Source organism: Catharus ustulatus, chromosome Z (genome assembly GCF_009819885.2).
Source record: "Catharus ustulatus isolate bCatUst1 chromosome Z, bCatUst1.pri.v2, whole genome shotgun sequence".
Lineage (NCBI taxonomy): Eukaryota > Metazoa > Chordata > Aves > Passeriformes > Turdidae > Catharus > Catharus ustulatus.
In genome coordinates this window covers 722,151-792,164 of record NC_046262.2, presented here as the reverse complement: position 1 = coordinate 792,164, position 70,014 = coordinate 722,151, and the positions used below count along the sequence as shown (strand labels likewise).

The window sequence follows — 70,014 nt, the reverse complement described above, 5'->3', positions numbered from 1 at the left end:
ACAGCGAAGGTACCGTGGTGGCCGCTGGCTTGTGGGGGCTTCTCTGGGCTGCTGTGTCCTCAGAGCAGTTTCCTTGGAGTGTCACAGTGCCCTGCAGGGCCAGGGGGCGAGGAGGGGGTGCAGATCCCTGGGCGTGCTCCCAGCTGGCTCTTCAGTGCCTGGTGTTGGCACCACGACATCCGTGGGGTAGCCAGGGGCCATGTCAGCCTCCAGCAAGCGGGAGCAGATTTATTCCCTGCCGTGGCTGCGGGGAGAAAGGTCACTGACATAATTCACTGTCGTTTCCCTGCCGCTCTGACCCGTGGTACATCACGATATTTAGCTGTAATGCGCTGTTCCACCACGCTCCCTGCCCGCAGCCAGTGACCTTATGGAGCTATTGATTCCATTAATTAGTCCGAGTGATGAGATAATCTCGTGGGAGACAGTGGGTTCATCTTTAAGCACTGGGGCAGCACATGTGGCTGTCCTTCCTGCTGCCCCTACAGAAAATGGCCTGGTTGCACAATTACACTTTTAATGTGTTTCTGAAGGTTTCAATATGAATTCACATCTGAAGAAAGGCATTATTCCTATTTTTATTGCCGGAACTCAAAGGGACTTTTCCATGATCAGCTGGATAAGCAACAGCTTCAGAGACAGGATTTTACCTTTTCACATAACCTCAGTTAAAGGAATCATCAAAGTAATCACAGCAAGCCTTCTGTTTAGGTTTAATTGCACTTAAATTTCCTGTCATCACAGGAAGAGTTCACGCACTACAGTCTTTCTAAAAGGATTTTAACCACTCAGAATTCTTCAAATGTTAATGGGTAAAATACTTTCATAGCCCTGGCTGTGACACAGGTGTACTGTGCTGGGGACCACAGCCCTGAGTGTGACACAGGTGTGCTGTTCTCCTCGAGTGCTGTGTCCAGTTCTGGTCCCCTCAGTTCAGGGAGGACATTGAGATGCTTGAGGGCATCCAGAGGATGCAACGAGGCTGGTGAGGGGCTTGGAACACAAACCCTGTGAGGAATGTAAGGCTGAGGCACCTGGGGTTGTTCAGCCTGGAGCAAAGGAGATTTGGGGTGACCTTATCACTCTCCTCAACCTCCTGAAAGGTGGCTTTGATCAGGTGGGGGTTGGTCTCTTTCTCCAGGCAGCACTGATAGAAAGAAAGGACACAGTCTTAGTCTGCACCAAGGGAAATATAAGCTGCATATTAGGAAAAGGTTTTTTACAGAAAGGGTGATAAAGCGCTAGATTGGTCTGCTCGGGGAGGTGGTGGAATCACATCACATCCCTGGATGTTTTTAAAAAAAGATTGGATGTGGGACTCAGTGCCATGGTTTTGTTGGGGTGTTAGAGCTGGGGTGGACTCTATGATCCTGGAGGTCTCTTCCAACCTGATTCTATGAATTCTGAGATTCTGTGATGCTGTGATTCCATGATGCTGTGATCCTGAGATCCTGTGACTCTGATCCTGTGGATCCATGACACTGTGATCGTGAGATCCTGTGATCCTGAGATCCTGTCTTGCTGTCATCCTGTGATTCTGTGATTCTGTGATTCCATGACCCTGTGACCCTGTGACCCTGTGACCCTGTGATTCCATGATCCTGTGATCCTGAGATTCTATGATCCTGTGATTCTGTGATCCTGTGGATCTGTGACCCTGTGGATCTGTGACCCTGTGATCCTGAGATCTTGTGATTCTGTGATCGTGAGATCCTGTCATGCTGTCATCCTGTGATTCTCTGGTTCTGTGATTCCATGATCCTGAGATCCTGAGATTCTGTGATCCTATGACTCTGTGTTCCTGTGGATCTGTGACCCTGGGATCCTGAGATTCTGTGATCCTGTGATTCCATGATCCTGAGGTCCTGTGATCCTGAGATCCTGAGATACTGAGATCTTGTTGATCCTGTGATCCTGTGATCCTGAGATCCTGAGATCCTGAGATCCTGTTGATCTGTGACCCTGTGATCCTGAGATCCTGAGATACTGAGATACTGAGATCTTGTTGATCCTGTGATCCTGTGATCCTGAGATCCTGAGATCCTGAGATCCTGTTGATCTGTGACCCTGTGGTCCTGAGATCCTGTGATCCTGTGGCTCTATGACCCTGTGATTCTGTGATTCCATGATCCTGTGATCCTGTGATTCCATGATACTGAGATCCTGAGATGATGTTATCCTGTGATCTTGAGATTCTGTCATGCTGTCATCCTGTGATTCCATGATCTTGTGATCCTGAGATCCTGTGACCCTGAGATCTTGTGATCTTGTGGATCTGTGACCCTGTGACCCTGTGATCCTGTGGATCTGTGACCTTGTGATCCTGTGATTCCATGATCCTGTGATCCTGTGGATCTGTGATCGTGTGATTGTGTGATTCTGTGATTCCATGATCCTGTGATCCTGTGGATCTGTGATCCTGTGATCCTCTGATCCTGTGGTCCTGTGGATCTGTGACCTTGTGACCCTGTGATCCTGTGACCCTGTGATCCTGAGATCCTGTGATCCTGTGGATCTGTGATCCTGTGACCCTATGACCCTGTGGTCCTGTGGATCTGTGACCTTGTGACCCTGTGATCCTGTGACCCTGTGATCCTGAGATCCTGTGATCCTGTGATCCTGAGATCCTGTGATCCTGTGACCTTGTGATCCTGTGACCTTGTGATTCTGTGATTCCATTATCCTGTGATCCTGTGATCCTGTGACCCTGTGATTCCACGATCCTGAATTCCTGTGGTTCTGTGGTTCAGGGGGATTTGTTGCGGGCGCTCCGCGGGCGAGGAAGCTGTCACTGCTCCTGAGGAATTAGCGTTGTTGTTTGTCTCTGCCTGGCAGCTATTGATTTTCTGGAGAAGATCCTGACGTTTAACCCCATGGATCGGCTGACGGCCGAGATGGGCCTGCAGCACCCCTACATGAGCCCCTACTCGTGCCCCGAGGACGAGCCCGTGTCCCAGCACCCGTTCCGCATCGAGGACGAGATCGACGACATCCTGCTGATGGAGGCCAACCAGAGCCAGATGTCCAACTGGGACAGGTACGGAGCCAGGGCTGGGCCGGGCTTTAGGCACGATTTAGGCAAGCTTTAGGTGAGTCTCCTGCCTGGATTCCAGCCCACGTGTTCCAGATCCCTGAAAGATGCCTGCTTTTTCTTCTTTATGCCGTGCTGTAATTCCAGCCCAAGCCTCCCAGCGGCTCCCCATGGATTCCAGAGGGAATCCTGGATCCCAGAAGCTGAGCCTGCACATCCTGGTAGCCAAGTTTGTTTCTGCTCCTCGTTTTATTCATGGCCAAGGTTGTCTTCATTTGGGTTTAAGTGGCTCTGCCCTCTGTCCCTATAGAACAGGTGGGACACCTGAAGAGCAGTTTATTGCCTGGGTGTAAAGGGGCTGTCTGCACCACTTAATTAGTGGCTTGTCTTCATTTTCTTCTGTCTTCACCCAGAGTGAGGATTAAAAACACGAAGGAGATGAATTTTCTCGTGTTGGGGTTTGGTTGTTTATTAAATCTTACATAAAGTACAGAGAGCTCTGCAGCCCTTCCAGCTCCCAGCTAAAAGTGAGCAAAGTGGAGACAGATCCAGCTAGTTCCAAGGTCTTTGAAAGCCAAACAATCCAATAAAGAGCTAACACCTGTATTATTTATACTTTTGACCCAACAACCCAACTCCTGTGACCTGCAGTGCAGCACTGACTGTCCAACCAAAAACTGCTGCCTGAAATCATGAAGGAGGAAGAAGACAGAAAGAGACAGCACCCAAAAACCTCCATCTTGTCCCATACCCATTATTATATTCTAAAAACTTGAAGTTCCAAACCCTTCACCATGTGAAATCACACACTTTTATTCCAACCACACCCATGATTTTAGTTTCATTACTCGAATTTGGAGCCTTCTCCAAGGTCTCAACTCGAGTTCTGCTGGGAGTCACTGCCAGACAGCACAGAAAGCTCAAAAATCCCACGTTTCTGGGATTCAACACCTGGGATAAAGCCTTTTAAAGGAGCTCAGCAGGAACCAGTAAACCAGGTGTCACTGGGAGAGCCGTGTGTTGTCACAGGGGAATTGTCAGGTGGTTGCAAGTAAAGAACTAGCTGGCTTGAGAAGCTGTCCCTTGGCAAGGTGACCCCTCAGGAACGCTCCTGGTCCTTGACATCAGAATAAACTGGTGATGCCCCTTCTCAGTGGGGCTTTAAGTTCATGTCTTTTACTGCTCAGACAGGAGGATAGCTGTCTGTGGGCTGATGGGTTATTGATGTTTTTAATCACGTTTTAGTCCCAAGTGGAGGGGAAGTGGTGGACATCTAAAGGAAGGGGCCACTTGGTGGTTGTTGGGATTTTATTCCTGCGTGTCAGGCTCTCAATGAATTACTCCCCCCTGACATTTTAACGCACAGGGAGGTTGTCTCTGCTGCCAGCAAGATGCCGAACCAGCAGCAGCGGTCTAACAGCCCCGTGTCTTTGGCAGGTACCACATCAGCCTCTCCTCCGACCTGGACTGGAGGCACGACAAGCACCACGACATGGACGAGGTGCAGCGCGACCCGCGGGCGGGCTCCGAGGGCGCGGCCGAGGAGGCGCAGGTGGACCCGCGGAAATACTCGCAGAGCAGCTCGGAGCGGTTCCTGGAGCTCTCCCACTCCTCCATGGACCGCGTCTTCGACGCCGACTGCGGGAAGTCGTGCGACTACAAAGTGGGGTCCCCCTCCTACCTGGACAAGCTACTGTGGAGGGACAGTAAGCCCCACCACTACTCGGAGCCCAAGCTGATCTTGGATTTATCCCACTGGAAAAGGGCGACCATAGCGCCCGCCGCCGAGCTGTCGCTGGAAGAGGAGCCGTCCAACCTCTTCCTGGAGATCGCCCAGTGGGTGAAGAGCACGCAGGTGGGGCTGGAGTGCCCCAGCTCCCTGCCCAAGGTGCAGGAGAGGAGCCTGCCCTCCTCTCCCCACCGCCTGCACAAGGAGCCCGCCCAGGTGAGCGGCGACACCGACCCCGACTTCGACCTGGACGTCTTCATCTCCAGGGCGCTGAAGCTTTGCACAAAACCCGAGGATCTTCCGGACAACAAGCTCAACGAGATCAACGGGGCCTGCATCTCGGAGCACCCCGGGGACATGGTGCAGGCGGAGGTGTTCCAGAAGGAGCGGTGGTGAGAGCTCAGCGCCGCCAAGCCCCGCTGCTCCTCCTCATCCTCCTCTCCCTGCCGGGGCTCCCGCTGTCGCTGAGCATCCCTTTCTCGCACTGTACAAACGCCTTTTTGGGGAAAGGCAAGCACAAACCACACGCCCCTGGTGATGCCTTAGAGGTCTAAGGGGGTCGGGAGGTGCGAGTGAAATTCTGAGTTTCTTACACTGCCTTAACAATCTTGCCTTGAGATCTCTGGGACCTGTTTGAAACTTCAGTGTACGAGGGGAAAAATGACCGTACATGGTAGGTTTGCAAACAGTAGTCAGATCAGCTTCTTTTCCTTCCTTTTTCTACAGCAACTTGAAATTACAAGGACAGAATTAACAATTTCAGTATGGTCAGATACCCTCCTGGCTGGACAGGTTCCCAAAACTTTGAGCCCTTCTGAGGCACCTGTGTGAGTGCAGGTATGGAATAAAGTGATGCCAGCCGTCAGCCAGCAGAGAATGGAACTAGAATTTGGCCATCAGACAAAACAATAACTCTCTGAGGATATTAATGGGGAAGAAATTCGACCTACAAAGTATGCGCCATTGGGGATTCGTTTGTTTTGTTGTTTTGTTGGTTTTTTTTTTTTTCCGAGGAGAAGGCAAAATTTTTGCTAAGTGCATTTTGCTGGTTTGTGGCTTCTCACACCAAAACCTTCCCTTGGGTTGCACGGGGTGCAGCAGGGGATGCACGGGGATCTGAGCTCTCCCAGCGCTGAGGAGGGCCCATGTGGTGCATTTCAGTGTGACACCCTGGTGCTGGCAGCCTCGGACAGCTGCCCATCAGACCAGCAAATCCAGCTCTGGGTGAGGAGCTGAGTGGGGACCGGCCATCCCATGGCATGATGCTCCAGCCACACAGAGCCAGCAGCAGCCCTGGAAAAGGAAACAAAGCACTGCTGGTTTTCCTTCTGACAGAGATCTGGTGAAGGAAACACAGTTCCTGTGGCTTGGACTCTGAACTGGCCACTTTGCTCCCGACTGTGTGTAAATAGGTGAAGGCACAGCTGATCTACTGTAGCTTCTGTTCTCATCCACACTTCTGAGCACCTTAATAATTAATCAGCTAACAAGAGTGAGTTTGTACATGGAAGAAATGTTCTATACTTGTATTTAATCCAACTGGGCAGCTTTTCAGAGGGGAGGTGTGTAAATAGTGCCATACAGGACGGTCTCTGCTCTCTGCTGCTGTGCTGCCCGGCACAGTGGCACCACTGACCTTTCTAAGAGAGAAACTGCTGCGTTCAGTACTGCAAGGCCCGTATTTAACTACTGCTGTATTAATTATTTCTACCCTTTTAATCTGCTCAGTGCTCTGAGATGTGAAGAAAACTCACGTGAGGCTCACACAACTAACAGCAGCGTTAGCCCTGGTCTCTGTTCTTGCTGGGACCAGGCGCAGGTTTAGCTGTAGTGGGCCCTGACAGCCCAAAAAATGGTTTTTTTACTGTGAAGATCTCTCACCAGGGTGGTGGAAATGCTGCTGCTCTGGGCGATCCGCAGCGTGGGTGGGATGGGGTGCGAGTCCAGGTACAGGAGGGCTCAGAAAAGCAAAGCCATGTGTCTCCAGTCTTTGCTTTGAGCATTTGGACATCCCCCAGAGTGGTTTGGAGAGGGGAAATGGGGCAGAAACAGAGGTTTGGGGTCTGGTGTGTTGCAGGTGATTGATATACCTCAGCTAAAGCTCAGCACTTTCACTGGTGGGGCCGGGTCCGAGCAGCCCTGGCAGCCCATGGCCCTCGCTGGGCAGCAGCAGAGGCTGGGTTTGGGATTGCCAGGCTCGAGGGAGGGCAAGCCAAGGGAGGATAAGGTGGTGGGATCCTCAGCTGTGCCCCACGGGCTCCCAACAGCAGCGCCCGCGGCGGCAGAGGCAGCGGCGCTGGGGCCAGCTCCGCTCGGAGCTCAGAGCCGCGGGGTGGGAGCAGCTCTGGTCAGAGCTCAGAGCCAGGGGATGGGAGCAGCAGGCAGAGAACCAGCTGGAAACTCTCCTGGCAGAGGGAACAGCCTTGTGCTGCTGTGGGCTGCACGCCAGAACTCACCTGGCCACGCCACGCCAGCGCTCGCTGTCGGTGGCCACATCCCTGAAACCAGAAGCCATTTCCCACGGGCTGGTTCTTCTTCTCCAGAGGCCTGCAGGACTGTTAGATATGGCCATGGGAACAAAAACAGTAGTGCTTTTGAGTGTTGTCTTGCAGGCCCACCACTGAAGTGTAAAACTGACTCTGCTGCCGGATTTTCCATCTCGCTTCGTGAGCTCTTATTTAATGTCGTTCTAAAACCTCAGCGTCACACGCTGGGAAAAGGGGATAAGAGGGATGGCTTTAATTTGTTACCTGAGTGTGCTTAGCTGATCACAAGCCAGATCTGTCTCTCATTTGCAGAAATAAAACATAAGGCCTGAGCCTTCCTTGCGTGGCAGTGTGTAGTTATTTTATAAATTATTATTGTTTTAATGTGGGGGGTTTGCTCCGGTGCTGGCGTCTAGGTTTCTTCTGCAAGTTTGGAAAGGACCTTGAAGAGTGAACATGAAGCTCTGCACCACATCAATGTTTGGATTTTGGGGCTCCCTGGTGTTGGGCAGCTTTTCACCCAGCTCTGTTTTTAGGATAAGTAAGTCAGTAAGTTTTAGTGTGAGCTGCAGTGCTTTTAGTGAGTAAAAGGTTTAGGTGCCAAAGCAGGAGAACAAGTTCTAGTGAAAGCTAAAAATCATGCTGATGTTTTCAGTAAAAGCTCCAGAAGCTCATTGAAAAACCATGCTTAAACAAAAGAAAACTCCAGTACTTACATTTTTCAGATAGAACGAGATAGATCATATGCGTAGTTCATATGTATCCTAGCATGTTAAAAAATTAAAATTTTAATAAGCTAAAAAGTAGTGGTCTGAGTTTACGTGTTAGCTTGTTAGAAAAATCCCATATAAGAGTATGTATTAGGAAAAGCTAGTGCTTTGTGTCATTGCTTTATGCCTTCTGCTTTTTGCCATCGCTTTTGCCACTGCTTTCCATTTTGCTTCACTATTGCTTTGCTTGCCAGCACCTTCAACAGCCAAGAAAAAATAGCAGCAGCACCAGCCCTCACCAGGACCTCCAAAAGCAGCTCCTACTTCTATTTAAAACTTTATACTAAAACTTAACATGAACTTTAATATCTACAACTGTGCCTTTTAAAACTAATGTGTTTTTACAATAAATAACCTTTTAACAACTGTTAACTACTTTAATCATTTAAAAATAACCCAACACAAAATAGCACACCAAAAGTTCTAACCCTTCAGGAGGGAATTTGGGCTTTGACATTCCATGCAGCCTGAAGTTGGATTTATCAGCCCATTGCATATTCATAGGCCCATCATACATTTTCAAACTCTTCTGTAAACTATTTTCCATATTCCAAGAACTGTTTCACGTGGCCACTCCTTGACTCTACCATTTTAGAGAATGTGTGTTTTTTGGCTGTGGTTTTAATTTATTTCTCTTATCAGTCTTAATTTGGGCTGTGGTCTAATTTTTACAAACGGTCGGGGCTGGTAGCTGGTGTATCAGTATCTGGTATCTTCACTGGGCGTTATCCAACCAAGCAGGTAGTTCACTCACTTCAAATACACTTTATCAGCTTGTTAAAAAACCCCTATATTTTAAAACTATATTTTAAAACCCATTTCAACACCACACGTATTGTATCCACCCTAATATTTGTGAAAAACCGGTACCATAATATGCATTTATGACACCCTGGATTCAGAGATGTGGGCCCCAGCTGTTCTGGGTTTTACTGAGAGAAAAACAGAGGGAGCAGAAAAATCCCTCCCTGATCTCTGGGAGCAAAACCACAACACAGCGTCAGTGAATTGTACAAGCGGATTTTTTGGGCTGAAAACGACCAATTCTGTCCCTTTGAGCAATTTCACGCCACCATCTACAGTTTTTGAGAGCCTGCAGCGAGAGCACTGTACAGTGTGGCACGCAGACATTTCAGCTCTGAAATGTTCTTTCTTTCTCAGCTGGTTCTGGGAGGAGCTGAAGAGAACAAACACACCATATGGCGTTTGCTGGTGGATTGTTGCCTTTGACATTTTGGAAGGCAGAGTTTGGTTTTGAAGCGGTGCAATGTTCGGGTGTCCTCTCAAAGAGCATCTTCCTTTTCTGAAGCTGTGCTCACCCCGGTGTTTTAAACTGCCATCTGGGTGCCAGGGAAGCTGGTTTATAACCATCTTATTGCTAAATTCAGAGTGGGGTTTTATTTATTGCAATAAAAATATTCTGTCTTTAAAAATGCAACTTTTCCACGGAGGGTCTGACTCCGCCTGGTCTTGGAATAAAGCGTAACGAAAGGATCTCGGAATGGTGGCTTTCATTAATGTTGCAGAAAATTAGAGTGTTTTAGGAAGTTCATTTTTATGAAGCTTTGCAGAGGATGTCATCTTTGTCAGCACATCACACAGGGTCAGTGCTGCAGCTCCCAGCTCCTCCCTGCACCAGCAGTGACATGAAGTAAGGGAAGAAAACCCTTCCAGCCCAAAGCATCCTGCTCCTCAAGCCACCAGACACCCAGGTGAGTGATTCCCGGAGGCACCGCACAGTTTGGGAGGGGAAGGGTGGAGGGAGACTCGGTGAGCCTGACCTGGACCCAGCCGGGCGCAGCAGGACTGATCCCTGTCTCACCTGTTGGTGCTGGACACCTGGAGAGCCCCTGGAGCAGACTCCAGGCTGGGAAGGTTGGTTTCCAACCTCACAGAGCTCAGCCACAGCTTCTCACCCTGCTTCACCCGAGGAGAGGAGAATTCCCGCATCAGGAGAGCTCCTCCGAGCTGCTGTGGGGGGAAAACCCGGCAGGTTGTTAAAAGAGGTCAGCAGAACTTGAGGGGAATGCTCGGAGGATCCAGGCTGTCCTCACACAATCCGGGTTTTCCTTGGGCAATCCCGTGGAAGGATTCTAGGAAGGAAGGATTCCAGGAAGGAAGGAAGGAAGGAAGGAAGGATTTCAGGAAGGATTCCAGGAAGGATTCCAGGAAGGAAGGAAGGATTCCAGGAAGGATTCCAGGAAGGAAGGAAGGAAGGAAGGATTCCAGGAAGGATTCCAGGAAGGATTCCAGGAAGGATTCCAGGAAGGATTCCAGGAAGGAAGGATTCCAGGAGGGAAGGATTCCAGGAGGGAAGGAAGGATTCCAGGAAGGAAGGAAGGATTCCAGGAAGGAAGGAAGGATTCCAGGAAGGATTCCAGGAAGGATTCCAGGAAGGATTCCAGGAAGGAAGGATTCCAGGAAGGATTCCAGGAAGGAAGGAAGGATTCCAGGAAGGAAGGATTCCAGGAAGGATTCCAGGAAGGATTCCTGGATGGAAGGATTCCAGGAAGGAAGGAAGGATTCCAGGAAGGATTCCAGGAAGGGTTCCAGGAAGGAAGGATTCCAGGAAGGATTCCAGGAAGGGTTCCAGGAAGGGTTCCAGGAAGGAAGGAAGGATTCCAGGAAGGATTCCAGGAAGGAAGGATTCCAGGAAGGATTCCAGGAAGGAAGGAAGGATTCCAGGAAGGAAGGATTCCAGGAAGGATTCCAGGAAGGATTCCTGGATGGAAGGATTCCAGGAAGGATTCCTCTCTCCAGAGAAGATGGCATGGGATGTTTGTTCGTTACAGGCTCAGAAATGTGTCGCTGCAGCAAAACAAGGCTGCACATTGTGTGCTCCTGCTGACACCTGGAACCGAGACTGGACTGAGCAAAAGGGATAAAATAGGTGTTCATTGACAGGAATAAAATAGATATTATTTAACAGGAATAAAATAGGTATTTATTGACAGGAATAAAATAGGTATTTATTGAAAGCAATAAAATAGGTATTTACTGAAAGCATACACCTTGGGCAGTGCAAGAGCCCGGCCAGGGCTACATCCAAACCAAATCCAAGCTAAATCCCGGTCACAAGTCTTTACACTTTTATAAGTTTTGTCTCACTTACATATTGGGGTTAATTGTCCAACCACAGTCCCAGGCCATCAAGTCTCACCCCTGGCTTGCCCCTTCCCTCGATGTTTGTGCTTTTTGGGTAAGGGCTGTCCTTGATTCTCCAGCTGGGAAGGGATGGGTTTGTCCAATACCCTGTGAAGAGAACCCATAACACCTAGCATGGAGAGTCAGAGCTGCACAGCAAGCAGCAGAGAATCTGAAAAATAGAAAAGCTAAAGCCCAAGGCATCGCTGCCACCAGCTCAGCCTGCTGAGTGGCTCTGTGCCCACAGCCCACATAGCTCACTATCCCCTTCCTACAGAAGGATGCAGAGAAATCAGCTTTTCTGCCCCAAAATTCGCAGCAAATCGGGATCTCATGTTGCCTATGCTGTTTCTGAGCCATGTGCCCCTCATCCTGCTGTCTGCTGGATAAATAAAGGCGATGCTGGATAAATAAAGCAGAGCTGTTCCCCAGCACACCCTGAGTGCCAGCAGAGCTGGGGCAGCTCCCCCATCCCCCGGCCCGCGTGGGGACAGAGATGTGGCATCTGCAGAGGGCTGGATGGCAGCCTGGGAGTCCTCCCTGAATCCTGAGACAGGCTGTGCCTCTGATGGATAAACAGACAAACAAACAACGAGCAGGGAAGCAGAAATGCCAGCTGCTGAGAGCACAGTGAGATGTCTGAAGGGAGGCACTGGCAGAGCAGCAGGAGCACCGGTGTGTTCTTTTGGCTGTGGCTGCTGTGTCCCCAGAGCCGCCGGCTGACATTTCACATCTCGCACATCTCGCACATCTCGCACATCTCGCACATTTCGCACATTTCACACATTTCACACATTTCACACCGGCTGAACCTGGCTGGTGGAGAGCCAGAGCTGTTTGTCACTCCCGCACAGGGCAAGGGGTCTGCTCCCTCGGCAGGTTCTCTGTGGCTCCAGATTCCGTCCCTGGAGCGCAGGAGCTGTCAGGAAACGCCGAGCTGTTCGGAGCGATGCTGCGCTGCTGATCTCCCCGTGAGCATCGCTGTGAGCATCACTCCCAGCTCCTGTCCCACCCACCCGTGTTTGGAGCCTGGCAGAGCAGCGCTGTGTGCCTGTCCTCCATCCCAGCTGTAAAAATGCTTTCATGGAATGCTGATGGAAAGAGCGAGCTGCGTTCTGGTTTGGTTTCCCAGCTGTGCAGCCCTTACAGGATCGCGGAATGGTTTGGGAGGTGCCTTTGGAGGTTTTCCCGGAGTTAAACCGAGTGGGTCCTGCCCCGGCCGGCCAGGGCAGGGGGACACCGAGCCCACCCATCCCGGCTGAGCACCCCTACAGCTGGTGGAGGACACAATCCCCCCAAACTCTCAGCGCCTGGAATGTGCTGGGGAAGATAAGGTGTCCCAGGTACCCAAAATGACTTGTGCTGAAGGAATTCAGACCCTATCTTATCACTTTGGGAGATAATTGGTTAGAAACCAGCTTTTGTAATTGGTTGGTTTTCTCACAGAACTTTGGCTTAGATTGGGTGCTGTTTTTCTATATAACTTGCTATTGGTTATAATTTGGGTGCCACCCAAATCTATAAATATGACTGTCCCGCTTTGTCTGACAGGATCTTGGCTGGAATTCCTTCGGGAAATAAATAAAAATCTTCTCGTGGGAGCGTCCTGCAGGCCCTGGTCTCTCTCCGTGGGCTGTGTGGGCTGCGGAGAGATGCTCACTGATGGATCAATCAGCTCTCTCAGGTCCTGGTGGCAATAACGACCAGAGAGAAGCAATTAACACCCAGCTACCACCGAGGAGCCCGGCTCTGCTCTCTGGGGTACGGAGAGGGGTGTGAGGAGGAAATCCTGAGAGGAGAAGCCTGGAAGGGCAGGGCGGTGGCTCAGGGAGGGCTCGGGAGCCGTTTCCAGCTGCGCTCTCCGGGATGCAGAGCTGCAGCTCCGAGGATGCCCTCAAGCAGCTCTGTGGTGGGAAGAGCAGTGTTTCCTGCCCAAAACTGATTTTTGGAGCTCATGGGAGCTGTCTTGGGCAAGGACCGGCCGCCCTCTGCAGGGAAATCCACCAAATCTCTGCTCCCGCTTTCCCCATCCACTGCCCGGATTGACCACCGCACACCAACCCCAAACTGATGCCACCCCGCGCTCCCACCCGGCACCCTCCAGCAGAATTCCTTTCCCTGCGAGGCACAGATTTGCAGGGGTGACTCGACACCAAGCTTTTCCCCCGCTGGTAAAAACGATGGGCTCACACTGCGGGGTGTGTGTGAGCTGCGAGGAGCTGGCTCCGCGGGGTGGTGAGCGCTCCCTGCTCCTGTGAGGAAATCCAGCAGGAGTTTTGTCCTACTGAATCGCGTCTGGCAGGTAAATCCAGCAGTTTTGTCCTGCTGAATCGCGTCTGGCAGGTTTCCTCCAGCCAGGCTGTTTCAGCACGCCGTCACCAGGAAGGTCGGCAAAGCCATTTGAGTCAGCCTAAATTAAAGTCGGTGTTAACTTAATCTAAGTCAGCGTTGCCTGCACTGCGCACTTGGCTTGCTCGGGTTGGTGTTTTGGCCGCAGATGTTGGAGCAGGAAAGGAAATTTTGCTGTCTGCCTGCACTGATCTCCTGAAAAATGTTAAATTTCCCACCCTCAGCTTTGAGAGCCGTTCCCTGTCCCCTCCGGATGCACCACGCTCCTCTCCCAGCTGAGCCGAGCTGTGCCTGCTGAAACAGGTGGTTCTAAACCCCAAGAGCCTCACCATTTATAACAGCACCCAAAAATGTGTGCTGCGAGCTGCTTTCAATCTCAGAGAGCAGCAAATGATCTCTTGAAGGAGCGCAAGGTGAGAATTGAAATATTCCTGGTGCTGAAGCTTTTGGAGCTCTGCGTCTCCCCGGGAATTTGGGACAGAGGTGACGGACAGGTGTCATCCACACGAGTTTGTCAGGAGCTGGAGAGGTGCGATGCTTGCTGAGGTCTTTGTAAGCACCTGTGTGAAGTGAATATCCCAAAAAAGTGAATATCCCAAAAGAGTGAATATCCCAAAAGAGTGAATATCCCAAAAAAGTGAATATCCAAAAAAAGTGAATATCCAAAAAAAGTGAATATCTCCAAAGAGTGAATATCCCAAAGAGTGAATATCCCAAAAGAGTGAATATCCCAAAGAGTGAATATCCCAAAGGAGTGAATATCCCAAAGAGTGAATATCCCAAAAAAGTGAATATCCCAAAAGAGTGAATATCACAAAGAGTGAATATCCCAAAAGAGTGAATATCCCAAAAAAGTGAATATCCCAAAAGAGTGAATATCCCAAAAAAGTGAATATCCCAAAAAAGTGAATATCCAAAAAAAGTGAATATCCCCAAAGAGTGAATATCCCAAAAGAGTGAATATCCCAAAAAAGCGAATATCCCAAAAGAGTGAATATCCCAAAAGAGTGAATATCCAAAAAAAGTGAATATCCCCAAAGAGTGAATATCCCAAAGAGTGAATATCCCAAAAGAGTGAATATCCGAAAGAACTGAATATCCCAAAAAAGCTAATATCCCAAAAAGTGAATATCCCAAAAATGTGAATATCCCAAAAAAGCTAATATCCCAAAAAGTGAATATCCCAAAAATGTGAATATCCCAAAAGAGTGAATATCCCAAAAAGTGAATATCCCAAAAGAGTGAATATCCCAAAAGCAGCAGGTGCAGCTGCTGCTCCTGTGAGCGTTCTCTGGAGCTCTGGGGAGGCTGAGGGTTGGATCCCAGACACCTGAAAGTTTTCAGCTTTCTGTGCAGTCTGGCACTGACCCCCTGCAGAACTCTGCCTTTGACTTGGAGAAAACTCCAAATTTAAATGATGGAGTTAAAATCACTGGGGTGTAGTTGGAATAAAAGTGTTTGATTTCACATGATGAACGGTTTGGAATTTCAAGTTTTTAGAATATAATAATGGGTATGGGACAAGATGGAGGTTTTTGGGTGCTGTCTCTTTCTGTCTTCTTTCTCCTTCATGATTTCAGGCAGCAGTTTTTGGCTGGACAGTCAGTGCTGCACTGCAGGTCACAGGAGTTGGGTTGTTGGGTCAAAAGTGTAAATAATACAGGTGTTAGCTCTTTATTGGATTGTTTGGCTTTCAAAGACCTTGGAACTAGCTGGATTTGTCTCCACTTTGCTCACTTTTAGCTGGGAGCTGCAAGTGCTGCAGAGCTCTCTGTACTTTATGCAAGATTTAATAAACAACCAAACCCCAACACGAGAAAATTAATCTCCTTCGTGTTTTTAATCCTGACTCTGAGTGAAGACAGAAGAAAAAAGCAAACCACTGTCAGCTGAGGAGCAGCAATGAGCTGGCTCTCCCAGTTCAGTCACAGAAAACGCATCCTGCTCGGGGCTAGTGTGAAAAATGCACCTCACTCTTTAAAATTTTTAAATGTTGAGCAAGGGATAAAAGGACAATCACAGCACGGGGTGTGCAGCCATCACCACAGGCACGATGTCAACCATAACAGCTGTTCTTACAAACTTTCCCACTGTGCTGGCTAAATACATATTCATAAACCTTATACATATTCAAGCACTTATTTGAATTTGTTTTCATGTTCCGGGAATTCTTCAGCTTGGTTCAACCCCTGACCCATTTTTTTTTTTTTTTGAGTACGTGCAGAAATTGTGAATGTCACTTCCTCCCAACAGGGCCCTGCTCTGTGGTTTCAGCAGGGACAGTTATTGATATTTGAAGGGTTAAAGGCCCTCTTCACATCCATTCCTTAAATGTTTTCTGACCACACAGATGGTTTTAACTATTTCCACAAGTGCTTTAAACCACCATGAGTTATTTCAAAAACCTGAGTTACTCTCATTATTATCAGTTAGATACTTCTGCAAAAGTTTATACTATAAACAAATGGGTTTTTTTAAAATAAAAACCATTATAATGCACAAGGTACAGCATCTACTTTAATATTTTTGAAAACCAAAACTGTAATATACATTTATCACACTGTCCAAGAACTAAAATGTCACCCATAATTTATATTCTGGGGCCAGGTTGGCCACAAAAAGCTGGCTAATTATACTACATCAAAAGCAGTTAAAAGTGATTACAAACTGTACTGTATCAAAATCATTGTGATTAATAATAATTTGCAAGAGCCAATAGATAATAGGCAGCAACTGCATAGTTATTTATAATTCTGGCTTCAGCCAGGAGGGAAAAAGAAACAAGCTGGGTAGGTCTGGGTTTTTAAGACACTCAGAAAAGAGAAAAATCCTGTTTGTGAGGAATTGGAGGCTTCCTCTCACAGCATTGTTGATGAGATCTTGATTGAATTAGGTTCTCTGTAATTTAAACTACAGAAGAGCTTCGGGAAAAGTGCCAAAGCTCTCCTCACAACAGAGGGAATGGAATGGAATGGAATGGAATGGAATGGAATAGAATGGAATAGAATAGAATAGAATAGAATAGAATAGAATAGAATAGAATAGAATAGAATAGAATAGAATAGAATAGAATAGAATAGAATAGAATAGAATAGAATAGGTATGAAACAAGATGGATGTTCTTGGGCATTGTATCTTTATTCCTTCCTGTTCCTTCTCCTTCCTGATTTCAGGCAGTTTTGTATTCTGGGTCACAGGTGTTTGGTCGTTGGGTCAAAAGTGTAAATAATACAGATGTTAGTTTTTAATTGGACTGTTTAACTTTTAAAAGACCTTGTAACCAGCTAGATTCATCCCCATTTTTGTCCCCATTTAGCTGTGGAGCTCTCTTAGATAAGATTTAGTAAACAACCAAGCCCAAGCAGAAAATCCACCTCTCGAGCATTCCCGATTTCTGCCGGTTTTATCTACCCAGACCTGATGGTATCTGTGGGGCTGACTCCCAGAGACTTTATACAGGTGCTTATTTCGGCCGCCACTGCTTGGCTGGCAAAATTATGGCAGCGGTTTCGGGGCTTTTTAATCTCCCGAGCCATCAGAAGAGGGCAGTCCTGCCCTTCTGCTGAGCCCGGCTTAGCGCTGAGCCGAGCTGTGGGGTGATTTCTGAAACCACGGTGTGGGAAAATCCCCCCGTGTGTGAGCAACAGAGCAGGGACTGGCGGTAAAACAGTAATTATTTGAATAAATAGGTATAAGTACAAGTATAAGTACAAGTATAAGTATAAGAAAAAGTATAAGTAGAGGTATAAGTGTAAATACACAAATAGAAAACTAGAAATAGAAATAGAAATAGAAATAGAAATAGAAATAGAAATAGAAATACAAATACAAATACAAATACAAATACAAATACAAATACAAATACAAATATTTATTTTGAATCATTTATTTTATATATTCATAATTTCTATACTTACGTATCTATATATATAGATCTATAACTGTACCTATATCTATCTATACCTATATCTATATATCTATATCTATATCTATATCTATATCTATATCTATATCTATATCTGTATCTATATCGATATCTATATCTATATATACCAATATACATCAATATTTTATAGACATATAAATGATAAATATAGCAATGAGGAGGAGGAGGCTTCATGTAATTCCCAGAAGACAATAAGGGTTTATCAGAGATGGAAGCAGGTTTATCAGAGATGGAAGCAGGTTTATCAGGATAGGGAAGCAGGTTTATCAGGGATGGAAGCAGGTTTATCAGAGATGGAAGCAGGTTTATCAGGGATGGAAGCAGGTTTATCAGGGATGGAAGCAGGTTTATCAGAGATGGAAGCAGGTTTATCAGAGATGGAAGCAGGTTTATCAGAGATGGAAGCAGGTTTATCAGAGATGGAAGCAGGTTTATCAGAGATGGAAGCAGGTTTATCAGAGATGGAAGCAGGTTTATCAGAGATGGAAGCAGGTTTATCAGAGATGGAAGCAGGTTTATCAGAGATGGAAGCAGGTTTATCAGAGATGGAAGCAGGTTTATCAGGGATGGAAGCAGGTTTATCAGAGATGGAAGCAGGTTTATCAGAGATGGAAGCAGGTTTATCAGAGATGGAAGCAGGTTTATCAGAGATGGAAGCAGGTTTATCAGAGATGGAAGCAGGTTTATCAGAGATGGAAGCAGGTTTATCAGAGATGGAAGCAGGTTTATCAGAGATGGAAGCAGGTTTATCAGGGATGGAAGCAGGTTTATCAGGGATGGAAGCAGGTTTATCAGGGATGGAAGCAGGTTTATCAGAGATGGAAGCAGGTTTATCAGAGATGGAAGCAGGTTTATCAGAGATGGAAGCAGGTTTATCAGGGATGGAAGCAGGTTTATCAGAGATGGAAGCAGGTTTATCAGAGATGGAAGCAGGTTTATCAGAGATGGAAGCAGGTTTATCAGGATAGGGAAGCAGGTTTATCAGGGATGGAAGCAGGTTTATCAGGGATGGAAGCAGGTTTATCAGGGATGGAAGCAGGTTTATCAGAGATGGAAGCAGGTTTATCAGAGATGGAAGCAGGTTTATCAGAGATGGAAGCAGGTTTATCAGGATAGGGAAGCAGGTTTATCAGGGATGGAAGCAGGTTTATCAGGGATGGAAGCAGGTTTATCAGGGATGGAAGCAGGTTTATCAGGGATGGAAGCAGGTTTATCAGAGATGGAAGCAGGTTTATCAGAGATGGAAGCAGGTTTATCAGGGATGGAAGCAGGTTTACCAGGATAGGGAAGCAGGTTTATCAGGATAGGGAAGCAGGTTTATCAGGATAGGGAAGCAGGTTTATCAGGGATGGAAGCAGGTTTATCAGAGATGGAAGCAGGTTTATCAGAGATGGAAGCAGGTTTATCAGAGATGGAAGCAGGTTTATCAGAGATGGAAGCAGGTTTATCAGGATAGGGAAGCAGGTTTATCAGAGATGGAAGCAGGTTTATCAGGGATGGAAGCAGGTTTATCAGAGATGGAAGCAGGTTTATCAGAGATGGAAGCAGGTTTATCAGAGATGGAAGCAGGTTTATCAGGATAGGGAAGCAGGTTTATCAGAGATGGAAGCAGGTTTATCAGAGATGGAAGCAGGTTTATCAGGGATGGAAGCAGGTTTATCAGAGATGGAAGCAGGTTTATCAGAGATGAAGCAGGTTTATCAGAGATGGAAGCAGGTTTATCAGGGATGGAAGCAGGTTTATCAGAGATGGAAGCAGGTTTATCAGAGATGGAAGCAGGTTATCAGGGATGGAAGCAGGTTTATCAGAGATGGAAGCAGGTTTATCAGGGATGGAAGCAGGTTTATCAGAGATGGAAGCAGGTTTATCAGGATAGGGAAGCAGGTTTATCAGGGATGGAAGCAGGTTTATCAGGGATGGAAGCAGGTTTATCAGAGATGGAAGCAGGTTTATCAGAGATGGAAGCAGGTTTATCAGAGATGGAAGCAGGTTTATCAGGGATGGAAGCAGGTTTATCAGAGATGGAAGCAGGTTTATCAGAGATGGAAGCAGGTTTATCAGGATAGGGAAGCAGGTTTATCAGAGATGGAAGCAGGTTTATCAGAGATGGAAGCAGGTTTATCAGGGATGGAAGCAGGTTTATCAGGATAGGGAAGCAGGTTTATCAGAGATGGAAGCAGGTTTATCAGGGATGGAAGCAGGTTTATCAGAGATGGGAGCAGGTTTATCAGAGATAGAAGCAGGTTTATCAGGGATGGAAGCAGGTTTATCAGAGATGGAAGCAGGTTTATCAGAGATGGAAGCAGGTTTATCAGGGATGGAAGCAGGTTTATCAGAGATGGAAGCAGGTTTATCAGAGATGGAAGCAGGTTTATCAGAGATGGAAGCAGGTTTATCAGAGATGGAAGCAGGTTTATCAGGATAGGGAAGCAGGTTTATCAGGGATGGAAGCAGGTTTATCAGAGATGGAAGCAGGTTTATCAGGGATGGAAGCAGGTTTATCAGAGATGGAAGCAGGTTTATCAGGATAGGGAAGCAGGTTTATCAGGGATGGAAGCAGGTTTATCAGGGATGGAAGCAGGTTTATCAGGATAGGGAAGCAGGTTTATCAGGATAGGGAAGCAGGTTTATCAGGGATGGAAGCAGGTTTATCAGGATAGGGAAGCAGGTTTATCAGAGATGGAAGCAGGTTTATCAGGGATGGAAGCAGGTTTATCAGAGATGGAAGCAGGTTTATCAGGGATGGAAGCAGGTTTATCAGAGATGGAAGCAGGTTTATCAGAGATGGAAGCAGGTTTATCAGGGATGGAAGCAGGTTTATCAGGGATGGAAGCAGGTTTATCAGGATAGGGAAGCAGGTTTATCAGAGATGGAAGCAGGTTTATCAGAGTTGGAAGCAGGTTTATCAGGATAGGGAAGCAGGTTTATCAGGGATGGAAGCAGGTTTATCAGAGATGGAAGCAGGTTTATCAGGATAGAGAAGCAGGTTTATCAGGATAAGAAAGCAGGTTTATCAGAGATGGAAGCAGGTTTATCAGGATAGGGAAGCAGGTTTATCAGAGATGGAAGCAGGTTTATCAGGGATGGAAGCAGGTTTATCAGGGATGGAAGCAGGTTTATCAGAGATGGAAGCAGGTTTATCAGGATAGGGAAGCAGGTTTATCAGGGATGGAAGCAGGTTTATCAGGGATGGAAGCAGGTTTATCAGGGATGGAAGCAGGTTTATCAGGGATGGAAGCAGGTTTATCAGGATAGGGAAGCAGGTTTATCAGAGATGGAAGCAGGTTTATCAGAGATGGAAGCAGGTTTATCAGGGATGGAAGCAGGTTTATCAGAGATGGAAGCAGGTTTATCAGGGATGGAAGCAGGTTTATCAGGGATGGAAGCAGGTTTATCAGGATAGGGAAGCAGGTTTATCAGAGATGGAAGCAGGTTTATCAGGGATGGAAGCAGGTTTATCAGGGATGGAAGCAGGTTTATCAGAGATGGAAGCAGGTTTATCAGAGATGGAAGCAGGTTTATCAGAGATGGAAGCAGGTTTATCAGAGATGGAAGCAGGTTTATCAGGGATGGAAGCAGGTTTATCAGGGATGGAAGCAGGTTTATCAGGATAGGGAAGCAGGTTTATCAGGATAGGGAAGCAGGTTTATCAGAGATGGAAGCAGGTTTATCAGGATGGAAGCAGGTTTATCAGGGATGGAAGCAGGTTTATCAGAGATGGAAGCAGGTTTATCAGGGATGGAAGCAGGTTTATCAGGATAGGGAAGCAGGTTTATCAGAGATGGAAGCAGGTTTATCAGAGATGGAAGCAGGTTTATCAGGGATGGAAGCAGGTTTATCAGAGATGGAAGCAGGTTTATCAGAGATGGAAGCAGGTTTATCAGAGATGGAAGCAGGTTTATCAGAGATGGAAGCAGGTTTATCAGGATGGAAAGCAGGTTTATCAGGGATGGAAGCAGGTTTATCAGGATAGGGAAGCAGGTTTATCAGGAGATGGAAGCAGGTTATCAGGGATGGAAGCAGGTTTTATCAGGATAGGGAAGCAGGTTTATCAGAGATGGAAGCAGGTTTATCAGAGATGGAAGCAGGTTTATCAGGGATGGAAGCAGGTTATCAGGATATGGAAGCAGGTTTATCAGAGATGGAAGCAGGTTTATCAGAGATGGAAGCAGGTTTATCAGGGATGGAAGCAGGTTTATCAGGGATGGAAGCAGGTTTATCAGAGATGGAAGCAGGTTTATCAGGGATGGAAGTCAGGTTAGTGGAAGCAGGTTCAGGATAGGGAGGCAGGTTTATCAGAGATGGAAGCAGGTTTATCAGATGAGGGAAGCAGGTTATAACAGGGATGGAAGCAGGTTTTATCAGGATGATGGGCAAGCAGGTTTATCAGGGATGGAAGCAGGTTTTATCAGGGATGGAAGCAGGTTTATCAGGGATGGAAGCAGGTTATCAGGGATGGAAGCAGGTTTATCAGAGATGGAAGCAGGTTTATCAGGATAGGGAAGCAGGTTTATCAGGGATGGAAGCAGGTTTATCAGGGATGGAAGCAGGTTTATCAGAGATGGAAGCAGGTTTATCAGGGATGGAAGCAGGTTTATCAGGGATGGAAGCAGGTTTATCAGGGATGGAAGCAGGTTTATCAGAGATGGAAGCAGGTTTATCAGGGATGGAAGCAGGTTTATCAGAGATGGAAGCAGGTTTATCAGGATAGGGAAGCAGGTTTATCAGAGATGGAAGCAGGTTTATCAGGGATGGAAGCAGGTTTATCAGAGATGCAAGCAGGTTTATCTGGGATGGAAGCAGGTTTATCAGAGATGGAAGCAGGTTTATCAGAGATGGAAGCAGGTTTATCAGGGATGGGAGCAGGTTTATCAGAGATGGAAGCAGGTTTATCAGAGATGGAAGCAGGTTTATCAGAGATGGAAGCAGGTTTATCAGGATAGGGAAGCAGGTTTATCAGGATAGGGAAGCAGGTTTATCAGAGATGGAAGCAGGTTTATCAGGGATGGAAGCAGGTTTATCAGGGATGGAAGCAGGTTTATCAGGGATGGAAGCAGGTTTATCAGAGATGGAAGCAGGTTTATCAGAGATGGAAGCAGGTTTATCAGGGATGGAAGCAGGTTTATCAGGGATGGAAGCAGGTTTATCAGGATGGAAGCAGGTTTATCAGGAGATGGAAGCAGGTTTATCAGGGATGGAAGCAGGTTTATCAGGGATGGAAGCAGGTTTATCAGGGATGGAAGCAGGTTTATCAGGGATGGAAGCAGGTTTATCAGGGATAGGGAAGCAGGTTTATCAGGATAGGGAAGCAGGTTTATCAGGATAGGGAAGCAGGTTTATCAGAGATGGAAGCAGGTTTATCAGGGATGGAAGCAGGTTTATCAGGATAGGGAAGCAGGTTTATCAGAGATGGAAGCAGGTTTATCAGAGATGGAAGCAGGTTTATCAGGGATGGAAGCAGGTTTATCAGGGATGGAAGCAGGTTTATCAGGATAGGGAAGCAGGTTTATCAGAGATGGAAGCAGGTTTATCAGAGATGGAAGCAGGTTTATCAGAGATGGAAGCAGTTTATCAGATAGGGAAGCAGGTTTATCAGAGATGGAAGCAGGTTTATCAGAGATGGAAGCAGGTTTATCAGGATGGAAGCAGGTAGGTTTATCAGGGATGGAAGCAGGTTTATCAGGAGATGGAAGGCAGGTTTATCAGAGATGGAAGCAGGTTTATCAGAGATGGAAGCAGGTTTATCAGGGATGGAAGCAGGTTTATAGAGATGGAAGCAGGTTTATCAGGGATGAGCAGGTTTATCAGGATAGGGAAGCAGGTTTATCAGGGATGGAAGCAGGTTTATCAGAGATGGAAGCAGGTTTATCAGGGATGGAAGCAGGTTTATCAGAGATGGAAGCAGGTTTATCAGGATAGGGAAGCAGGTTTATCAGAGATGGAAGCAGGTTTATCAGAGATGGAAGCAGGTTTATCAGGGATGGAAGCAGGTTTATCAGAGATGGAAGCAGGTTTATCAGGGATGGAAGCAGGTTTATCAGGATAGGGAAGCAGGTTTATCAGAGATGGAAGCAGGTTTATCAGGGATGGAAGCAGGTTTATCAGGGATGGAAGCAGGTTTATCAGGGATGGAAGCAGGTTTATCAGGAGATAGAAGCAGGTTTATCAGAGATGGAAGCAGGTTTATCAGGGATGGAAGCAGGTTTATCAGGGATGGAAGCAGGTTTATCAGAGATGGAAGCAGGTTTATCAGGATAGGGAAGCAGGTTTATCAGAGATGGAAGCAGGTTTATCAGGGATGGAAGCAGGTTTATCAGAGATGGAAGCAGGTTTATCAGAGATGGAAGCAGGTTTATCAGAGATGGAAGCAGGTTTATCAGGGATGGAAGCAGGTTTATCAGGATAGGGAAGCAGGTTTATCAGAGATGGAAGCAGGTTTATCAGAGATGGAAGCAGGTTTATCAGGGATGGAAGCAGGTTTATCAGAGATGGAAGCAGGTTTATCAGAGATGGAAGCAGGTTTATCAGGGATGGAAGCAGGTTTATCAGAGATGGAAGCAGGTTTATCAGGGATGGAAGCAGGTTTATCAGAGATGGAAGCAGGTTTATCAGGATAGGGAAGCAGGTTTATCAGGGATGGAAGCAGGTTTATCAGGATAGGGAAGCAGGTTTATCAGAGATGGAAGCAGGTTTATCAGGGATGGAAGCAGGTTTATCAGGGATGGAAGCAGGTTTATCAGGGATGGAAGCAGGTTTATCAGGGATGGAAGCAGGTTTATCAGGGATGGAAGCAGGTTTATCAGAGATGGAAGCAGGTTTATCAGAGATGGAAGCAGGTTTATCAGAGATGGAAGCAGGTTTATCAGAGATGGAAGCAGGTTTATCAGAGATGGAAGCAGGTTTATCAGGGATGGAAGCAGGTTTATCAGAGATGGAAGCAGGTTTATCAGAGATGGAAGCAGGTTTATCAGGGATGGAAGCAGGTTTATCAGGATAGGGAAGCAGGTTTATCAGGATAGGGAAGCAGGTTTATCAGAGATGGAAGCAGGTTTATCAGGATAGGGAAGCAGGTTTATCAGAGATGGAAGCAGGTTTATCAGGGATGGAAGCAGGTTTATCAGAGATGCAAGCAGGTTTATCTGGGATGGAAGCAGCTTTATCAGAGATGGAAGCAGGTTTATCAGAGATGGAAGCAGGTTTATCAGCATAGGGAAGCAGGTTTATCAGAGATGGAAGCAGGTTTATCAGGGATGGAAGCAGGTTTATCAGGGATGGAAGCAGGTTTATCAGAGATGGAAGCAGGTTTATCAGGGATGGAAGCAGGTTTATCAGGGATGGAAGCAGGTTTATCAGAGATGGAAGCAGGTTTATCAGAGATGGAAGCAGGTTTATCAGAGATGGAAGCAGGTTTATCAGAGATGGAAGCAGGTTTATCAGGGATGGAAGCAGGTTTATCAGGGATGGAAGCAGGTTTATCAGGGATGGAAGCAGGTTTATCGGGATAGGGAAGCAGGTTTATCAGGGATGGAAGCAGGTTTATCAGAGATGGAAGCAGGTTTATCAGGGATGGAAGCAGGTTTATCAGAGATGGAAGCAGGTTTATCAGGGATGGAAGCAGGTTTATCAGGATAGGGAAGCAGGTTTATCAGGGATGGAAGCAGGTTTATCAGGGATGGAAGCAGGTTTATCAGGGATGGAAGCAGGTTTATCAGGGATGGAAGCAGGTTTATCAGGATAGGGAAGCAGGTTTATCAGAGATGGAAGCAGGTTTATCAGAGATGGAAGCAGGTTTATCAGGGATGGAAGCAGGTTTATCAGGGATGGAAGCAGGTTTATCAGAGATGGAATCACGTTTATCAGGATAGGGAAGCAGGTTTATCAGGGATGGAAGCAGGTTTATCAGAGATGGAAGCAGGTTTATCAGGGATGGAAGCAGGTTTATCAGAGATGGAAGCAGGTTTATCAGAGATGGAAGCAGGTTTATCAGAGATGGAAGCAGGTTTATCAGGATAGGGAGCAGGTTTATCAGGGATGGAAGCAGGTTTATCAGGATAGGGAAGCAGGTTTATCAGAGATGGAAGCAGGTTTATCAGAGATGGAAGCAGGTTTATCAGAGATGGAAGCAGGTTTATCAGGGATGGAAGCAGGTGTATCAGGGATGGAAGCAGGTTTATCAGAGATGGAAGCAGGTTTATCAGAGATGGAAGCAGGTTTATCAGGGATGGAAGCAGGTTTATCAGAGATGGAAGCAGGTTTATCAGAGATGGAAGCAGGTTTATCAGAGATGGAAGCAGGTTTATCAGGATAGGGAAGCAGGTTTATCAGGGATGGAAGCAGGTTTATCAGGATAGGGAAGCATTTTTATCAGAGATGGAAGCAGGTTTATCAGAGATGGAAGCAGGTTTATCAGGGATGGAAGCAGGTTTATCAGGGATGGAAGCAGGTTTATCAGAGATGGAAACAGGTTTATCAGAGATGGAAGCAGGTTTATCAGAGATGGAAGCAGGTTTATCAGGGATGGAAGCAGGTTTATCAGAGATGGAAGCAGGTTTATCAGGGATGGAAGCAGGTTTATCAGAGATGGAAGCAGGTTTATCAGGGATGGAAGCAGGTTTATCAGAGATGGAAGCAGGTTTATCAGGGATGGAAGCAGGTTTATCAGGGATGGAAGCAGGTTTATCAGGGATGGAAGCAGGTTTATCAGGGATGGAAGCAGGTTTATCAGGGATGGAAGCAGGTTTATCAGGGATGGAAGCAGGTTTATCAGAGATGGAAGCAGGTTTATCAGGGATGGAAGCAGGTTTATCAGGATAGGGAATCAGGTTTATCAGGATAGGGAAGCAGGTTTATCAGAGATGGAAGCAGGTTTATCAGGGATGGAAGCAGGTTTATCAGGATAGGGAAGCAGGTTTATCAGAGATGGAAGCAGGTTTATCAGAGATGGAAGCAGGTTTATCAGGGATGGAAGCAGGTTTATCAGGGATGGAAGCAGGTTTATCAGAGATGGAAGCAGGTTTATCAGAGATGGAAGCAGGTTTATCAGGATCGGGAAGCAGGTTTATCAGAGATGGAAGCAGGTTTATCAGGGATGGAAGCAGGTTTATCAGGGATGGAAGCAGGTTTATCAGAGATGGAAGCAGGTTTATCAGAGATGGAAGCAGGTTTATCAGGATAGGGAAGCAGGTTTATCAGAGATGGAAGCAGGTTTATCAGGGATGGAAGCAGGTTTATCAGAGATGGAAGCAGGTTTATCAGAGATGGAAGCAGGTTTATCAGAGATGGAAGCAGGTTTATCAGGGATGGAAGCAGGTTTATCAGGGATGGAAGCAGGTTTATCAGAGATGGAGTCACGTTTATCAGGATAGGGAAGCAGGTTTATCAGGGATGGAAGCAGGTTTATCAGAGATGGAAGCAGGTTTATCAGGGATGGAAGCAGGTTTATCAGGGATGGAAGCAGGTTTATCAGAGATGGAAGCAGGTTTATCAGGGATGGAAGCAGGTTTATCAGAGATGGAAGCAGGTTTATCAGAGATCGAAGCAGGTTTATCAGGGATGGAAGCAGGTTTATCAGGGATGGAAGCAGGTTTATCAGGGATGGAAGCAGGTTTATCAGAGATGGAAGCAGGTTTATCAGGGATGGAAGCATGTTTATCAGAGATAGAAGCAGGTTTATCAGGGATGGAAGCAGGTTTATCAGGGATGGAAGCAGGTTTATCAGGGATGGAAGCAGGTTTATCAGGGATGGAAGCAGGTTTATCAGGGATGGAAGCTGGTTTATCAGGGATGGAAGCAGGTTTATCAGGATAGGGAAGCAGGTTTATCAGGGATGGAAGCAGGTTTATCAGGGATGGAAGCAGGTTTATCAGGGATGGAAGCAGGTTTATCAGGGATGGAAGCAGGTTTATCAGGATAGGGAAGCAGGTTTATCAGGGATGGAAGCAGGTTTATCAGGGATGGAAGCAGGTTTATCAGGGATGGAAGCAGGTTTATCAGGATCGGGAAGCAGGTTTATCAGAGATGGAAGCAGGTTTATCAGAGATGGAAGCAGGTTTATCAGAGATGGAAGCAGGTTTATCAGGATAGGGAAGCAGGTTTATCAGAGATGGAAGCAGGTTTATCAGAGATGGAAGCAGGTTTATCAGAGATGGAAGCAGGTTTATCAGGGATGGAAGCAGGTTTATCAGGATAGGGAAGCAGGTTTATCAGGATAGGGAAGCAGGTTTATCAGAGATGGAAGCAGGTTTATCAGAGATGGAAGCAGGTTTATCAGAGATGGAAGCAGGTTTATCAGAGATGGAAGCAGGTTTATCAGGATAGGGAAGCAGGTTTATCAGAGATGGAAGCAGGTTTATCAGAGATGGAAGCAGGTTTATCAGGATAGGGAAGCAGGTTTATCAGAGATGGAAGCAGGTTTATCAGAGATGGAAGCAGGTTTATCAGAGATGGAAGCAGGTTTATCAGGATAGGGAAGCAGGTTTATCAGAGATGGAAGCAGGTTTATCAGAGATGGAAGCAGGTTTATCAGAGATGGAAGCAGGTTTATCAGGGATGGAAGCAGGTTTATCAGGATAGGGAAGCAGGTTTATCAGGATAGGGAAGCAGGTTTATCAGAGATGGAAGCAGGTTTATCAGAGATGGAAGCAGGTTTATCAGAGATGGAAGCAGGTTTATCAGGATAGGGAAGCAGGTTTATCAGAGATGGAAGCAGGTTTATCAGGGATGGAAGCAGGTTTATCAGAGATGGAAGCAGGTTTATCAGAGATGGAAGCAGGTTTATCAGGATAGGGAAGCAGGTTTATCAGAGATGGAAGCAGGTTTATCAGAGATGGAAGCAGGTTTATCAGAGATGGAAGCAGGTTTATCAGGATAGGGAAGCAGGTTTATCAGAGATGGAAGCAGGTTTATCAGAGATGGAAGCAGGTTTATCAGAGATGGAAGCAGGTTTATCAGGGATGGAAGCAGGTTTATCAGGATAGGGAAGCAGGTTTATCAGGATAGGGAAGCAGGTTTATCAGAGATGGAAGCAGGTTTATCAGAGATGGAAGCAGGTTTATCAGAGATGGAAGCAGGTTTATCAGGGATGGAAGCAGGTTTATCAGGATAGGGAAGCAGGTTTATCAGGGATGGAAGCAGGTTTATCAGGGATGGAAGCAGGTTTATCAGGGATGGAAGCAGGTTTATCAGGATAGGGAAGCAGGTTTATCAGGATAGGGAAGCAGGTTTATCAGAGATGGAAGCAGGTTTATCAGAGATGGAAGCAGGTTTATCAGGGATGGAAGCAGGTTTATCAGAGATGGAAGCAGGTTTATCAGGGATGGAAGCAGGTTTATCAGGATAGGGAAGCAGGTTTATCAGGGATGGAAGCAGGTTTATCAGGGATGGAAGCAGGTTTATCAGGGATGGAAGCAGGTTTATCAGGGATGGAAGCAGGTTTATCAGGATAGGGAAGCAGGTTTATCAGGATAGGGAAGCAGGTTTATCAGGGATGGAAGCAGGTTTATCAGGGATGGAAGCAGGTTTATCAGGGATGGAAGCAGGTTTATCAGGGATGGAAGCAGGTTTATCAGAGATGGAAGCAGGTTTATCAGGGATGGAAGCAGGTTTATCAGGGATGGAAGCAGGTTTATCAGAGTTTAAAACATTAAAAATGCTGCCTCCATCCTCCTTTGGGATCCATGGTGTCCACTAAACCTGGATGCTCAGAGCCCCAAATTCCTCTCTGGATGCTACATCCCTCACCTTTGTGACATACCAGGGCCAACCTCCTCATGAAATTTGCCACTCCTATCATAACTATCATACCTCAATTAATTTGCCATCCTCACCATCAAAATCTTCTTTCTATCCAGCCTGAATGCCACCTCTCACCAGTCCAACTCAGCGTTTCTCATCCACCTGTCTTGGAGCTCATCAGATCTGGGCCATCGTGAGTTCAGGTTGGCCTAATTTTTTTTATTTATTTTTTTTTATTTTTTTTATTTTTTTTTTTTTAAATAAAAATGCGCAAATGTCAGATCTGTTAGCCTGCAATGATGGTCCCTCACAGAGTTTGTCACTCTGCACATTGTGTGCTGACCTCCGGGCCAGACACTCCTCGCACACCCTGGAGCACAAAAATGAGAAATTAGTGCAGAAATGCTTTAAAACACAATGGAATTTCCAGTCAGGAATTGAATGCAGGACTAGGAAACAGCGTAAACACAGCTATTGTTGTTCTAAAGAAGTGAAAGGGGCAAGGCTGGAGGGAGCAGCAATATCTTTGGGCGGAATTGGAGCAATAAACGACTTTATTTTCCTTCACAAACCTTGCCTGGGGGCAGCCATCATCTTTACTGCCTTTTCCTGCTGCAGCCTCGTGTAGGGAGTCAGAGGGGTCACCTCTCCGTGCCAGAGTGAACAAACAACACTGCTTTTTAAATAAATAAAAAAAAGAATTTAAAAAGAAAAAAAGGAAAGGAAAGGAAAGGAAAGGAAAGGAAAGGAAAGGAAAGGAAAGGAAAGGAAAGGAAAGGAAAGGAAAGGAAAGGAAAGGAAAGGAAAGGAAAGGAAAGGAAAGGAAAGGAAAGGAAAGGAAAGGAAAGGAAAGGAAAGGAAAGGAAAGGAAAGGAAAGGAAAGGAAAGGAAAGGAAAGGAAAGGAAAGGAAAGGAAAGGAAAGGAAAGGAAAGGAAAGGAAAGGAAAGGAAAGGAAAGGAAAGGAAAGGAAAGGAAAGGAAAGGAAAGGAAAGGAAAGGAAAGGAAAGGAAAGGAAAGGAAAGGAAAGGAAAGAAAAGAAAAGAAAAGAAAAGGAAAAAAAGGAAGAAAAGAAAAAAAGAGAAAAAAAAAAGAAAAAAGGGGAGAAAAAAGGAAATAAAGAGCAGAAGAGGCAAGTTATCAAACCACAGAAATCACCTTTTGAGGGATGCCTTGTTCTGCTGAACCCTCTGAGGCTGGAGTGAGATAAAAGCCAATGTCAGTGCTGCAATGATCATTCCTTCTCTGTTATCACAGCTACACTATCAGTGAATTTATCAGCGTGGCACCATGGAAAGAATGGAAGGACAGATCTGGGCAGTCAGAACTGAGACTATTCCAGTTTGTTTATTTATATTATTATTATTATTATCATTATTATGTATCAAGGATGGATGACAGAACAAACAAGAACATGGGGTGCAGTGCTGGTGATGTTGTTTTAAATAAGATATTTGAAAAGCTGGAAATGTTGCAGGAAGGAGAGTCAAAACTGCCTCAAGGATGGGGAACAGAAGCCTTCAGAAATGATTATAACCACGAAGGTTTATCATGAGACAAATGGGGGGAAAAGGAAGCTCTCTTCAGCAAAGAGACAAAAAACAAGCAGAGGATGACCAGAATTCTAGGAAAACTCTAAAGGGAAGTAGAACACAGCTTCAGGATGGTGGGAGTGACTTGAGAAACCACGCTGGTGTGGTTTAAGAGAAGTGCCTTCAGGCAGTGGTGATTTTTGGGAGATGCAGGTTTAACTCAGCACAAACCTCTGGGAAGGTGAAACGCAGCGCCCTGTGTGCACAGGTGTGGTTTTTCCCTTTTTTTGGTCCCTGGTGGTGTTTACCAGCACCAGAGAGTGCTAATATCAATTAGCTGTCTCTCAGAAAAACTCACATTTAGCCAGCAGAGAAAACCCAGAGCCCTTACATGACGAGTTCCATAAGAACCTTTATTTCATGCCAAGGGTGGGCAAGCAGGGATCTCTCAGAACAAAGGGCACACAGCCGTATTTACAGGGTTTATTTTTATTTATAGGGTTTATATATTTATTTATATTTATAGGTTATGGGGGGATTCAAACCACAGCCAATAAAAGTTTGTACATAGAACAGCATCCAATCTAAGTGAGAAGTTCTAAAAGTCAACTGACCAATTACACATAATAATTTATAACCAATTATCTTCCAAAGTGTTGGGAGAGTGACCAAATTCTTAAGGAATTTGGCTCAACCTTGGTATCCAGGATACCTTATCTATTATAGCAAGTTCCAGGGGAAGATGGCTTTGGAGGAATTGCTGTTCCCTTGCCAGCAGCACAGCAGCAGCATCCCCAGAGCCAGCAGGATCCCTCCTGGGCCAGCACCAAATACGGCCATGGAAGCCAGGCAGAGGGAAAAGAAACAACTGCTGCTCTTTTTCCATGGCACAGACACTCACAAATAGGGACACCGAGGGGCTGGAGCGTGTCCAGGGCAGGGAACGGAGCTGGGAAGGGGCTGGAGCCCCAGGAGGGGCTGAGGGAGCTGGAAAGGGGCTCAGCCTGGAGAAAAGGAGGCTCAGGGGGGACCTTGTGGCTCTGCACAACTCCCTGCCAGGAGGGGACAGCCGGGGGGATTTGGGATCTTATCCCAGGGAACAGGGACAGGAGGAGAGGGAACAGCCTCAGGGTGGACAGCAGCAGGAATTTCCCCATGGAAAGGGCAGGTGGAGACTCCCCATCCCTGGAGTGTGTGGATGTGACCCTTGGGGACAGGGGTCAGTGGTGGCCTGGGCAGGCTCTGAGGGTTTTTCCAACCCCAGCGATTCCATGACCCTGCTGCCCCCCAGGTTTGCAGCCTGGGTTTGGGAATGAGCCGAACAGTGCCAGGGGGTTGCTGGAAGCGGTGGGCTCTGCCTGGCGGTGACAGCTCTGCCCAAACCCGGCAGCCCCGTGCCAGGCTGCAGCCCTGGGCTGGATTTTCTCCGCTGTGGTTGATTCCAGCTCAGCCTCACAGGTAGCCACTCTTTCACAACAACGTGTTGCTCATTGGGGGATCCTGGGGAGCATCCTCCGCCCTCCTGAGCAGACATGGGCGCACTGCAGAAGCGATTCCTGCCATTTGGGCACGAATCCAGGAGTTTTTAAATGCCTCCAACTCGGGCTATTTTTAGCCTGGCACGGAGTCATGACCTTGCAGGTTATTTTGGCAATCTCCTTTGTTTATGGGTGCACAGCAGCGTTATTCAGGAGCGTTTCAAAGCCGCACTGCCGGGGGAGAGCTGAGTGTGCTCCTCACGACACCCCCAAAATCGCAACCAGGAGAGGGGTTTGATCAGGCAGGTCCATAAATCTGATGCTGTTTCTATAGTGACTCTGTGCTCCTCCGCAGTCAAACCGTGCTTGGGGAAGGGAATTAAAATCCTTACTGAACAAAAGTTGTTGCTAGGATCAAAATGTCTCTTTTTAACTGAGAGCAGGCAGGGCTGGGTGGGATATTGGGAAGGAATTCCTGGATGAATTCCTGGCAGGCCCTGGAGTGTCCAAGGGCAGGTTGGATGGGGTTGGAGCAGCCTGGGGCAGTGGGAAGTGGAGATGTCTCTCACTGATGAGCTTTGATGTCCTTTCACGGCTCCTTGCTCCTGCTCGGCCTCTCCTTCCCAGTGGGATAGCCCCGGAGCCACAGTCACACCCTGTGCCCCCAAGGACACATCCCAGCTCCCGATGGATCCCAGCTCCCAATGGATCCCAACTCCCGATGGATCCCAGCTCCTCACAGCCCTGTCCCCTCACCTTCCCATTTCCCATCCCCATATTCCCATCCCCATTCCCATTCCCCATCCCTATATTCCCATCCCCATTCCCCATCCCCATATTCCCATCCCCATCCCCATTCCCCATCCCCATATTCCCATCCCCATTCCCATTTCCCATCCCCATTCCCCATTCCCATTTCCCATCCCCATTCCCCATTCCCATTTCCCATCCCCATATCCCCATCCCCATTCCCATTTCCCATCCCCATATTCCCATCCCCATTCCCCATCCCCATATTCCCATCCCCATCCCCATTCCCCATCCCCATATTCCCATCCCCATCCCCATATTCCCATCCCCATCCTCATTTCCCATCCCCATATTCCCATCCCCATATTCCCATCCCCATCCCCATTTCCCATCCCCATATTCCCATCCCCATATTCCCATCCCCATTCCCATTCCCCATCCCTATATTCCCACCCCCATTCTCCATCCCCATATTCCCATCCCCATCCCCATATTCCCATCCCCATCCCCATATTCCCATCCCCATTCCCATTTCCCATCCCCATTCCCCATTCCCATTTCCCATCCCCATATTCCCATCCCCATCCCCATATTCCCATCCCCATTCCCATTTCCCATCCCCATTCCCCATCCCCATTCCCATTTCCCATCCCCATATCCCCATCTCCATCCCCATTCCCCATCCCTATATTCCCATCCCCATCCCCATTCCCCATCCCCATATTCCCATTCCCCATCCCCATATTCCCATCCCCATCCCCATTCCCCATCCCCATATTCCCGTCCCCATTCCCATTTCCCATTCCCATTCCAATTCCCTGTTCCCAAATCCCTATTTCCCATCCCCTCACACCCCCATTCCCTTCCCCATTCTCCATTTCCTTCCCCATTTCCCTTCCCCATTCCCTCAGATCCCCATTCGCTTATTCCCATATTCCCATTCCCCATTCCCATATTCCCATTCCCCATCCCCTCACTCCCCCATTCCTGTATTTTCCCGTATTCCCATTCCCATATGCCCATACTCCCATTCACCCTCATTCCCCATTCCCTATCCCCTCACACCTCCATTCACATATTCCCATATTTCCATTCCCATATTTTCATTCTCATTCCCCGTTCCCCGTTTCCCATCCCCTCACACCCCCATTCCCATATTTTCCCATATTCCCATTCCCCATACCCTCACACCTCCATTCCCATATATTCCCATATTTTCCCATACTCCCATTCCCACATTCCCATTCCCATATTCACATTCCCCATCCCCTCACACCCCCATTCCCATATTTTTCCATATTCCCATTCCCATCCGCTCACACCCCCATTCCCATATTTTCCCATATTTTCCCATATTCCCATTCCCATATTCCCATTCCCCATCCCTTCACACCCCCTTTCCTATATATTTTCCCATATTCCCATTCCCATATTCCCATACTCCCATTCCCACCCTCATTCCCCATTCCCCATCCCCTCACACCGCCATTCACATATTCCCATTCCCTTATTCCCATTCCCCATTCCCTCATACCCCCATTCCCATATTCCCATATTTCCATTCCCATTCCCCATTTTCCGTTTCCCAACCCCTCACACCCCCATTCCCATATTTTTCCCATATTCCCGTATTCCCATATTCCTACTCCCATATTTCCATTCCCCATTCCCCATCCCCTCACACCACCATTCCCGTATTTTCCAATATTCCCATTCCCATATTCCCATACTCCCATTCCCACTCCCATTCCCCATTCCCCATCCCTTCACACCCCCATTCCCGTATATTCCCACATTCCCATATCCCCATTCCCCATCCCCTCACTCCCCCATTCCTGTATTTTCCCATATTCCCATTCCCATATTCCCATACTCCCATTCCCATCCTCATTCCCCGTCCCCTCACACCTCCATTCACACATTCCCATATTTCCATTCCCATGTTTTCATTCCCATTCCCCATTCCCTGTTTCCCATCCCCACACACTCCCATTCCCATTTATTCCCATATTTTTCCCATATTCCCATTCTCATGCCCTCACACCCCCATTCCCATATTCCCATATTCCCATATTCCCCATTTCCCATCCCCTCACACCTCCATTCCCATATTTTCTAATATTCCCATATTCCCATATTCACATTATTCCCATATTCCCATCATTCCCATTATTCCCATATTCCCATCATTCCCATATTCCCATTCCCATTAATCCCATATTCCCATCATTCCCATTATTCCCATATTCCCATCATTCCCATCATTCCCATATTCCCATTATTCCCATATTCCCATATTCCCATTATTCCCATATTCCCATCATTCCCATATTCCTATTCCCATATTCCCATATTCCCATTATTCCCATTATTCACATTATTCCCATATTCCCATTCCCCTATTTTCCCAGTATTCCCATATTCCCATTATTCCCATATTCCCATTATTCCCATTATTCCCATATTCCATCATTCCCATATTCCCATATTCCCATTATTCCCATTCCCATTCCCATATTCCCATTCCCATTCCCATATTCCCATTCCCATATTTTCCCAGTATTCCCATATTCCCATTATTCCCATATTCCCATTATTCCCATTATTCCCATATTCCCATCATTCCCATATTCCCGTTATTCCCATCATTCCCATATTCCCATATTCACATTATTCACATTATTCCCATATTCCCATATTCCCACTTTCCCATATTTTCCCAGTATTCCCATTATTCCCATTATTCCCATTATGCCCATATTCCCATATTTTCCCATTATTCCCATACCCCCACATCCCCTCGCCCCGCCCCGCCCCCCGCCCCGCCCCCTCGCGCTGATTGGCTGGCGCCCCAGGCCTTTTAACCTCCGCCAGGCCCCGCCCCGCCTGTCCCGCTTTCCCCTCTGCGGGGGCGGGATTAAACGTTCATTGGCCAAGCGCCTCCGTCGCCCGCGAGCTTCCTTCCCTCCCATTGGCTGTGCGAGCTGCCAGTCACACCCAACGCCCGCCTCCCGGGGTGTCCCTCCCAGGCGCCTCGGTGTTGGCTGCATTCAGTGGCGGGTTCCGCGGTGGACGCAGCTCCGGCGGGCGGGCGCTGCTCTCGCTCAGTCGGAACAGGTCCTCGGCCGGCATCGTTCAGCGGGCAGCAACCGCAGGAGGAGGTAGATCCCGTTCTGGTAACAATAATACAACTGCGGCGGCGCCACCACAGGCCTCTCTCTATCAACCCGTGTCTGCGGGGCGTCCTGAGGGGCCGGAGGCCGGCCGGGCGCGGGGAGGGGATGGAGCCCGCCCGGGATGCCCCGTGTCCCCGGCCGGCCCCGCGGGGGAAGCGGCGGTCCGCAGCACGGCGGTGCGAGGCCCCGGGCCGGCCTGCGGCGGGGCGGGCGCTCCGGGCCCTGCGGCAGGTGCTGCCCGGAGCCGGGAGCAGCCCTGCCCGAGGGGACAAACGGAGGGCCCCGCCCGCCCTCAGCCCCCCGGGCCCTGCCCAGTGAAAGTTGGGCAGGAGCCGAGCAGCTGGCGCGGCCTTGGAGCAGGAAGCGCCGCCTGGTACTTTGTAGAGTTTGGCGTTGGGGTTTGGCCTCCTGGCTGCCTGCTCCCCGAAGTGGCTCCGCGCTCAGCTCAAAAATACCGAGTGTTGTGGTGCGAGCAGCCCGGGTGTCGTGTGCTGGTGAGGATCTCATAATTTACAGGAAAAATCCAAATCAAACGTACAGCACGTTGGTAAAGTGTTGGTGAAAAAGGACATCTTGCAGCCAAGCAAGATCTAAAACACCAAATGTCGATTATTTGGTGTCTTTGTGCTGGTAATTCCAAAAGGTGGTGAGCATCAAAAGGAGGTTTTCTGTGTGCCTCTGATGTACATGTGGGCAAATGGAAGAGCTGGGCAGAGCGTGGCCCCATGTGTGTGCAGCCAGCAGTGTCTAATGCCCTATTAGACACGATAAGATCTGTAGAAATTTAACCTGAGCCCGTGTTTTAAAACAAACCGTGTGTTACAGTCACAGGAGGGAAGTTCTGATGGTCCTGAGCGGTGGCTTGTGAGTCAGCAGCTTGAGTGCGGGCAGATCTGGAGCTTTTTCTCCTGCAAACCGAGGCAGAAGCTGTCCAAGTGAGCGAGTTCTAGCTGAGTGTTCATCCTCACCAGCCGTGCAGCGCCTTCCCTGCAGCAGGAGCAGCTCGTGGGGCACGCACAGATCCTCACCTTCTCCTGTAGCCGGAGTGGTATTTCTTTTTGAAGCCCTAACCCCAGGGCACACCGGGGTTAGTGAGGGATTGGCAGCTTTGCTCTTCACCTGCAGCTCGGTTCCTCTGTGCTCAGTGCTGGAGAATCTCCGCTCTTTCCCAGGGAGAGCTCCCATTTGTAAGTGCAGCAGTTGTTGGGAGCATCCACCTCTCAACCCCAGAAATACTCCAGAAATGTTTGGGCTGAGCAGCTCCAGCGCAGGGGTGTGCCAGCTCTCCAGAACAGAACATGAGCACCTTTCTGCTTGTTCCTGGAGTGTCTGAGGGGTTTTAGGGTGAGCTTTTTGTCCTTCCCTTCACCACCCAGCCCTCCTGGCTACACAAATGAAAATAAATCAAGGATGTCAATACATCTTGTCAGACTTGGCTGGAAATACTGCTGCTGCAGTTTCCACGGTAAAAGATAATGGATTTAAAAGTCAGAATAGTTAGGTCTGGGCCATTAATGTGTAAAAACACAGCTCTCTTGTTGTCTGGTAAGAGCTGCTACCAGCAGTTCCAAAAACTCCAACACCAAAGAATCCAGCCCTACTTTCTGCTGGTGAAACTGTCAACTGCAGTAATTGACAAATACTGTCTTTAGGAAAGTGTTCTGAAATAATTCTCATCTGAGTTCACCTAAATGTGCTTTACTCAGTGAGTGTTCCCAGCCTCAGGGGGGGAACTCACTCTGTTTAAATGCTCCACACCTAACTTTTCTCCCTGTTGAGCTGGAATAAAAGGGATGAAGAGTAATTCCAGTATGCTAAAGACCTGCTTCCAAAACAACCAAACACTTGTAATGGCATTAGTAATTTCTGCCCGTGACTGTTCCTTTTAATCTGCAGATCTCAAGGTGCCTTAGAAATGTCCTTTAAAGCGCTGGGACTTTGCTGGAGGGAGCCTGGCATAGTTTTGCCCCTGTTTCCTGCTGGCTTTGCTCAGCTCAGGGAGGCGGTTCTGCCGTCCTCCTCCCTCCTGGGATGCTCCTGCTCTGGGATGGAGGGCGCAGGGTGCAGGCAGAGCTGCTGTCTTTAGGCAGAAATCTTGTGGGGAGGCACGCTTACAGCTGGTGCTGGCCTAATGTAATAATTTTAGACTGCTTTATCGTTTCTGAGGTGATGAAGCCGGGCGGTGTGTGCCTGGTTTGTGTCACGCCTGGGTGGGCCAGGCTGGGCTGGTTATTGCTGACAAAAAAAAAGGAGAATTAGTGCGTGGTGCATCCACAGCAGAGCTCACCAGAGGGATTGCTGTGGGGACAAAGCAGGGAATGTCTCTTCTGTGGGGGCCTTGAATTGATGATTTCAGCGTGTCTGTGGAAAAAAAACAAACTCTTCTACACAGTTTCTGTGCACAAAAAAAAGGCTGGGACAAGTGGGTGGCGCAGGATTTGAGGTGCATTTCTGTTTGCCCACCCTGCAGACCGAGCAGGCTGCAGAGTCATGCAGCACGGGCTGCTGTGCAGTCCTTGGCACGGAGGGGAGAGCCACAGGTCAGGCAGCCCGGGCAGTAATTGAAGCTGCCCATGCTGTAATTGACTCTGAGCTCCCCGACTCTCCGACCAGCCTAATTGTGCCTTTTAAGAGCGCGATGAACCTTTCCCTTAAAAATAGGTTCTGCCATTTAACGAATCCATAATTGGAGCAGCAGAACGTTTGCTCCCAGATAAGGGCACTTGTGCATATTGGTAATTGGTTTGACCTGGTCAGATGCCTCCTGATAAGGCACAGCAGGGAGCTGTCCTCTGGTGCGCTGGGGGATTTAATCCCCTTAAGTTGTGACACAGCAAGTCCAAAATGGACTGGGCTCGGTCTGGAGGTGCACCCCAGTCTTGTTTGGTTCTCAAGCACTGCAGGAAAAACAGAGATCCTGGTTGTGCTGACACAGGTTTGGGCAGGAATTTATTCCTCATTCAATTCTGCTTCTTCCTTCCCAATTCCTCCTCGCAGGACGTTGCACAACCTCAGTCCTGTGTGTGCTGTCACAGCTGCTGCCCTTTGCTCGGTTCACGTCCCTTCCCCACGGAGATGCTGCAGGGCTGGAGCCCCTCTGCTCTGGAGCCAGGCTGGCACAGCTGGGGCTGCTCCCCTGCACAAGAGAAGGCTCCAGGGAGAGCTCAGAGCCCCTGGCAGGGCCTGAAGGGGCTCCAGGAGAGCTGCACAGGGACTGGGGACAAGGCATGCAGGGACAGGACACAGGCAATGGCTTCCAGTGACACAGGGCAGGGCTGGATGGGATATTGGGAAGGAATTGCTGCCTGGGAGGGTGGGCAGGGCTGGCACAGGGTGCCCAGAACAGCTGGGGCTGCCCCTGGATCCCTGGAGTGTCCAAGGCCAGGCTGGATGGGATTGGAGCAGCCTGGGACAGTGGAAGGTGTCCCTGCCATGGCAGAGATGGCACTGGATGGCTTTGAGGTCTCTTCCCACACAAACCACTCTGGGATTCTCTCTCCTTTCTTTATGTTCAAACCACCACCCTCCCAAGCCTGGCCTCCCTCCTGCATAACCACCCTAAACCATTTTAAAGGGCAGCAGGATCCAGCCCTTTCATCGCCCTGCGGTTTGGGGACTTTTCCCCCAGGTTTGTTCTCGCAGCTCCCCAAAAACAAGCGCTCCCCATGCGAGGCTCCGTGTCCCTCTGTCCCTCCCCACCGAGGAGCCCAGGGCCGGGCTGGTGCCAGCAGAGCTGGGGAGGGTCCCAGGGGGCTGTGGCCATGCAGGCAGAGGTGCTGGCAGCCCTGCAGGGCAGGGCCAGGCACGGGAAAGGATTTCCTGCTGTGCGGGGTCAGGTTAGGTCAGCCCAGGGAGACGAGCCCTTCTGAACTCAGAACTCTGTCACAGGAGGAGTTGGAGGAGATGTGCAGGGTGGGAGCAACTGGAAGAGCAGGGGAGGGAGGGCTGAGGGCTGAGTGGCCAGTCGGGTTTTGTGCTGGATATAAATTAACTGGGATCATATCTCGTGGATCTGAGCAGAGGGCTCGGTGGAAAATGAAACTTGATTCTCCCCCTTTATGAATCCGAGATACCTCTGTCAAGAGAATAATTTTAGGTGCTGCTGTGACACCTCCGAGAGGAGCAAGGCTTCTCTCTCACACGTCAGAGAAGAAAGCAAGATTGGTATCACATCCTTTTCCCCCTTTCTTTTCCCCCTTTCTTTTCCCCCCTTTCTTTTCCCCTTTCTTTTCCCCTTTCTTTTCCCCCTTTCTTTCCCCCCCTTTCTTTTCCCCCCTTCTTTTCTTTCCCCCCTTTCTTTCCCCCCCTTCTTTTCTTTCCCCCCTTTCTTTTCCCCCCTTTCTTTCCCCCCCCTTTCTTTCCCCCCCTTTCTTTTCCCCCTTTCTTTTCCCCCCTTTATTTTCCCCCTCCTTTTCCCCCTTCTTGTCCCCTCTTTTCTCTCTGCCTCATTGATTAGAGTTAATTGATCAATTTAGGGTGAATCTGGGCCACAATCTCATTTGGTTCTTAACAGCTGGTTTGATTGCAGTGGAGCAATTTAGATTTAATTAGAGTGAGGTGAGGTGGGGTGTTTATCCTACATTTTAATCCCTTTTCCGAGGTGTTTGCTGGTGGCAGGCTGGAGCCACCGTGGCACCAGGCTGGCAGGGCTCTGGGGTGGAGTTTTTGTGGCAGTCACAGACCATTTTTGGCCCCCCCTGCCCTGCACTGATGGACCTGCAGTGTGTGGTGATGGCAGACGAGCAGCCAGAACCACAGCCGGTTAAATCTGAATTTGGCGATCCTGAAATTGATGTGTTGTGCAGCTCAGAATTAATTTCCCGTGTCTGATCCTGTGATGGCCAGCTGCACTCGCTCCTCCAGGTCTGGGGAGGAACAAGCACGTTGGAGGCAGCATTTGTTTGTGGTGCTGGCAAGGTTTCCTTTTCCCCAAAACAAATTAGCACAGGGGTTTGGAGTGGAGCTTTTGTCGTCCTCAGGCCTAAACAAACCAGTAAAGGTTGAGGGAAAAGGATTGTTCTGAATGCAGGGCTGCTTCCCTCTACACTTCCTGGTGGGTAGAAGAGAAACTCAGGGATAACTGATGATGAAATGATGAAAAACATTAAATGTTTGCAGATTTTTTCAATGCTTGGAAAGGTTCTCAAGAAAATCCCCAGACTGTAACTTGTAAGACCAGTCTGCCATCTTAAAAGCTGATTATGTGCAAATTTGATTACGGGAAGGTCTTTTAAAGTATTCAGGCGATATTTAAGATAATGAAGTTCTGTTCCTTAATTCAATTTTGTCTCCCATCTGGAAGGAATTAAAAATCCGAGCCATGCATCATTTCATTCCTTAAAAAAGTCTCATTTTTGTGCCCTGGCTGTGTGGGCTGTGAGTGTGTGGCTGCAGCAGCTCGAGTTCAACAGTTGCTGACACCTGTCAGGATTGGAAATTGGGTTGTACTAGGTTTTAAAATTATTTTAGGGGAAACATCCTTTACTTCGAAGGATGTATTCTCTCTGAAAATAACCTTTCTGTTTTTAATTGCAGTTAAAATTGGAATTGTAAGAATCCAAGCCTGGAATCCACAGTCCAGCGGAGTTTTTGGCCATTTTAATTCCGTTTTTTTTGTAGCACAGGTTTAATAGGCTGGCAGACACAGTTCCTCTGCCCTGTTTTCCAGGCTGGGAGGTTTCACTGCTGGAAAGCCCCAGAGGGTCTCGGTGAGGATCCTGTGGCTGCCCCTTGCCGGGCTGTCCGTCCTGGCTGGCATTTGCCGCAGTGCCGGTCCGGCGGGTCACCGTGCGCAGCTAAAATTCCTGCTGGCATTTCTGCTCTGCCATCCTGGTGTAAGGCAACACCCAGCAGAGCCGGCTGCCCACACGTCCCGCCAGCTTCCCTGCGTGTTCCCTCCACTCTGTGCTCTCAGCATTCCAAGCCCTTCCCTCTTTTCCCTCCTCCCGGCCGTTCCTGGGTGTTGCTCCACGCCGTTATAAGGAGTCTCGCCCCGCCTGTGCTCCCCCGTGGCAGCAGACGCCCCGCGGGTGCTGTGGTGTGCCCTGAGGCTCTGTCAGGTGCCTGAGTGTCCCCTTTGCCTCCGCAGGTGCTGCAGAGGAAGGCAGGAAGGCAGGATGCTGTCCCGACTGCGCGCGGCCGCGGCGCCCTGCGCGATGGCGCGGCGCAGCCTGCACACCAAGGAGAAGGGCAAGCCCCTCATGCTGAACCCTCGCACGAACAAGGTGGGTGCCTGTCCTTCCTTCCCTGCTCTCTTATCTGCACCTGGCTGCCAGCCCCGTGGACCTTGTCCTGTGGGGACACAGCCAGGACAGGGAGCAGCTGCGGGTTCGTGCTGGCAGGACCAGGGTGACAGTGCTGCTGCTGCTGCCAGTGCCAGTGCTGCTCCCCAGGCTGCTGCCAGTGCCAGTGCTGCTCCCCAGGCTGCTGTCCTCACAGCCAGTGCTGCCCCAGCTCCCCTGGGCCTGCTGGCACTGCCTCTGCCCCAAGCAGAACTTTAGCAGAGAGAGGGTCTGACTTCAGAGTTTGCGAAACTTAGTTCTGGGTTCAGGCTCACTGTCCTAGCCCTGGCAGGCTGAGAGCTGGGGCTGAGCCACATCACCTAAGAGACATCCCTCTGCAGGGTCTGAAAGAGCATCTAAAAATAAACCTTGATGGGAGCTAACTGGGAGGTGGACATATCGTGTTAATTCCATGCATCGAGGCTGGCTTACAAGAAAGTAGCATTTTGTTCCCTTCACAAGCTGTTCCTGTTTCCTCAGCCTCTTCTGGAGTTGTTGTGGCCTTCAGGAGTCTTGACATCATCAATGTGTAAAATTAAAAGGGGTAAGAAATCAGATCCTGGCTGATCCAGGATGTCTGAGGTGGTCAGGAGAGGTGGCAAGACTACCTGTGGAAGGTGGCACATCTGCTCTGAGATTTCCTGAGCAGTGGAGATGGGTTCTCTGCCCCTTCCCTTTCCCCCCAGACAGGAGAGTGCAAGGTGCCTCACCCCTGGCTGTGGAAGGTAGAGACTGCCTGACTGCAACACTGAAATGGAGATTGCTGTGTCAGGGAAGCAGGAAAGAGTAAATTGGTGTCAAGATCAGATTATCTCAAGACTTTCTGAGCTCTGAAGACTTTGACATGCCAGTGGAAATTACTTCAACCCCTGTAAGCTTTCCCAAATGCTGATTATGCAACTGTATTCAGAAACAAGAACAATAGGTCATTTCTTACTGTTTTTCTAGTGGTAATATCCTTCCTTTTTTTTTTTTTTTTTTTTTTTAACCCTGGAATTCTCTGCCGGGCTGAGCACAATTCAACTTTCTTTATTGAGGAGTAGAAAGTAATAGGGAGCTTCTGGTTAATGGGAATCGATTTTTTAAATGTTTTAATACCTCCAAGATGCTGCACTTGTGGGAGGGAGCCCCATTCTGCATTTGTTTGTGCTGTATCAGCCTGTCCTTCCTGCTGACGCCTGTTGGAATGGATCCCTGAGCTCAGGGAGCGATACTGCAGGGTGCAGTGTCCCTGTGGAATATTTTGGATATTCAGCAAAGACACCAGTGGTTTATTAAACACACTGAGTACTTTACCCCTTGCACCTCATGTGTTATAGATACAGATACAGATAAATATACATTATCTACGTACAGAAACAGATAAGGGCTGCTATCTGCTGCTGTCAGCTCGTTGAGATTATCATGTTTTACTTGATTGCATTTAATTTTTACATCCTCTATCAGCTCAGCAGGACATTTGGTCTCCCCTAAGGCACGTGTCTCTGGAGCAAGAGCTGCAGGAGGACAGCACCAGGGCCAGGAACCAGCCCTCACTCTTGTGCCAGCTGATTATCTGTTGATCTTTGCCACTGCAGTAGGCCTTCCTCTTAAATTTATGTTCTTGCCCACTCTTACCTATCTCACCACACCTGCTCCAGCTGTTTTTTGTGTTTGGAGGCCGGATTTGAGGTGTTGATTTGAGGCTGGAAGGGGTGGTGAGCTCTCTCAGCCATGCCCTCAGTGCTGCAACCACACAATTTGGAGAGGCAAATGCTGCAACTGCTGCTGGCATGCTCATCTGCCCAGAGTCTCTGTGGTGTGTGATTTCTGCTCCCTGATCCCAATTGCAGTTTATTGGCCTCAGGACCTTCCCCTGCTGTGCTGAGGCAGCATTTTAAGCTTGCTGGACAATTAGAACGCTGTCAGGACGATCTCAGTGGTTTAGTGCTGGCAGTAAAATTGTTACTGATACTGCGTGGTGCCTCGGATGGGTCAGGATTTGTTGTTCCTGCCCAGAACAGGTGATGCACCATCAGGATCCCTGACTCTGGTACTGCCTGTTCTGCCACATGGAGTGCCACCAGAGTGTTCTGTCTTCCCTGGAAAAGCATGACCTGTAATGTTATCTGTGTGTTTGCTTCCTGTGGCTTGCAGAAAATTGGTGGCTCCCAACAATTGGTGACACTTGCTGTGCTTTAGTTGGTGGTTTTGGTGGTGGCATCAGTTCTCCTTGTGAGGAAGTGTGTGGTTGTGTTTGGTACAGTGGATTCCATTACCTCATTTTCCATGACTCTGTGCCTCAGGATTGTTAGATTACCACAGATTCACAGAATCCCTGTGGTTGGATCGCTCCCAGAGCATCCAGCCCACAGCTGTCACCCGATCCCCACCGTGCCACCAGCCCAGAACACTCAGTGCCTTCCTGGAGCAGCTCCAGGGATGGGGACTCCAGCACCTCCCTGGGCACTGCCAAGGCCTGACCACCCTTTCCATGGGGAAATTCCTCCTGGTGTCCAAAAACTCCTCCTGCACTGACAGCACCTCTCAGATTTCAGCTTCAGCAGGTATCTCCAGGATTTATACATGCACATATTTGTGTCTGTGTATGTGCCTGAAGTGGCAGTAGGCATGTGCATGGAAATCTGTGATAAGTGTTGAGGAAACAGTCACTGGTGGCAGGTTAATAATCCCAGAGGAATTTTACCAGTGTCTTTCTTACCTTTCCATCTTCTCATGTGCTGTATTTTGCTCACAGTTTGGTCTGTGTTCGTTCACAGCTTTTTCAGCCCAATTTACATGCGTGGCTCCCAGAATACTCCCAGAAACTGTGATAAATTTAGCTTTGTGTAAGGAGACAGTTTTCCTAGCAGACATGTACAAGACCTCACTGACTTCGGGGAATAGCCTAGCAGTACATTTCTGATTCAGAGTGAAAAGTAAACAGAAAAAAGAAAACTGAAAAAACAAACAAAGTGTTGTGGGTGGTGTGCAGGTATCAAACCTGAGATCATTTACTGAGTTCAGGTGCTGTGGGTGCTGTGCAGGTATCAAACCTGAGATCATTCACTGAGTTCAGGTGCTGTGGGTGCTGTGGGGAGTATCAAACCTGAGATCATTTACTCAGTTCAGGTGCTGTGGGTGCTGTGTAGGTATCAAACCTGAGATCATTCACTGAGTTCAGGTGCTGTGCAGGTATCAAACCTGAGATCATTCACTGAGTTCAGGTGCTGTGGGTGCTGTGCAGGTGTCAAACCTGAGATCATTTACTGAGTTCAGGTGCTGTGGGTGCTGTGCAGGTATCAAACCTGAGATCATTCACTGAGTTCAGGTGCTGTGGGTGCTGTGCAGGTGTCAAACCTGAGATCATTTACTGAGTTCAGGTGCTGTGGGTGCTGTGCAGGTATCACACCTGAGATCATTTACTGAGTTCAGCTGCTGTGGGTGCTGTGCAGGTATCAAACCTGAGATCATTTACTGAGTTCAGGTGCTGTGGGTGCTGTGGGGAGTATCAAACCTGAGATCATTTACTGAGTTCAGGTGCTGTGCAGGTATCAATCCTCCTTTACCTCAGTTCAGGTGTTTTGCTCAGGCCCTGTGGGCTGGAGGGAGGAAGGAAGAGCCTTTCTCATTGCCTTGGGTGTTTCACTGTGGGATTCATGCCCTTACAGAACACCAGGCGCAGCCACATCTGCTCAGCTGGAAAAAGATCCGTTTAAAGAGAATTCCCCAGGGCGTTGGTTCAGGGATTTCAGTCACGGTGCTCATGACTTGCAGCGTGCAGCTCTGCCAGTAAACCTGGAAAATGTGCCCGGGAGAGGCTGGGAGGCTGCCTTGGCAGTGAGGGAGTGAGAGTCTGGAAATGAAGGACAAAGGAAATCAGCAGAGATTTGCATGTTCTCACCATGCTCTCATAGACCTTTAATCTCTGCCCGAGATAGCAAAGACACCTTTGATTCTTAAGAATGAGTTTTATTAATTTGCAGGGGAGCACCTTGTGCAATAGTGAACTTTGTGTTTAGCCCGTGGGAGCAAAGTCAAGAGAAGCAGCCCACAATCCAGCACAAAATATACTTTATTTTTATGGTGCTGCTTCAGAGGCTGTGCTGCACTGCTGAATCTGTTCTAACAATTACTAGGAGTTACAAGGAAGCAGTTTTTTAAATCTTTTCGTGAAGTAGAGTAACTGAGTTCCCAAACAGTTTGGGTATAAACTGTGTGTACATCTTTGTCAGGAGCCCTGGATGGGCTTTTTACTTTATATGAGAGCATTTATACGTAAATTTTATATATAAATATATTTATGTGTAAATATATAAATTTATATATAAATTCTCTCACATATATATGGCTGCAGGACCGTAGCAGGCAAGGAAGACTTATCACCACTGCTGCATCTCTGCTTGGAAACCTCTCGGAATCACTTAGTGGTGCTATAAAAATCCCGCTTGCAGGAAAGCATGCAGCTGGAATTTGTGTGTGCTGGTATTTATAGCAGCTCTGGCTTTGTGTGGTGGAGCCCAGTGCAGCGAGGTCCCGGTGCCAGAGTTCATGGACTGGTGTGGGCTTGATTTAACTAAAATACTGTCAGCGTTTCACTCCAGCAGCATTCCCTCTCTGGCAGTGAATTTGTGAGTGAGAATTGATTAATCTGTGGGCTTTGAGGTGTGCTGGGCTGGAGGCTTTGTTCTGAGCTCTGGAGAGATTAAGAAGATTTAGAGGAGTGAAAGTCATCATGCAGCACCTGGGGAAAGGACACCCGTCCTGCTTAATCCCAGACTGTGGGAGTACTTAAGCACTTAATCCCAGGGAAAACTAGAGGGAGATTGGCCCTGAAGTGCTGGTTTTTTTTTTTTTTTTTTAAATTAACAAGCTAAAAAGGGTGATATATCTTTCTACAAGGTCTTTTAAGCTTAAACTGTCTAATACTAAGGACTAGCACTTAAATTATTTCTACTTTTAACCTAATAATCAACCACTTGTGACTCGAAGTGCAGAATTTTTTATTCAATTACAAAGGTACTGCTTAGACCCATGAAGAAGGTGAAAAAGAAAGAAACCTCCTCCTCAAAACTTCCATCTTGTCCTTTATACATATCACTGTATTCTAAAGCTTTAAATTCTAAATTTTCCACCATGTGACATTGCACACTCTGATTTAGGCCTAAGCAGAAATTAAAGCATCTCTGAATACATTTAGATGTAATTGTCATGTAAATCAACAGCTGAAAGTACTTAGTGTCACTTAAAAATTCACCCTGTTTGATGTTACTGTAACTCCAGAGACACTGAACACCCAGGCTGCCTACAGACAGAAAAGAGTGTGAATATATTAAATACAGTTGGGTCTTTGTTCTGCTGGGAGCCAAGCTCAGGCTCCTGGGCATTACTGGGGGCCCAGGTGGTTTAAGGGTTCCAAATTAGGAAAAACCGCTAGTGGAAATCAGAAATTTGGTATTCTTCATTTTGACAGGGCTTGAGATTTTATGGAGGGGAGGATGTAGGTTTTGGTAGCAAGGTTTTTCTCTTGGTCTGCAGTAAAATGTCAGCGTGGCACCACTGAGGGGACCCGGCCTTCCACAGGCCGCAAACTTCAGCGGCCTTGCTGACCAGAGACTAAACTTCTCTTGTCCTTCTCCTTCTTCCTCTAAACACTGTAAATATTTTGCCATCCTTGTTGTTTCTGTGGTGTCTAAAGCAGCAGGGAGCCAAGCTCAGGCTCGTGGGCATTTTTGGGGGCCCAGGTGGTTTAAAGGTTCCAAGTTAGAAAAAACCAGTAATGGAAATCAGAAATTTGGTATTCATCATTTTTACAGGGCTTGAGATTTTATGGAGGGGAGGATGTAGGTTTTGGTAGCGAGGTGCTTCTCTTGGTCTGCAGTAAAATGTCAATGTGGCACCGCTGAGGGGACCCGGCCTTCCACAGGCCACAAACTTCAGCGGCCTTGCTGACCAGAGACTAAACTTCTCTTGTCCTTCTCCTTCTTCCCCTAAACACTGTAAATATTTTGCCATCCTTGTTGTTTCTGTGGTGTCTAAAGCAGCAGTCAGCATAGTACAAATGTTTACCAGCTGTTCTCGGCCTTGCGGCCTAAATCACTGCGAGCGCAGTGTGTGCTGCAAAAGGGCTGTTTGTAAAAGGTGTTTAACCGCGTTTAAAAGGTATTAAACTGCTGACACCAGCCAGGTGGGGGGTTGTTGGGAAAGGGCCGTGTTTAAAAGGTGTTTAACCGCATTTAAAAGGTATTAAACGGGTTGTTGAGGGAAAGGGAAGATAGCTGAGAGGTGTTTGTGTGGAGCACGCATTTCTGCTCACAGAGAATTTGTATTTCTTGTGAAGTATGCAGAAGTGGAATTAATCCTGTGCGACATACAAAAAAAACCACTGTGGCACCCAGAGCATGTTTCTGTGGGTTTTGCTTTACATGGTTGTGTTCTTCGTGGAAATGTTGGGTTATTCAGATCAGTTTTTTTAAAAAAGTACCACTCTAAAGTGGCTAAAGTGACTGCTATGCCCCACTAGAAAAAAAATTAAATTAAAAATCAACCCCCAAAGAAACAGCATCGACGTTAAAAACTTGAGGAAGGAACTGTTGTCTGAAATTTATTTGTATTTAGTGTTGGAAGAATACCGGAGAATAACAATTAGGTTGGGAAAGAAAACAGTGGTTTGCAAATGACTCCTGACTACTTGTAGAACAACTCTACTGTAGTTGTAGTCAAAGGTTAAATTGAATTCAGTATTTAGTGCCAAATCTATTACATGAGAGGTTGGCAGACATGAAAATAAATACAGAGAAAAATAAATTAATTTTAGGGTTAAATGTTTGGAGTTTTCTGGGTTTGGATTGTTTGGGGTTTTTTTCTTGCTGTCTAATTCTACAAGTATTTTATTACTGTAGAGCACAGTGTAGAATCAGTACTGAAAAGCAGGTGAACTGCTTTAGTCTGTGCAGTCAAAACAACTGATATTAATAATGACCTAAATTGGAAAGAGGAAAATAATGTAAAAATAGTAATTATTATAATGATGGGATTTCTTTCTCTAAGGAGTGTTGTTTAGAAACCATTCAGGTGTGATGAATTACACTAAAGCTAGACTCTCCTTAGAAATTCGTGTTAATGGGTATGCATTCTACAAATACCTGTGAAGATTCTGTTCCTTTATTGCCAAGTGGAAAAGTACTGATTTTTTTTGTTGTTGTTTTTGTCAATTGAGGAGCTGAACCTGGATGATCCTTGTGGGTCCCTCCCAGGCCAGGACATTCTGATTTTCTGATGGCAGGAGGAATTTGCAGTGTAATTATAAGGCATTAACCAAACCTTTGAAAGCTTTTTTTTAATTTTGGGTTTTGTTTTTTTTTTTTCACTTGTCAGTAAGAATCTGAAAAGTGAGAAACAGTTCAAATTAGCATTTAAATAACAATAAATTGAAACTCTCCATCCAGCATCCACTCTGTGGAGAAGAATGGGAAGTTTTTGCAGTTGAGCTCTTCCAGTTTGTTACCAATGAGGTTTTTTGGTAGTGGACAAATAGATTAGATCTAGCCCTAGGTGAAAACGAAGTATTTGGGTTGACCTGTGATCTTAATAGAAGTGTTAGGGCAGTTCAGTGACTTGGGCTTTGGGTGGTGTTACAGAAAAAATCAGCAAATGGAGCAATCCAGATAAAAATCTGTGGAGTGCCTGTTATTTAGGGACCAGCCTGGGTGGGCCATGTGAAACAACTGAAAAAGAAGCTGTTATTTCACTTTTAATCCATCTGCAGCTGGGCCTGCAGTTCCACAGAGGAAAACAAAATCTGGGAGCGGGCACGAGGTCTCGGGAACGAGGGCGAGCTGTGGTGGAAAGGAATGCCCACAAAAAGCGAGGAAAACCCAAAAAGGAGAGGCAAACCCAGCCTGGAGAAGAAGGATTCAGCGGAACAGCTCCCTAGAGGAGGTTGCTGGGGCAGTAATTGGTAATTGTTGCTCTCCTCTCGTTTCCAGGGCATGGCCTTCACCTTGCACGAGCGGCAGATGCTTGGGCTGCAGGGGCTCCTCCCTCCCAAAATAGAGACACAGGACATCCAAGCCCTACGCTTCCACAAGAATTTGGCAAAAATGACTGACCCCTTGGAAAAGTAAGCGGTGCTCCAGCCGTGTCCCGTCGGGAATGTTGGGGCTGGAAATGAAATGGGAATGTTGAAAATAACTGTGTGGGGATAACCAAAGTTTCTGTTCACTGGGTTTTTCAGTTCGTGGGTGTTGTTTTGGCACAGAAAACTGCTTTCATCCCGTGGTTAAATGAGGTTGGGAAGCTTTTTTGGGGGTTTTTTGGGTTGTTTTTTTTTTTTTTTTTTTAATTTCCATGAAAGAATGTGTGAAAATCAGTGACAAAGCTGCAAACCTGCCTGCAACCTGTAATACATATTTCTGTGGTGTGCAAGATGGAGTGGCAGGTTGTCAGAGCACAGGAGGTGGCATGCAGCCCCTTCTATAAAAATGTGTGATAATGACAGTAAATTGAGCATTTGGGATACCAAAACCAGTGTTTAAATTTACAGCACTCACTGCTAAAAAGGAACTACGAGAGTAGAATTTTAAGGCTCATAATGTGTAAATTTTTTTTATTACCTAACCCACTGGTTTGGTGAGCTGCAAAGGATTTTGCTGTTTTATTTTTAGAGTGCCGTGTTTTTAGCACTGTTTTCTCATCATCTTTATGTATCTCTGCCTGTAAAAAGACACAAGTCTGCAGGCAGGAGGAGAGCTGGGGTGGCTTGGGGCTCGCTGGGCCACATCAAAGCTCCTTTGTTGTCATCAGAACTGAGAGATGGCTCTTGAACCCACATCATGGTCCAAAACAGTGCTGTCATCTGTATTGGCCGAGTGCCCAGTAGCTGTGGCCAAAGGCAGATTGCTAATTCGTTACCTCTGGGTCTTTGGGTCAGCAGGACTGAGCACGGGTTGATACACAGCAAATTCGAGGGTAAATTTGCAGAAATCCAGATTTCATTCACACACCCACCTGGGTCTTTCAGCGTAAGGTCTGTGTGTCCATGCTGGTGATTTTGGGATGAAAAATTACTTCGCTGTAATTTTGTTTATAATGGTAAATCACGGGCTGTTTTTAATCAGGTTGTATGCATTACCTTGTCAGCACACACGGTGTGTCCCATCCTGTACTCCTGTTTCACCTTCCCAGCCCTGCTGCCCTCCCTTTTCCAGCTTCCCTTTAGAATCCTGACATGAGGGGGAACGAAGAAACCAGCAGGAATCAGACAGTGAAGTGGTGTTTTTGCTTGTGCTGGTTGATGACAGGTACATCTACATCATGGGGATCCAGGAGAGGAATGAGAAGCTGTTCTACAGGGTGCTGCAGGACGACATTGAGCGGCTGATGCCCATTGTCTACACCCCAACGGTGGGCCTGGCCTGCTCCCAGTATGGACACATCTTCAGGAGACCAAAGTAAGCCCCAAAACCACGCAGGGCTGCTGCTCTCCCTGCCATTTCCTCTGCCTGCCTGCCTCAGGTTTGTCTCCTTTCCGTTTGGGTTCAGCTGCACAAGGCAGTGAAGGTTTGTTAAAATGTGTCTCAGGACACGGTTTGTACAGGAAACATTTGAAAAGCAGACATGGAGATGGGAGACATAAATATCCAAGGGTAGTTATTCATCTCCAGCTCTTCCTAGATGCCATACAGCTCTGTAAGTGCAGGGGGGATTTCTCCAGCTGTCAGAGTTCCTTTTGTGGGTGGGAACATTTGTGTCAGTAAAGGAGCGCAGCTTGAAAGAGATTTCAGGACATCCCCTGTTAAAGAGGGCTGCTCCAGGTGGGTTCTGAGCTCCGTGCCCCAGGCAGGAACAGACACTGCCCTGTGCGCAATTCATGTCAAACTTTGCATTTTAAATTGTCCTGTTTGACATCTAGATTTAGGATAGCAAGGTAACGTTTCTAATCATCAGCCACGAAATAATTCTGGTTTTTGGTTTGTTTTCTTTCTTTCAGAGGATTGTTTATTTCTATCTCAGACAGAGGCCACATAAGGTCAATTGTGAACAACTGGCCAGAGAACGACGTTAAGGTACTGTCACTCTGTGGTTCAGTTTCCAGTTGTTATTCCACCCAAGATTTACTGGTATTTGATGGAAACATAAATATTAACTGATGCTTTCTTGGCTCTTTAGTGGTGGTGGCAGAACGCAGCTAATTAAGACAGTGCTTATCTTGGAGACCTAAATATGAGGTTTATGGGTTGAGGAAATTATTGCTCGTGATCTGTCCTTCATTTGACTGTGCAAACATACCTCAGTTTTACCTGGGAAAAAACCACAGCTGATACTGATACAATCTTTATAAATTTCAGTGATCATGCATAATTTGACCTGCTTTTTCTGCGTTTTGTTTGGTTCATTTTTAATTTTATTTTTCCATCAGGCTGTTGTCGTCACCGATGGAGAAAGAATACTGGGTCTTGGAGACCTGGGTGTGTATGGGATGGGAATTCCTGTGGGAAAGCTGTGTTTGTACACAGCCTGTGCAGGGATACACCCAGATAAATGCCTGCCCGTGTGCATCGACGTGGGGACTGATAACCCAGTGAGTCACCCCTCTAAATTTATTTTTTAAAAAAGAACAGAGTATTTTTGAGCGCTTTTATTTAAGATAAGCCCGAGTATTTTATTTAAGATAAACCCGAGTATTTTTTTTAAGATAAATCCGAGTATTTTATTTAAGATAAACCCCAGTGTTTCATTTAAGATAAACCCGAGTGTTTTATGCCAAGGGTAAATGGTTTGGAATCCACTCTGCACTGATTTAATTTTAAAGTGCCCATTAATTTGTCCATGAAAGGGTGCATGTGGAAGCGGCTGGAATGCTGGAACACTGCAAAACAGGCAGTCAGTTTCCAGCTGACTTTTGAGAAGCTGGAAGTGGGAACTAGATTTATTAAAGCAGTTTATTGTCCGCAGTATTGATTTGTTCAGTTTTGAACAGCAGCAGCAGCCCCTAGCCAGCAGAAATGACAGACCACTGACACAGACTGAGGCTGTAAAACTGCAGTGTGACCTGGGCTCTGCAGTGATTCACCCTCTGCCCTCTCTGGGTTGTTCTTTCAGACACTCCTTAAAGATCCCTTTTACATGGGGCTGTACCAGAAGAGGGATCGCTCGCAGGTGTACGACGACCTGATAGACGAGTTTATGGAAGCCATCACAGACAGGTACAGCACAGAGCTCTGACACCCTGTCCTTGGAGCAGCCCTGCAGGAGCGAGGAGAGCCCTGCAAGTGGGGCAGGCGTGTGTGTGTGTGTCCCTGGAGTGCCATCCTCGGTGACCTAGAACACGCTGCTCGCGGTTATCTGTGAGCAGGAGCAGAGCTGCTGGGCCCTGAGATAATGGATCACATGCAGGCTTTGTCCTGTCCCTCTGTCTCTGCCTTCTGCTGTAGGTATGGCCAGAACACTCTGATCCAGTTTGAGGACTTTGGGAACCACAACGCCTTCCGGTTCCTGCGGAAATACAGGGAGAAGTACTGCACCTTCAACGACGATATCCAAGGTGTGCCCTTTGTCTGTGTTTGTCAGTACCCGTGCAGAAACTCTCCCAGAGCCACAGCCTGCCCTGTGGATGTGCTCACTGCCCTCAGGTTTGCTCTGCTCCCACAGGCACGGCCTCGGTGGCCTTGGCAGGACTGCTGGCAGCACAGAAAGCCACGGGGAAGCCACTCACAGACCAGAAGGTGCTGTTTCTTGGAGCTGGAGAGGTGAGTCCTCTGAAGGGCCCCACAGCATTTAACATTTATATTTTCTTGTAGCGTGGGTTTGCATTCTCTGAGTTCTGTTGGGCAATTTTCACGAGGCCAGCTGAGATGCACTAGCAGACAAAACCCTGGTTGAACAGGGCTGTGTGAGAGCTGTTTAACATTTGCAGGGACTCACATTCTTCATTTTCCTGCCTAGCCTTGAAAAAAGCATCAGGAACTTGTGTGCATTTGAGGGGAAACTCACCATAAAATTATGATGCAGTGAGACCACCTCATTAATTTTTTCAGCACTGGAGAGAAGTGCAGGGAGCTTTTCCAGCAAGGTGATTCAGTTTGCAGCAGGCACCAGTGACTGCAGTGCCAGGAGCAGCACAATTGCTCCGTGGTGCTGACAAAATAACTCAATTATCTGAGGAGTTCTGCACCCGGGGAAGGGCCCTGGTGGCAGCGATTGGCTGGCACAGCTCACAGCACCTGGCAGAGCTGCAGATTGCGGGTGTGTCCTGCTGTCCAGGGAAACATTTCCTGCCTCTCAGAGCAGGCTCGGAGGGGTTTCTCTGGGGATCCTCTGTGACCTGTGACAAACCCGGGTTTGTGACCTCCCCTGTGCCAGGCCGCGCTGGGAATCGCAAACCTCATAGTGATGGCCATGGTGGAGAGTGGCGTGTCCCACGAGGAGGCCTCCAGGAGGATATGGATGTTTGACAAGCACGGCCTGCTGGTTCAGGTAGGGCTGTCCCCGCCTGGGACCCCACAGCACGGGGGAGCACCTGCCCTCTGACAGCAGGAACCGCGTTCTGTGTGCAGGGCCGGGAGCAGAAGGTGGATTCGCACCAGGAGCCGTTCGCACACCAGGCTCCAGAGCACATACCAAAGACGTTTGTGGAGGCAGTGAATGTACTGCGGCCTTCTGCCATCATCGGTGAGCGAGGCCCTGTTTCTGTAATTTGGGTTCTGTAATTTGCCTTCAGTTTGTTCTGGGCAGCCTGGTGACCGCCATCTGCGTTAGTCCCATGCTGCACCTCTGGGTCACTGACATCTGTAGGCATTTATTTACAGCTGTGCTGTCTGCAGAGAGCAGATAGGACTGCAGGTGTTTCCTGCTCTCCTGCAGTTCCTGTCGCATTTATTTGGAAAAGGAGAGTACCCTGGAGTTGGTAGCCACTGTGCAAATACACCGTGGCTGTGTGTTTGCACCTCTGGGCTTGGGTGTGCGCTGCACAGCTAACACCCAGCTGGGATGAATCACCCCCACAGCTAACACCCAGCTGGGATGAATCACCCCCACAGCTAACACCCAGCTGGGATGAATCACCCCCACAGCTAACACCCAGCTGGGATGAATCACCCACACAGCACCCGGAATTCACACGTGCTTACCCAGGGCCACGTTCTTTGTACAATCAATACCAAAAGATAACGTGGAAGAGCACACTCAGCAGGCGTTGCTGTGGAAGCTGTGAGTGCCAGCCAGGCGGAGCAGTGCCTGTTCCCATCTCCAGAGAAGCTTTGCTCTGTGGGGCAGATCCAGGGCTGGCATGAGCTCTGCGCGGCGCGGCTGTCCCCTGCCCTGAGGCAGCCGAGCTGATGGTGCTTTTTGTGCGCTCCCATCCCCTGCAGGAGTCGCTGGGGCGGGGCGTCTCTTCTCCGAGGATGTGCTCAAAGCCATGGCCTCCATCAACGAGCGGCCCATCATATTTGCGCTGAGCAACCCCACGGCCAAGGCGGAGTGCACGGCGGAGGAGGCGTACACGGTGACAGAGGTGGGTGAACCCACAGCTGCTGCTGCTGGGGCTGCTCGGAGCGCCTGAACCACAAATCGTTCTGTCCCCACGTGGGCTTAGGGATGTGGGAAGGTTGTTCCTCACCTTCTGGCAAAAGGGAATGGAGGTGACTTGAAAAGAGGTCTTGATTTTTTAGGTGGCAACATATTGCAAAGCCTAAAGTAGCCTGAATTTGCTACCACTTTTTTTAAGAGTGCACTGCTTGGAGCAGGGGATGGCCTGGCAGCAGGGCAGGAGCTGTGTGTGCATCCAGTCCTGCAGGGGCCATCAGCAGTGACCCCCGAGCAGGGCTGGCCCCTGTCCCCCTGTGTCCCTGATCAGGGCTGGCCCCTGTCCCCCCATGTCCCTGAGCAGGGCTGGCCCCTGTCCCCCCGTGTCCCCGAGCAGGGCTGGCCCCTGTCCCCCGTGTCCCCAGGCAGGAATGGCCCCTGTCCCCCCGTGTCCCTGAGCAGGGCTGGCCCCTGTCCCCCCGTGTCCCCAGGCAGGGCTGGCCCCTGTCCCCCCGTGTCCCCAGGCAGGGCTGGCCCCTGTCCCCCCGTGTCCCCAGGCAGGGCTGGCCCCTGTCCCCCCGTGTCCCTGAGCAGGAATGTCACCAGCCACCAGCATTGTCACAGCCCCAGCAGTGGCAGTGTCACCTGGGAGGATGGCACTCCACTGTCCCCACGTGACACCCAAATTCTGTCCCGCATTCCTGGGGCTGCCAGCTCAGGGAGCTCCTGCAGAGCTCTGCAATCCTGGAGCAGCAGCTCTGGACAAATCTGGACCTTGTCTTTTGGCAGTAGAATCATCTGGGTTGGAAAAGCCCTCCAGGCCCATGGAGTCCAACCATTCCCCAGCTCCACCCAGGCCACCACTGCCCCATGTCCCCAAGTGCCACATCCACATGGCTTTTAAACCCCTCAGCACTGCCCTGGGTGGACCTTTAGGTGAAGGAATTTTCCTCAAAATCCACCCTGAGCCTCCCCAGCCCAGCCTGAGGCCGTTCCCTCTCCTCCTGTCCCTGTTCCCTGGGATAAGATCCCAAATCCCCCCGGCTGTCCCCTCCTGGCAGGGAGTTGTGCAGAGCCACAAGGTCCCCCCTGAGCCTCCTTTTCTCCAGGCTGAGCCCCTTTCCAGCTCCCTCAGCCCCTCCTGGGGCTCCAGCCCCTTCCCAGCTCCGTTCCCTGCCCTGGACACAGTTTTAAAATCAGGAGTTTAATACCCCTCAGATATCTTGCATTAACCAGAACAGTGAGCTGGGCACTGTTTCAGTTTATAAATTCCAGTATCTTGGATAGAAGGTAAACAGGAGTTAGTTGTGCAGCCAGGACTGCAGTTGGCATAAATAAATGTAAAAAATAAATAAATCTCTAGCTGGAGGAGGCCAGGAGCACAGCTGGAGGGGCAACCAGCCTGATTTTTGCTTGCATTTCATATGGAATATCAGCAGATGAGTTTTAAGTGAGTTCTGAGTGGCTGAGGGCTGAGCCCCAAGGAGCTGGACCTCAGCTCAATGATTATTGATGATTTTCCATATTTCCAGGGATTTGTACACCTGGGTTATTTGGGCAAAGAAGCACTGGTCAGTGAATGAACAGGTGTAGTTTTGTCCCACAAATTCTGTGATTTTTTCTCCCCTTTAACCTTTCCTGCAGTTCAGCTGCTTGTTTGAATGATGCTCTTTCTCTGAAGTGTTCTCAGCTGGACCCATAGCTCACCCTTCCAAACGTATTTTCCCTTCAAGATGCAGCAATTACCTAGGAAGGGGACTCCAGGAGCGTGGCTGTTGTGTGAAAATCTCCAGCTTGTTTTACCCTGTCGTGCAGCTGATGCAGTTTGTGGGGTCACAGCTGTCACCCCGTGTGTCCAGCCTCGGGGACAGCCTGAACCTGTCTGGGGTGACATCTCAGGCTACACCAGAGGCAGCAGAGGAGCAAAGACACCGTCTCTAACCTCTCATCGCTCGTTTTTTCCCACTAGATGGCACCTGTAAAGGGCTGTCCGTGCCCCCGTGTGTTCTCTGGGCTCCTGCTGCCTTTTAATTTGCTTTCTCTTTTGGTCCTGTCCCCTCCTGCATCCATTGCTTTGCTCCTTCCACAGAAAGGCTCCTGTCAGAGTGCCCTGCCCTTCAAACACAGCCCCAGAGCCTTCAGCCTCTTTGGAAATTTGTTTCCAAGCACAGTACTTCTCGGAAACCTTAAAGGTTTTAGACCCATGTTCCTAAAGGTGTTACTTCAAAAGAAAGTCATGATTTTTTTGCTTCTGGCGTGTTTACTGCTTGAGAAGAGGGTATTTTGTCAGGAGGGTGTGGTTCAGAGATTGGTTTTGGTGTTTTGTGCCAGTTGAAATCCTGTCCAAAGGAAGGGTCATTCCCTGCTCTCCAGGCTGACACAGCAGCTCCTCCCTGTGCCCTCCCACCCTCCAGGAAGGACGTGACCTTTCCTTTCCCCTCCTCAGACACTCCTGAGCCGGCAGGGTCCCCGTGGGGCCGTGGCTGTGGTGCTGGTCGGGGTTAGCCAGCACTCCTGCTGTGCTGGAGCCCTGGGGCTGAACAGATCCAATCCTGCCTTGGCCTTGCTCGTGCCTGGCTGCACAGGCTGCTGGCCCTGCTCAGCTGCTGCTGATCGATCCTTTCACAGCTGATCATACCTTTCCTGATTGATCATTCCCTTCACAGCTGATCACTCCTTTCCTGATTGATCATTCCCTTCACAGCTGATCACTCCTTTCCTGATTGATCATTCCCTTCACAGCTGATCACTCCTTTCACACTGATCACTCCTTTCCTGATTGATCACTCCTTTACTGATCACTCCTTTCACAGCTGATAATTCATTTCCTGATCATTCCTTTCCTGATTGATCACTCCTTTCACAGCTGATCGTTTCTTTACTGATCATTCCTTTCACACTGATCACTCCTTTCACACTGATCATTCCTTTCCTGATTGATCATTCCTTACTGATCATTCCTTTCCTGATTGATCACTCCTTTCACAGCTGATCGTTTCTTTACTGATCATTCCTTTCACACTGATCACTCCTTTCACACTGATCATTCCTTTCCTGATTGATCATTCCTTACTGATCATTCCTTTCCTGATTGATCACTCCTTTCACAGCTGATCACTCCTTTCCTCATTGATCATTCCTTTACTGATCACTCCTTTCACACTGATCATTACTTTTCACAGCTGATCGTTCCTGATTGATCAGTTCCTTTCACACTGATCACTCCTTTCACACTGATCATTCCTGATTGATCAATTCTTTTCACACTGATCACTCCTTTCACAACTGATCATTCCTTTCACAGCTCATCACTCCTTTCACACTGATGGCTTCTTTCACACTGATCATTCCTGATTGATCATTCCTGATTGATAACTCCTTTCACACTGATCACTCCTGTCACCACTGATGATTCCTTTCCTGATTGATCACTCCTTTCACACTGATCACTCCTTGACTAATGACTCCTTTCACACTGATCATTCCTTTCACAGCTGATCATTCCTGATTGATCAATTCCTTTCACACTGATCACTCCTTTCACAACTGATCATTCCTTTCACAGCTCATCACTCCTTTCACACTGATGGCTTCTTTCACACTGATCATTCCTGATTCATCACTCCTTTCACACTGATCACTCCTTTCACACTGATCACTCCTTTCCTGATTGATCACTCCTTTCACACTGATCACTCCTTTCACACTGATCATTCCTTTCACAGCTGATCACTCCTTTCACGCTGATCACTCCTTTCACAGCTGATCACTCCTTTCACACTGATGATTCCTTTCCTGATTGATCACTCCTCTCACGATTGATCATTCCTTTCCCCAGGGCCGTTGCCTGTTTGCCAGTGGCAGTCCCTTCGAGCTGGTGACTCTGAAGGATGGAAGAACTTTCAAGCCAGGCCAAGGAAACAACGCTTACATTTTTCCAGGTAATAGATGAAGCTATGACCGTTTAATCTCCAAGACTGGGCTGGCTGCACCTTTTCTTGGGTTCCCTTGCTGCACAAGGGACAATGAGTGACTGAATGGCAGTAGATTCAAGATGTGGGGCACCTGCATCCACAGGGAGCAAGCCCAGCTGGACATTGCTGAGAAAACAGGAGGCTGTTATTAAGGGCTTTGGAAGCTGCTGTGTTATGGGTTCTGCTGCTTGTTTGGGGAGGAGAAAATAAGTGTTAACATGCACTTGAAGTTATGTTAGTAACTCTCAGAGTTAATAGTTCTTAGAGTTGTATCTGCACAGGGAGGGTAGAAGAATGGCTCTGGGGATGTTTCTGTGGCTTGCCTTTTCCTCCCTGAGCTGCAAAGCTCCCTCTAAAAGCCCCAGTGGCTGCACCCCGTGCTGTGGTGTGGGAGGGGGTGATCTGTGAGCTCTGCTCCAACCCCAGCCATCCCCTGGCTCTGCCAGAGCGTGCAGGAAGATTTTCAGGATGAGGCTGGGGTTGACTGGCAGCTTCTGGCAGCAGGCTGCTGGTTTTGAAGTGGCCCTGAGTGGGTGATTCCCTTGCAGGCGTGGCTCTGGCTGTGATCCTCAGCAGCGTGCGGCACATCAGCGATCAGGTTTTCCTGGCGGCTGCCAAGGTGGGTCTGGGGGTAGAGCAGGCTGTGCCTGCTGACACGGGCACTTTCCTCAAATCCTGGTGAGGCACAGTGGTTTACTGCTCGGCTTCTGTTGGTTTATCCCTCCACAGTGCAGGGGGGAAAGAAAACAAAGGAAATGGTGCCAAGAATCGGGTTCCTTTGCAGTTTTAATGAAGTAGGAGGTGTGTCTCTGTGCACATTATTGTTTGCCCCCTGCCCTGGGTTCTGCAGCTGGCCCTGTGGCTGGGGGGATTCATCCCCCAAAATATCAGAGCTCATTTTCCTAAATGCTCACAGTCACAGTGTGCTGATTCTCAGTTCCTCAGACTGAAAGTGTTGGGATCCTGACTGCCTCCCTCCAGTGCTGTGGGAGCACTCTGGTGCTGGGAGCACTGCAGCCTGATTCTCTCAGGTGTTCTAGCATGTTCTAGTCACGTTTAGGGGTGCAGTAAATAAAAAATGTTTGTTTCTCTGACTCAGGCATTGGCAGAGCAGCTGACGGATGAAGAGCTCGCACAAGGAAGGCTTTATCCTCCACTGTCCAATATCAGGGAAGTTTCTATTTACATTGCTGTCAAGGTGAGTGTGAAACATAAAATTGCAGTGCACTACAAGTGGTTTGTGTGTGCAGAATTGCACAGTGTGACCCTCGAACACGAGGTGCTGGGGCACAGAACACCCATCTCTTTGAGAGATGAGCACAAAAACATTCCTGAACGATCCCAGACACCTGGGGCTTTGGAGCTTTCTGTGTTGTCTGGCACTGACCCCCTGCAGAACTCTGCTTTTGAGATGAGAGCTTGGAGAAGGCTCCAAATTTGAGTGATGGAGTTAAAATCACTGGGGTGTAGTTGAATAAAAGTGTGATTTCACATGGTGAAGGGTTTGGAATGTGAGGTTTGTATAGTGTAGCTATAGGTATGGGACAAGCTGGAGGATTTTGGGTGCTGTCTCTTTCAGTGCTCATCTTCCTCCTTCATGGTTTCAGTTTCTGGTTGGTCAGTCAGTGTCACACTGAGAGCCATGAGAATTTAGTTATTAGGTTACAAGGATAAATAAAACAGGTGTTAATTCTCTAGTGGACTGTTTAGCTCTAAGAGACCTTGTAGCAGCTGGATCTTCCTCCATTTTCCTCACTTCTGGCAGTAAAGTGCTGTAGTTTGGATAAGATTTAATAATCGACCCCACAAACCAAAATCACACCCGAAATCAAACTAGATCTGAAATCAGGGTGAGAGAAATGGTGTTTTCCCGCAGGTGATGGAGTTCCTGTACGCCAACAACATGGCCTTCCACTACCCCGAGCCGGAGGACAAGAACCGCTACATCCGCTCCAAGGTCTGGACCTACGAGTACGAGTCCTTCATGCCCGACGTGTACGACTGGCCCGAGTCCAAGGTGCACTGACGGCACCTCCTCAGGCACCTCCTCCTACTCTGCAGGGATCCCTTTCTCAGACCAACCCAAATCATGAGCTTTCACTCCTCTAATTTATTTTGCGCTCGTTTTGTTGCCTTTTTTTTGGTTGTCTTCTTTTTTTTTTTGTTTTCTTTTTTGGTAGGGTTTTTTTTGTTTCCTTTTTTATTTTTGAATTCTTTTTTTTTTCTCCTTTCCCCTTATACCCCTGTTTTTCACCTGATTTCTCCCAAGTACCTGATAAACTCTGTGGATGATGGTCACAGGGATGAGAGAGCCCTCCAAAATTAATTTAAGTAATGACATCGCATTTCCATCTCAGAGCCGGCATCACGCTGAGGAATTCCATTCGTGATATTTTAGCCATGATGAACTATGGCTCTCTCATCGCTGCTGATCTCCAGAATGATTTATTTCTGCCTTTAATAATCAGTCTTCTGATTGTCCTGGTGTTGTCACACCGCATTAGCCGTGACATCAAGGGACACCACTTGTCACAAACACAAAAAAGGGGCAGTTAAAGACAGCTTCTGTTTTGTTTAAAGTTTGAAGATGCCCGTGTCTCCAGACATCCTTGGGGCCCTGGCTGCTGTTCCCTCGAGGAGCAGCGAGATGTACACGTGTGGAGTCTGCAGCAGAGTTGGCAGTGCTGTTTTCATCACTCCATGAAATCTGTTCTCAGGAAAAATGTGAGCTAGTTCGAATTGTCCTTGGGAAGCCTGAAAACAATATTAATCACTTAACAGCTTTTTAAAAACAAAGCTGTGCTGTCACAGAGTAGATTTTGTCGGGTAGAGGTAGGACCTGAAGAAATTTATGGAAATTTTTTAGGGATTTTACGAGGAGATGGTATGCAATGGATGAGGAGTACCAAAGGATTTTAATTTAATTTTTTCACTTTTTCCAAGATTCTGTTTTGTCCAAGCCAGGTTGTTTCTCCCTTGCACCCCCTGTTCTCACAAAAGGCTCGTGTGTGACATTCTGTGGCACTGCTGACTCGAGAGCTCCAGGGCAGACTCCCTTGGAAGGAGCAGGCAGCAGGTGCAGCTGGAACAGAAGGTGTTGCCAGGCACCTATTCACACGAGTCTGACTGAGTGCTTCCTGTGCTCTGGGCAGTGAGTACTGCACTCTAAAGATGCAATGCTGCTGATCACCTTACTCCACGCACAGTCTGTCCAAGCTCCTGTGCAAAAACAGAAATTCCAGTTGAGCTTTTCCTTGCACATTTGCTGTGGTTCCCCCCAGTTCCTCTGCAGTGAGGCTGAAGTGCCCTGGTCGCTCTGTGGGGACAGGCAAGGCCACCCAGGGATGTCCCAGCCCTGCAGGGAGGGCAGCCCTGTGTCAGGAACAGAAACAGAGATACTGTGCTGCTCCAGATTGCTGCAGCCAGGCAGGAGAAGGACAGGAGTAAATAAACACGGAGATAGATGTGCCAGCAGGCTGTACTGGCACACGCCATCCAGAGAGATAAAGGAAAGCTTGCTCAGGGTTTACCCTTGGCAAGCACTGCTCTCCTACCCTCAGTTACACAGGAAAATGGTCCCAGCACCCCCGAGGCACCTACAGCCCAACCCCTGGCTCTAAAATTTCGTTCATAGAACAGTAAACTTTGCCTGAGTGGGGAAAGAAGACTGATTATATAAAGACAGAAAAGAGTGATGTGGGGAAAAAAACCTGTGGTATTCAAAGCTGTGGTAAAGTGTTGTGTGGTGGGACTCAAAGTGCTGAGTCCTGAGATGCACATGGACAGGAGCTTGCCCTTGCAAGTGAGTGTGCAGAGGACACCAACACACACATAGGATGTTTTTACAAAGAGTGTTTTTTTCATCTATTTTTGCTATGCCTTGTTTTTATCGTATTTAAATTAGTGATCTTACTGAAAAAAAAAAAAGAAGTAATTATTTATTCAGTGTATGAATTACTTTTGCCTTGTGAAAGCCCAGCCTGTTGTACTGTGCCAGGGGAGCTGTGCACCGCTGGATCCCAGAGTGCTGGGGACACACGCTTCCCCAAAACACCCCAGAACGCTCTGATCTCCTGTCCCTGGGAGCTGAGAGCCGTCACAGAGGCAGGAAATGAACACCCACCCTCCAGCCTGGCTGTTTTGTCTCCAAGGGCTGCAGCTGCTGTCCATGAGCTGTGGCCGTGGTCAGTGCCAGGAGAAGCTGCAGCTTGGGAAAGCAGCGTTGCTTTCCTGCTCTGGGCGCTCAGGCTGAGGGAGGACGCTGTTCTGAGCAGTCCAGCAGGGGTTGGTGAGAGCTGCCTGGCAGCACATGCCTTCCTGCATAGTAAATTTTTTTTTTTTTTCTGGAAATTCCCCCTGCAGAGGTGAGGGAAAAGCACTCCTGGGGCTGCAGGGGTGTTGGGCAGTGCCAGTCAGACCTGAGCCCTGCACGCCCTCCTGGCCAGGCTCTCTGCAGCCTCTGCAGCTTGCACTGTGGACGTGGTGGGGTTTTCCCTTCCTGTCAGCTCACAGAATTTTAACTCCATTTCACTCCCTCTTTCATCTTCTCCAGTTGTTTTCTTTTTTTAATACATAGGATTTTAAGATACATAGATTCACGTTCAGTTTTTCTTCAGGTACAATTAATTCTTGAACGAATTACAACTGCTAATCTTGCTGGCTAGTAAGGAACCAGTTTCCTTTGTCATATCCTACTTAACATGATTTTTTTTTCTGTTTGCTGGCTTATTCAAAATATTTACTGATCGTTATCTGTACAGAAAACTCTCTTAGACAGTATGCAAAGGGAAACAGGTGTCACCAGGATGCATTTTGTCATGTTGCATAGTGTCAGTTTAAAAAAACACATCACCTGAAGGACCACCAGTGTTGTAGCTTGTCACACAGCCCCGGTGACTTGCCCTCCAAAATTACATGAAAGACTGTCTTCCATGTCTCTGTGGTATGCAGAACCCTCCTGAGGGGATCAGGAACTTCACTGAGGTCAGTCTCTCCCAGGATTTGCCCAATCCGTGCTTCCTCAAAATCAGCAGGAGCAGGACTGAGCCTCTCGGCAGCCGCCTGTGGGAATGTTTAGGGGAGAGGGAAGGTGTCTGATGGAGCACAGCCTTTCTCTATAAAATGCCTGTGCTCCTGTTAGAGGTGCTGCAAAGGTTTGTGTGTTCCTGAAGCCCCGGTGCCAGCAGGACATGTAGAAGGAGACAATTAAAACTTGATCTGTTTTAACCCCCCAGTGTGACCATGGCACGAGTTCTGTTACGTCTGTGGACAGTGGTGCATCCTGATGTGTCTGTTCCCTTTCCCAGCTTCAAACCGAGTGGCACTTTACCTGCAGAGTGGTGTGTAGCGGGTTTCCTGTGCTCGCTGCGTGTCTTCCTCCTGTACTGTCGTTTCCAGCACGCTGTTTTACGGGGATAAAGTAACTCTGTCACACTCCTCTGTAGTAGCTGCAAAGATGAACCGTTCACCTTTTAGTTTCCCATTAGCAGCCCTCCGTGGTGACTGTTCCTGTGGGAGAGTGGGGATCACTGTTGTAAGCTCCAACCTGGTTTTAGTTCGGCTGACCCTGTGCCTCGGGCGGTCCCAGCCCTTGTTCTCTGGCTCGCTGCAGCGCTGCAGAGCTGAGCTCCTGTGCCGGTCTGAGAGCAGCTCGGGCTGCTCTCCGGCTCTGAGCGCTTCCACTGGCATTTCTGGACTCCTCAGGATGATCCACGCTGCTGCCCCGCTCCAGAGCAGCGAGCCGGGACAAGGAAATCCAGAGCCAAGCTCTGACTGCGCTGCCTTGGCAGCTGAGTTTGAGCAAAGCCGTTCAGCTGCTGCCGAGGGCACGTCCAGCTCCGTGTGGATCTGCCCTCTCCCAAGGGACACTCGAGGGCAGTGCCAGCGCCCCGTGGGACCCCGAGGATGATCCAGCACAGCCCTGACCCCGCTGGACTGACTGGCGCTGGACTGAGCTCAGCTCTCCACCTACCACCGCCTTGGACTCATCATCCTCCACCCAGACCCTTCCCAACGGGAATAAAAACACTCCTAGGACTAAAGGTGGCTGGTTTGTCAACAGAACAGCGAAATAATGTGCGTTTATTTCTATCTTAAACATATCTACCTTAGGCAAAGCCTGCTTGTGGGAACAGTTCCTGCCTGATGTGTGCGGGGCGGGCTGTGCCTGGGAGGGTCATTGCTCAGCTGAAACTAAAACTGTATGTAAAATGTGAACTGGTTGGGGTTTCTTCGTACTTTATAACGTTGTAACTCTATTGAAATGTGTGTTCTAGTCTTCTATTTTCTTAGTAAAATGCATTCCCTTTGCCTAAGTCGTACCTGATGGTTTTTGTTCTGAAAAACAAGACAAAATGAAAATCCTTGATCTCTCGGGGATTGGAAAATTCCCTTTGCCAGTGGGCTTTGTAAATGCTTGGCTGTGATGATCATGAAGGTCTTTTGCTAGAATCATGGAATCAGAGGGTGATTTGAGTTGGAAGGGAACCTAAATGATTGTCCAGTCCACCCCTGCCATGGCAGGGACACCTTCCACTGTCCCAGGCTGCTCCAATCCCATCCAGCCTTCCCTTGGACACTCCAGGGATCCAGGTGATGCCTGGAAAGGCTGACCTGGAACCGAGATGGACAGAGCAAAAGGGATAAAATAGGTGTTTATTGACAGGAATAAAATAGATATTTATTAACAGGAATAAAATAGGTGTTTATTGACAGGAATAAAATAGGTATTTACTGAAAGCATACACCTTGGGCAGTGCAAGAGCCCGGCCAGGGCTACACCCAAACCAAATCCAAGATAAATCCCGGTCACAAGTCTTTACACTTTTATAAGATTTGTCTCACTTACATATTGGGCTTGATTGTCCAACCACAGTCCCAGGTGATCAAGTCTCAGCCCCTGGCTTGCCCCTTCCCTCGATGTTTGTGCTTTTTGGGTGAGGGCTGTCCTTGATTCTCCAGCTGGGAAGGGATGGGTTTGTCCAATACCCTGTGAAGAGAACCCACTGACACCTAGCACGGAGGGTCAGAGCTGCACAGCAAGCAGCAGAGAATCTGAAAAATAGAAAAGCTAAAGCCCAAGGCATCAGAGACGTGCCCAGGGCCTGCCCACCCTCCCAGGCAGCAATTCCTTCCCAATATCCCATCCAGCCCTGCCCTCTGGCACTGGAAGCCATTGCCTGTGTCCTGTCCCTGCATGCCTTGTCCCCAGTCCCTGTGCAGCTCTCCTGGAGCCCCTTCAGGCCCTGCCAGGGGCTCTGAGCTCTCCCTGGAGCCTTCTCTGGTGCAGGGGAGCAGCCCCAGCTGTGCCAGCCTGGCTCCAGAGCAGAGGGGCTCCAGCCCTGCAGCATCTCCGTGCCCTCCTCTGCACTGGCTGCAGCAGCTCCACGTCCTTGTGCTGTTGGAGCCCAGGGCTGGGGCAGCTCTGCAGGTGGGGTCTCACCTGAGCTCAGGGGCACAGGGGCACAATCCCCCCTGCCCTGCTGCCCACGCTGGGGGATCAGCCCAGGGCAGGGGGGTTCAGGCTGGGGCAGCTCCAGCTCTCACCCACAGCACCCCCAGCTCCTGCTCCCAGGGCTGCTCCCTCTGCTCATCCCTGGATTGATCCCGGGGGCTGCCCTGGCCCAGCAGCAGCTCCAGCACTTGCCCTTTTTCCCTATAACAAATTCCAGTGAGCCTTTACCCCGCGTTTCGCCGCGGCCCGCGGGGCGGGCTCTGCCCTCACGGCCCCGCCCGCCGGCCCCGCCTGACGCCGCCGGAGGTAAGGCCGGACCGGGCCGGGCCGGGCCGCGACCGCCCCTCCGCCTGCCCCTGAGCCCCTAAAGCCATCCCCGTGTGCCCGCCAGCCCATCCCGTGTCCTTGAGCCCCCACAGCCCATCCGCGGGCCCCGCAGAGCCCCATCGTGTGTCCGAAGGGCCCGGGCCGGGAAGCGCGGGCGGAGCCGGGGGTGGCTGAGGGGAGGTCGGGCCTGAAGGGGCTCCAGGAGAGCTGCACAGGGACTGGGGACAAGGCATGCAGGGACAGGACACAGGCAATGGCTCCCAGTGCCAGAGGGCAGGGCTGGATGGGATATTGGGAAGGAATTGCTGCCTGGGAGGGTGGGCAGGCCCTGGCACAGGGTGCCCAGAGCAGCTGTGGCTGCCCCTGGATCCCTGGAGTGTCCAAGGCTGGAGCAGCCTGGGACAGTGGAAGGTGCCATGGCAAACCATTCAGTTCTTGTATGATTCCATGATTCCAGAGGAGAAGGAAAATGCAAATATTTGAATTTTCAGGCTGTTTACTTCTGCATTTTGGTTTGATGGACAGGAATCATCGCTCCCGCTGAGCCTCCAAGGTCAGGCTGCACCTGGGAGAGCCTGGGAAGAGAGTGCTTTCTTCTGGGATTCTAAAATCCTGGAATGGCTTGGGTTACAGGGGCTTCAGGGCCCATCCAGTGCCACCCCTGCCATGGGCAGGGACACCTTCCACTGTCCCAGGCTGCTCCAAGCCCATCCAGCCTGGCCTTGGACACTCCAGGGATCCAGGGGCAGCCACAGCTGCTCTGGGCACCCTGTGCCAGGGCCTGCCCACCCTCCCAGGTGAGGAAAAACTGAAAAGTTGTGGAAACTCCTCTAAGAACAGCTGAACCTGAGAAATCATTTTGGAAGATTCCTTCAGATGTTAAGGCACCCGGCGTTTTAAATTCTGGAAACAAGGCAGGGGCAAACCCTGGGAAGGCTGAGGCTGGGGAAAGCACACTCCCTAAGGTGAGGGAGCAGTCCATGTGGATGTCCTGCTCCTGACACGGTTATCCAGAGGTTGTCCGGCCCTGCAGACCAGCCAGGCTCCTCACCCAGACATTATCACAGATCAGCAGCTGGGGTGCAGATTTGGGGTGAGACAGGCGTTCCCTGGCTGTGCCCTCAGGCCATCCCTGCCCCTCGTGGGCTCTGGAGTTGCTCTGAGGGAAGTGACCCTTCCCCTCTGCACCTCCTGAAATCCAGGAATGGTGTTGAAATGTCACCCTGTTGGGGGAGAGTCATTGTGAAAGGGCTCCTGGAGGGAAGGCTCACGCAGGAAAACTCCATTTTAACAGAGCTCAAAGGACATAGATAATGGTGGGGTTGGAGATTAGAGCTGTTCCAACTGGATAGGGCTGTTTTCTCTGGTATCCACAGAGGTGTTGTGCTTGGGCTGCGTGTTTGCCATCTTCCACTGACATACAAAGGAAATCTCTGCTTGTGAATACTGTCTGAAAGGCATATCCTGCTCTATTTTATGTGTTAAGGGAATTTGATCCTCACACCCACCTGTGCAGGATGCCTTCACTTAAAGAAAAATGTTCTTAACCTCTCCTGAAATCCAACCAGAACCTCCCTGGCCCAGCTCCAGCCGTCCCCTGGGTGCTGTCCCTGCCCCAGCGAGCGGAGATCAGCGCACCCTGCCATTCCTGAGCTCCTGTCTGCGTTCCAGGTGCCTCCCCGCGGGGATGTCTCTGGAGATCACCTTCCTGGGCACGGGCTCAGCCTTCCCGTCGCCGTCCCGCGGAGCCTCGGCGCTGGTGCTGCGCAGGGAAGGGCAGTGCTGGCTCTTCGACTGCGGCGAGGGCACGCAGACACAGCTCATGAGGAGCCACCTCCGCGCAGGTCGGTGCCGGCTTGGGAGGGGAGAGGTTCGCTGAGGTCCCGAGAAATTAGAGTTAAAAAGGTGTGCATTTATTTATTTATTCAGCGCTGAGGTGCGTGGGGATAAAAGCATGCACCCCGAAACTTCAATTCCCTGTTATTATACTAAATAAATATATAAATGCTATTTATTCCAAATGTATAAATACTATTTATTCCAAGTATATAAATACTATTTATTCCCTAGAAACCTAGGATTACACCATACGCCTGATACATATTCATGCCCTAGCCCTGTTTAGTCCCGCCTAACCACGTTCATATTAAAACGAACCAAAAATCCTTTTGGCCTCCCCAGTTCAGAAGTCCTCAAAGCTCTTTGACAAAAGCTTTCAAACTCTTTATCTCGAACTTTTCAACTTTGTTTTGGAGCATGCGTCTTAGCCTTTTGGGCACATTTTAGGCTTTGAGATCAGTTTTTGTCAATTTAAGGTTTTAAATTTAAATCTAAATTTAGTTTTCGTCAATTTA

General features: G+C 48.6%; 3 protein-coding genes across 8 annotated transcripts in view; all 3 read left to right on the top strand.

The window, feature by feature from the left end:
- MAPK4 (mitogen-activated protein kinase 4) overlaps window positions 1-7,584 on the top strand; it is a 60,298-nt gene extending 52,714 nt beyond the window's left edge. For all 3 annotated transcript variants that reach the window (XM_033085836.1, XM_033085837.2, XM_033085838.2), the window contains exons 4-6: window positions 1-9; window positions 2,836-3,037; window positions 4,469-7,584. The exon at window positions 1-9 is cut by the window's left edge and continues 153 nt beyond it. In XM_033085836.1, coding sequence (XP_032941727.1) covers window positions 1-9; window positions 2,836-3,037; window positions 4,469-5,156 — 899 coding nt within the window. In that variant the 3' untranslated portion in view covers window positions 5,157-7,584. The remainder of the gene's footprint in view (window positions 10-2,835; window positions 3,038-4,468) is intronic.
- A 28,305-nt stretch (window positions 7,585-35,889) lies between these two features.
- On the top strand, window positions 35,890-62,049 carry ME2 (malic enzyme 2). The gene is made up of 16 exons (XM_033086368.2): window positions 35,890-36,107; window positions 42,211-42,346; window positions 50,371-50,504; window positions 51,685-51,834; window positions 52,374-52,449; window positions 52,803-52,964; window positions 53,486-53,589; window positions 53,818-53,927; window positions 54,035-54,132; window positions 54,746-54,859; window positions 54,940-55,054; window positions 55,753-55,895; window positions 59,745-59,847; window positions 60,429-60,499; window positions 60,980-61,078; window positions 61,757-62,049. The coding sequence occupies exons 2-16, from the start codon at window positions 42,239-42,241 to the stop codon at window positions 61,904-61,906; spliced, it is 1,737 nt and encodes a 578-aa protein (XP_032942259.1). The 5' UTR covers window positions 35,890-36,107; window positions 42,211-42,238; the 3' UTR covers window positions 61,907-62,049.
- A 5,551-nt stretch (window positions 62,050-67,600) lies between these two features.
- ELAC1 (elaC ribonuclease Z 1) overlaps window positions 67,601-70,014 on the top strand; it is a 15,563-nt gene continuing 13,149 nt past the window's right edge. For all 4 annotated transcript variants that reach the window (XR_006163157.1, XM_033086117.1, XM_033086116.2 and 1 more), the window contains exons 1-2: window positions 67,601-67,639; window positions 69,332-69,504. Coding sequence is in view for 3 of the 4 variants with exons in the window: in XM_033086117.1 (XP_032942008.1) it covers window positions 69,348-69,504 (157 nt within the window). In the remaining variant the exon portion in view is untranslated. The remainder of the gene's footprint in view (window positions 67,640-69,331; window positions 69,505-70,014) is intronic.

Excerpts from the sequence above, each read along its gene's own strand:
- ME2 (XM_033086368.2), top strand. The coding sequence starts at position 42,239 with ATGCTGTCCCGACTGCGCGCGGCCGCGGCGCCCTGCGCGATGGCGCGG. Across the intron at positions 53,590-53,817 it reads ATGGAAGCCATCACAGACAG|GTATGGCCAGAACACTCTGA; the intron begins GTACAGCACAGA and ends CTTCTGCTGTAG. Across the intron at positions 55,055-55,752 it reads GCGGCCTTCTGCCATCATCG|GAGTCGCTGGGGCGGGGCGT; the intron begins GTGAGCGAGGCC and ends CATCCCCTGCAG.